This window comes from Akebia trifoliata, chromosome 14, assembly GCF_017979445.1.
Source record: "Akebia trifoliata isolate Shusen 1 chromosome 14, ASM1797944v1, whole genome shotgun sequence".
Taxonomy (NCBI): domain Eukaryota; kingdom Viridiplantae; phylum Streptophyta; class Magnoliopsida; order Ranunculales; family Lardizabalaceae; genus Akebia; species Akebia trifoliata.
The window spans coordinates 18,138,366-18,210,454 of NC_141388.1; the positions used below are offsets into that span (position 1 = coordinate 18,138,366).

Below are 72,089 nucleotides of genomic sequence, written 5' to 3' on the forward strand. Positions count from 1 at the left end.
CTTCCTTCTTAGTTTTACTCAGTCATATGCCGTTGAGGGTTTTCTCGGAATTATGCTTAGATGTCGTCGAGGGTTATCTCGGATTTTGCTCAGTTACCGACGAAGGTTATCTTGGATTTTGCTCAAATGCTGCCGACGGTTATATTGGATTTTGCTCAGTTTCCGCTGAGAGTTATCTCAAATTTTGCTCAGATGCCGTCGAGGGTTATCTCGAATTTTGCTCAGTTACCGCCAAGAGTGAAAGCGCCTTCAATCCGCCGGGTAGGCAGATTCGCTTTTGACCTTTGAGGTTTGGGAGTCGCCACCTAGTTATTGTGGTCTAGGAATCGAACATCGATTCTAAATAGATAAAAATAACTAATCTACTTAAAAAATAACTGAGTTCGGGGATCACATTACGGGGTTGGAAGGTGTTAGGCACCAACCCCGCCTGACAAATGCCGGTATCTACTAATCTCCAAATAGAACTACATTGCTAAAAAGACCTAATAAAAAAAAATTTATCTTTACCTTTACGAAGACAACGGTCTTGTTCCCTCAGATCTGGTAGAATAACTCTTCGTACAGCACTCATCGCTTCATTCTGTCATCGAATTCGTTTCGGATCTCCAAAATAAAGTATCTCCTTCTGAATGTTTCTAATTTTTTTATGAATTTCTAGGATGTTTTGGAAGGGTTTCTAGGTATTTTTTGAGCTAACGTTGGAGTATGGATGTTAGGTAAGGACTTGGGGCTTCAAAATCAAAGTTATAGGAGTTTAGGGAAGCTTTTTTACCTACTTCTCTTAGGATTTTTTTAAGATACGAAAATAGGTTGTAAGGACCCCTATTTATAGATTTTTTTAAGTGTTTGTTTAGATAGAGTTAGTGTTTAATTATAATTGTTTGAAGTAGAGTTATATTTTAATTATAATTGTTTTAGGTAGAGTTATATTTTAATTAGAATTATTTTAAATAAAATTATTATTTAATTAGGATTATTTTAAATAGAGTTATTATTTAATTAGGATTGTTTTAAATAGAGTTATTATTTAATTAGAATTTTATTAAGGTTTTGACTTTTAGTCTCACTTAATTGACTTTAAGATTTTGTCTTTAGTCTTACTTGATTGACTTTAATCTTACTTGATTGACTTGACTTTAGTCTTACTTGATTGACTATAATTTATTGACTTTAGTCTTACTTGATTGACTTTAAGATCATGACTTTAGTCTTACTCGATTGACTTTAGTCTTACTTGATTGACTTTAATTTCTTGACTTTAGTCTTACTTGATTGACTTTAAGATCTTGACTTTAGTTTTACTCGATTGACTTTAAGATTGACTTTAGTTTTACTTGATTGAGTTTAATATATTGATTTTAGTCTTACTTGATTGACTTTAATTTTAATTAGGATTTCACTTTACATTAATTAATGTTTTAATTATTAATTTCAGAATTTTTAATTATTAAAATTGTAAAATTATCGTTTTGCCCTCGAAGAGGAGTTTTTACTTTTTAAGTCGGTTTTTTATGTTCTAAGATGTTTTGAAATCGTTTTTTCATAAGGAATTAAATGGGAATATTGGTTTGTGTCATTTATGAATTTTTTTTGTGCAAAATGGTCGTGAACCTTATAAGCGGCATTTTCGTAATTTTGTTAAAAATTGGCAAAATGATTTATTTGATTTCGATTTGTTATTTTATGTGTTTGAAAGGATTTTTCTAAGCGTAATGTAGGCTCTAAAGATGTTTTAAGATTAGGGGTATTTTGGTAATTTGATCATTTTTTAGTGATTTTTACACGAAACTTCTTTTTGTCTGTAAGATGATAATTTCTATGTTTTTGGTGTTATATTTTTCTAGCGTAGCGTGGTTTCTAAGGTTTTGTTAGTTTAAGATACCTCATCTGAATTTTTGAAATATATCTAGTAATAAAATAAAGCATTGGAATAATCATCCATCATTGGGAACCGTTGCAATCGGGTTGACGAGTTGATTAATCAGGCGAGTGCAAAAATGGGGTGTCTACTAAGGGTTTCTTCAATTTTACTTAGATGTCGTCGAGGGTTATTTCAAATTTTGCTCAGATGCCGCCGAGGGTTATCTCGGATTTTGCTCAGTTGTCGCCAAGGATTTTCTTAGATTTTGCTTAGATGTCGTCGAGGGTTATCTCGGATTTTGCTCAAATGCCGCCGAAGGTTATCTCGAATTTTGCTCAGATGTCGCCGACGCTTATCTCGGATTTTGCTCAATTGCCGCCAAGGGTTTTCTTGAATTTTGCTCATATGCCGCCGAAGGTTATCTCTGATTTTGCTCAGTTGCCGCCAAGGGTTTTCTTAGATTTTGTTCAGATGCCGTCGAGGGTTATCTCGGATTTTGCTTAGCTGCCGCCAAGGATTTTCTTGGATTTTGCTCAAATGCCACCGAGGGTTATCTCGAATTTTGCTCAGTTACCGCCGAGGGTTATCTCGGATTTTGCTCAGTTACCGTCGAGGATTTTCTTGGATTTTGCTCAGTTGCCGCCGAGGGTTATCTTAGATTTTGCTCAGATACCACCGAGGGTTATCTCAGATTTTGCTCAGTTGCCACCAAGGATTTTCTTGGATTTTGCTCAGATGCTGCCGAGGGTTATCTCGAATTTTACTCAATTTATACTCAAATTATGCTCAGTTTTTACTTAGACTACATGAGATTTATCTCAAATATACATTTGTTTTATTAGTCAAAGAGAATTTTCTAAAATTCAAGGATCTAACACTATTAGTGAGAGCTCGTACTCAAAGACCTGACAACTTTTAGTTCGAGGAGAGTTTTACGCTTAAGGATCCAAACGCCCCAACAAATTGCTAAATCAGACTGTAAAATGAACTGTAACTAGCTTTGGCATTCGAATATCGCACTATCTACCAAAATAGATTTGCTATCTAATTTACTTCAACCCTCTGTCAAAGAGGGGCATCTGTAGACACCCTATTTTTGCAATCACCTGATTAATCAACTCGTCAACCCGATCGCAATGATTCCCAATGATGGATGATTATTCCAATACTTTATTTGTTATTAGATGTGTTTCAGAAATTCAGATGAGGTATCTCAAACTAACAAAACTGTAGAAACCACGTTCCGCTAGGAAAATATAACTTCAAAAACATAGAAATCATCATCTTGCAGATAAAAAGAAGTTTTACGATAAAAATCATTAAAAAATGACAAAATTATGAAAATACCCCTAACATTAAAGCATCTCTAGAGCCCACAGTACACTTAAGAAAATCCTTTCAAACACATAAAACAACAAATTGAAACCAAATAAATCATTTCACCAATTTTTACCAAATTTGATAAAATTACGAAAATGTCCCTCATAAGGGTTGACAATCATTTCATGCCAAACAATTTCATAAGTAACATAAACCAATAATCTCATTTAATTCCTTACAAAAAATCGATTCCAAAACATCGAAAACCGACTTGAAACGCAAAAGTTCTCTTCGGGGGTAAAACGATAATTTTTTAATTTTTAAAATTTTTAATTTTAAAATTAATAAATAAAATATTATTAACATAAAGTAAAATCCTAATAAAATTAATTTAAAAATCTAAACTAAGTCAATCTCATAAGACTTAAGTCAAAATCCTAATTAAACCCTAATCTAAAGAAACCAAGTCAATCTCATAAGACTCAAATCAATACCCTAATCTAAAATGACTAAGTCAATCTCATAAGACTAAAGTCAAAATCCTAATTAAAACCCTAAAGAAAACTTAATTAAACACGAACTCTACCCAAAAAAAGTCTATAAATAGGAGGTCAAAAAGTCTCCCTAGCCTTCCCCAAACCCTAATTTTAAAGCCCTAACTCCTTACCTAACACCAAACCCCAACTTTTGCTCAAAAAACACCCAGAAACCCTTCAAAAACACCTAGAAACCCATCAAAAATTAGAAAGCACTTAGATCTAAGGAGAAGATAATTTATTTTGGAGATCCGAAGCAGATCCAGTAACGAAAATGAAGCAAAGAATCACAAGCAAGGAATCTCTCCGCCAGCTCTGAGGGAACTATCGTTGTAATCATCTAGGTATTTTTCATTCTTATTTTTTTTTTTAGGTCTTTTAGCAATGTAGTTTTATTTGAGAACAGTAGAAACTGGTGTTTGCTAGGCGGGGTTGGTGCCTAACACTTTCCAACCTCGTAACGTAATTTTCGGACCCGTATTTTCTTTCGTAGATTAGTGTTATTTACCTTTTAGAGTCAATGTTCGGTTCCTAGACCGCAATAACTAGGTGGTGACTCCCAAACCTTAAAAATCAAAAGCAGATCCACGTACCCGCAGATCGATGGCGCTTTCAATGCCTGAGATGGACAAGTTCAGTGGAGTGGGTTGTGTGAGAACACACCTCAAGATATATATCACTAACATGCGCATTATGGGTCTCAGCGATGAATAGATCACATTACTATTTCAACGAACTCTATTTGGATCAGCGTTATGATGACTAATGTCTCAAGATCCAGCTATAATAAGTACATGGGAAAAATTTTCAAAGACTTTCTAGCACCAGTACAAATATAGTACCGAGATTGAAACTTCAAGAAGGGATTTGGAGTCAACTAAATAAAACAATGGAGAAACGTTTACTGATTTCATTGGTCGTTGAACCAAGGCTGGGATAGACCTTCAGAGAAAGAACAAGTGGCTATTATCTTAAAAAATCTCTTGCAAAGGTATGCTCGACATCTAGTTTCCCAATACCTTCCTACATTCGTGTCTCTATTGCATGCCGATAGCCAACTGGAAGATGCCTTTGCTTCTGGGGTATTTTCCAATCCTTTTGACGATAAGCTCAAAAAGCCCTTCACCAATTCCAAGCCTAGCATTAATCACACCTATGTAGCCAATACATTTGCTACCCCTGTCCAATCTAACCACCTTGTCTACCAATCAAGTTAACCCTAGTCAACCTCGACCACGTAGGAAATTCACCGATCTTAGGATTTCTTTGAGCCTTGTCTTTCATAAACTATTAAGTAAAGGGCTTATTACACCTCTCAAACCTTGACTCTTACCAAATCTGCTACCCACTTCTCATAATCCCAACATATTTTGTAAGTTTCACCAAAATCCCAATCATCCTTCTGATCATTGCATCGTCCTTCGCCACACAGTTCAAGATCTCATTGATGCCAAAAAAGTTACTGTTCCTGCCTCTGAGTAACCAAATGTTATCACCAACCCTTTACCGACTTACCAACCTCCTCAGACTTTGAACATGGTATCCAATGCTCAACTTTCGTTTGACCCAGTCCTTCTCATCCACTTAGTCAATCATAAGCTTCCCACCCCCCCACCCTCTTACTAGAGTGATGGTACCTAATGAGGTTCTAGCTACCAAATGCAGCCTTGGCCAAGGGAGAAGATGTAAGTCTGAATAAAGCAAAAAATCTAAAAAAGAAGAAGGCTCAGTCCTTTTGCTTGGAAATGATGTCCCAAGTTCTCAGTCTGTAATCAAGCTTGTTGTGGGTAATTGTCTCTAGTTTTTTAAGTATTGAGTCCAGTTTTTTTTTAATCAATTTAGCAATCAAGTCTGTCTTTTTTTTTTAATCTCTTTTGAGTTAAGTTAGTTTGTCGAGTTTGCAATGGCGTTAGTCGCCCTATCTGAATTCAATTGAATAAACGAAAATTTTGAATACCTCGAGTGCATTAACGAATTAACTAATAAACTGACTTCAAGGAAAAATTCCCCTAATAAGGAACCCCCTCCTGAATGAGGAGATAAATGTCTTATTTGACCTCTAATCAAGGAAGCAAAGGTCATTGACCTCGAAAAAAAATAATTCCCAAGAAATTCAGAGTAGAACTAACTTATCCCTAGAGGAACACAAAAAGATGAAGAATTTATTCAGAAAATTCAAAAGATTTGATCACGTGGTCCTATAAGAATATGTTGGTTAAGCTTGAGTGTTGTTCAACATGAAATATATACTCGTCCTATGGAAACACCACATGTACAAACTAGAATGGACTCACATATTCAGAGAGAAGTTACGAAATATATCAACGTTGGACTTCTCAACATAATAAAGCTCCCAAAAAAAGACCAATGGAGCAATTAAAGTGGCCAACAAAGATCTTGAAACTATCATCATAAAAGAGGTGTCAGTCACACTAAGATTGGTATAAGAAATTATCTTTTGCACCCTTAGTATGTCAAGCTTCGACTCAATCTTCTACGGAAGCTGTAGTGCTCGTTGTTATGTGAAATGAAAGGAAAGTCAATTGTTAGAAGCAGATTAGATCCGTCAAGGGTACAAAGAACTAAACTTGGTTGAAGAAAAATAACTTAGTTTTTTGTACCACATGCAAACTTATCAAAGAAGAGTCACTCGCACGTTTGAGTTCACTACTTACAAGTCAAGGATTTAACCATCAGACCTTAAAAAAAATTGAGCACCCCTCCTCGACCATGGAAGGAAGTCTAAACCTGATTGGAAAAATATATTCATCAACAAGAAAACACTGCTTAAGAAAATCGTTAGACTTCAAAGAAAATTGAACACTCCTCCTTGACTATAGGAGGAAGTTTGAACCTAATCGGAGTAATAAGTTAATACTGCTTGGAAAAATCGTCAGATTTCAAGATCATGATGAAATTGAACTGTCAGAACCAATCAACCTTAACCAAATCAAACGGTACCACATTTAAGGAGGTTATCTTTGGCCAAATCAATTTCTTATTACCTAGTTCAATATCTTCTTTCTCAATCCTTTGCAGCCTTTTTTTTTTTTTTTTTTTAAAAAAAGCATTTTTTTCTTTCATAGCCCGATCACCTAACCTAGGGAAGGAAATGCGTCAAACCATGTTTTTGGTCTGATCCCAAAATTATGGGGTACATACGCAACCTGAGAAGTTACTTCAGGCCCGACCACATCAATAAATATATATATATATATATATATATTCATTCCCTTACGAAAAAAAGAAAAAGAAAAATTGTCAGAATGTGGAAGAAAATTCAAAGAAAAATAAAACAATTTAAGAGAAATGCCACACAAGGGGCATTTGGGTTGTTGAGCCTCAAAATTCCTTTCTTTTTATTCCCAGTCCTAAGCTTACCCATGAAAATCCTCCTGAGTATCGTGCGAAAAAGTCAAGAAAGGTAGCAAAGCATGATCAGACAATAACTCTAAAAGTTCGAAAGGGAAGAAAAAGAGAAAAAAACCTACTAGGTTGAAAATCCGAAAGGTCGACTTAGGTAAAAATTAAGACAAGCTCGCAAGGTTGAAAATCCAAAAGGATGGCCCTAGCAACAATTAGAGTAGAGAAAAAAAGTCTGCTAGGTTGAAAATCTGAAAGGACAACTTAGAAAAAAATTAAGGCAAGCTCACAAGGTTGAAAATCCAAAAGGACGGTCTTGGCAACAATTAGAGCAAAGAAAAAAGAAAAATTATAAGCTTGTTAAATCGAAAACCTGAAAAAACGATCTAAGTAAAAGCTAGAGCATACTAGCTAGATTGAAAAACTGAAAGGGCAATCTAGGCAAAAATTATAGCAATAAAAAAAATCTCCATAGAGTTGAAAAGCTAAAAGGCAGTCCGAGCCGAAACATTAAAAGTCTGAATGATCAAGTTTCAATATCCAGTTTGAATCAAATATAGACTCAATGGATACAAGTATCTCGTCTATGATTGATCTAAAGAGCTTCATGTCCCTAAGTGAACCGATGGGGAGAAAGACAAATTCTATGTTGAATTTCAAAAAGAAATATTTTGTTCCAATTTCTTTGAGACGGACTCAAAATCTTCAATATAGAAAGTCAAAATTAAAAGTTAAACCTTTATTGCGCTTACATTAATCAAAGATTTCAAATCTTCAAAACAAGAGGCATTTTCCTTTTCTAAAGTATGTAGTTTTCCTTTTTACATTAGGGACAGTCTTTTTCAAACTGAGTTCAACTACTCCCAATGCAATGTTTTCTGTCAAACTAGGGGCATTTTGTTCTGAAGCTTAATCAATTCCAAAGGATAAGGTTAACCCTAAATTAAAAGGTTATCTCTTGATAGCAATTTGTTGAAAACCCCTGAGGTTCAAAAATAAATACTAAAAAAGGGGTTAAAATGTTGACCTGACCTTCATAAAATTCAACTCTTTGTTAAAAAAAATACGGTGTTAATCCCCTGTTTGTTTCCCCAAAAATTAGTTCATTACTCTCTCACCTCAAGTAGGTAGAATAGGTCTTCCAGAAAATTAGTCCATTACTCGTTTACCTTGAGTATGTAGAATAGGACTCACAGAAAGTTAGTTCATCACTCTTTCACCCCGAGTAGGTAGAGTAGGTCTCCCAGAAAATTAGTTCATTATTTTTTCACCCCGAGTAGGTAGAGTAAGATTTACAGAAAGTTAGTTCATTACTCTTTCACCCCGAGTAGGTAGAGTAGGACTCCCAAAAAGTTAGTTCATTACTCTTTCACCCCGAGTAGGTAGAGTAGGACTCTCAAAAATTTAGTTCATTGCTCTTTCACCCCGAGTAGGTAGAGTATGACTCCCAAAAAAATAGTCATTACTCTTTTACTCTGAGTAGGTATAGTAGGACTCCCAGAAAGTTAGTTCATTATTCTTTCACCCCGAGTAGGTAGAGTAGGACTCCCAAAAAAATAGTTCATTACTCTTTCACCCTGAATAGGTAGAGTAGAACTCCAAGATAAATAGTTCATTACTCATTCACCTTAAGTAGGTAGAGTAGAACTCCTAGAAAAATAATTCATTACTCTTTCACCCCGAGTAGGTAGAGTTCATTACTTTTTCACCCCGAGTAGGTAGAGTTCATTACTCTTTCACCCCGAGTAGGTAGAGTAGGATTCCCTAGAAATATAGTTCATTACTCTTACACCCCGAGTAGGTAGAGTAGAATTCCTAGAAAATTAGTTCATTACTTTTTCACCATTTGTAGGTAGAGTAGGACACCTCAAAAAATTAGTTCATTACTCTTTCACCCCGAGTAGGTAGAATAGAACTCCCAGAAAATAAAGTTCATTTCTCTTTCACCTAGGGTAGGTAGAGTGGGACATTCCACTTTTGCTCAGTTTTTTCTCAGACCTTATTCAAATCTTTCTCGAGTTTTTCTTTGTTTAAACTCAAATTTTTTCTCAGGTTTTGCCCAGATTTTGTGTTTTGCTTATTCATCTTACTCAATTTTTTCATGAATGCACAAAATAGAGACGCACTTTTCATCATTACACTAGTGCACACTCTTGCACATTTATTCCTTTAGTCAGGGAGAATTTTCTAAAATTCAAATATTTGATGTCGTCAGTAAAATTCAAAGACCTGACAACCTTTTAGTTCGAAGAGAGTTTTACCCTCGAGGATCTGAACACCCCGACGAATTGCTAAATCAAGCTACAAAATGAACTGTCACTAGCTTTGACATTTGGATATTGTACTATCTACCAAAATAGATTTGCTATCTAGTTTACTTCAACCCTCTACCATAGAGGGGCATCTGTAGACACCTCATTTTCGCACTTGTCTAATTAATCAACTCGTCAACCCGATTGTGACGGTTCCCAATAATGGATAAATATTCCAATGTTTTTATTTGTTACTAGATATGTTTTAGAAATTCAGGTGAGGTATCTCAAGCAAACAAAACTCTTGAAACCACGCTACACTAGAACAATATGACCCAAAAATATAGAAACCATCATTTTGAGACAAAAAGAAGCTTTACATGAAAAATCATAAAAAATTTATCAAATTACCAAAATACCCCTAATGTCAAAATATCCCTAGAGCCTTTATTACGCTTAAGAAAATCATTTCAAACATATAAAATAACAAATTAAAATCAAATTAACTATTTCGCCAATTTTCACCATATTCAACAAAATTACAAAAATACCCCTCAAAGGGTCTATGATACTTTACGCTAAAAACCCATAAATGACACAAACTGATACTCCCATTGAATTCCTTATAAAAACCAATTTCAAAACATCCCAAAACATTAAAAAAATAACTTCGAAACGCAAAGCCCTCTTTGAGGGCAAAACGATAATTTTCCAATTCTAAAAATTCAAAATTTTGAAATTAATAATTAAAACATTAATTAACGTAAAGTAAAACCTTAATAAATTAAATTTAAAATTTTTAAACAAATAAAATCAATTAATTAAGCCTACGGGCTAAATTTTAAGTGATAGCCCACTTGTTCAAATGGAGTCCACTTGACATTTATTAAAAGACCCTTCCATCTGGGGGTCCAAAGAATTAAAGATATAATTAAGGGGGTTCTCCAAAAAAACTTAAAAAAATATTCTGTCATTGTACGTAAGAATTAAAACCATAATTCAAAATCCTAATGAAACCCTGATTTACCTTATCTAAAAGAAACTTAGTCAAACCTAAAAGCTCCAAAAAAACTCTCTAGATAGGAGCCTCCACAACCCAATCTCACATGTCAAAATAAATCCTAGGAAAGTGAGGTCAGAAACTTTTCCTAGTCTTCCCAAAATCCTAAATTTGAAGTCTCAACTCTCTACCTAACATCCAAACCCTAGTTTTTGCTCAAAAAATACCAGAAACCCTCTAAAAAATATCCAAAAAATCAAAAAATACTTAAATTTAAGAGTAGGATACCTCGTCTTGGAGATCATAAACGGATCCAATGACGAATAAAAAATAGGAAAACTCACATGAGGACACTCTCTACCAAGTCTGAGGGAACCAATTGTCACAATCACTCGAGTAAGTTAGGTTTTTATTTATTTATTTATTTTATGTCATTTTTAACAATATAATAATTTTTGAAAAAGTAGAGACCGGCATTTACCGGCGGGATCAGTGCATAGCACCTTCCGATCCTATAACGTGATCCCCGGACCTTTTTTTCGTAAATTAGTACTTTTTTTCGATATAGAGTCAATATTCGGTTCCTAGACCATAATAACTAGGTTCCAACTCCCAAACACCCAAAAAAGCGGATCCGCAATCCGTGGATCGAAGGAACTTTCAGTTCCTACAAACCCAAGCCCTATAAGCATGGTTCTAATTAGTTTGAGTCTAAGAAACGAGACTTTAACTTTAGAATAAGGATTTTAATAAGTTCCTCCAACATCAACTTAGAAGCATGGTTCCAGTAAGTGCAAGTCAGAGAAATGAGACTCAAACTTTTTGAATTCTTAAAAATAATTTCAAATAAGATTTAATAAAGTTCCTACATCACTTGATGCCAATAATACTAATACTCCAATTACCTCGTTGTTCAACCTTGCCATAATTTCATGATTACTTTCGTTGCATAGGTACGTTTCAATTTGAATCATTATTGTCAATAAGAAAAGATCTCTGGAACCTGATACTTTTTTAATTGATGAGATTTTATTCTCAATGATCTGCTAAAATACTTCGTAGGCATCACACCATTGTACACACGTGTACATTTATTACATTTGCATTAGTCAGGAAATTTTTTTTAAAATTTAAGGATCTAACGTCCTTAGTGAGAGCTCGGGCTTAAGAACCTGATAACATTTAGTTCGGGAAGAGTGTTACTCTCAAAGATCTTAATGTCCCGATAAATTACTGAATCAGGCTGCAAAAAACTATCACTAACTTTAGTATTCGGATATCGCACTATCTACCAACGTAGATTTGTTATCTAATTTGCTTCAACTCTCTACCAAATAGGGGTATTTGTAGACACCCCATTTTGATACTTGCCTGATTAATCAACTCGTCAACCTGATTATAACGATTTCCAATGATGAATAAATATTTCAATATTTTTTTTTTGTTACTAGATGTGTTTCCAAAATTCGGATAAGATATTTCAAACAAGCAAACTTTAGAAATCATGCTACGCTAAGAAAATATGACCTAAAACATAGAAATCATCATTTTTAGATAAAAAGAAGCTTTACGAGAAAAAACACTAAAAAATAACTAAATTATCAAAATACCCATAACATGAAAACATCCTTAGAGCCTACATTATACTTAGAAAAATCATTTGGAACACATAAAATAATAAATTAAAATCAAATAAATCATTTTCGCCAATTTTCAAAAAATTTGATAAAATTATGAAAATACCCCTCATAAGATCTACAATCATTTCACATCAAAAACCCATAAGCGAAAAAAATAATATTCTCATTAAAATCTTTACGAAAAACTGATTTCAAAACATTTCAAAATATCGAAAAACAACCTCTCAATGCAAAAGTCCTCTTTGAGGGCAAAACGATAATTTTTCAACCTTAAAATTTAAAATTTTAAAACTAATAATTAAAACATTAATTAACGTAAAGTGAAATTTTAATAAATTAAATTAAAATTTTTGAATAAATAAAATCAATTAATTAAGCCCATGGGTCAAATTTTAAGTGGTGGCCTATTTATTTAAGTAGGACCCACATAATATTTTATAAAGAATCCTCCACCGGGGGTCCCAAAGAATTAAAAATATAATTTAATAAAGAACCCTTCATTGGGGGATTTCTCTAAAAAACTTAAAAAATTCTCATTCTACGTAAGTTAAAATTTAAAATTCAAAATTCAAAATTCAAATAAAACCTAATTAAACCCTAATTGGAACAACTTAATCTTATCTCTAAGTGACCTAATCTCAAATCCTAATCTCCCAAAAGCTCTTTATAAATAGGTTTCCACAACCTAAATTCGTAGGTCAAGAAAATCTCTAAAAAAGATAGGCAAAAACTTCTCCTAAGACTTTCCAAAATCCTTAATATGAAGTCCCAAGTTCATATCTAACCCCCAAGCCTCAATTTTCAACTTAAAAAATACCCAAAAATTCTTAAAACACCTAGAAAAACTGGGAAATATTCAAATCTAGGAGAACAAAACCTTATATCAGAGATCGAAAGCAGACTTGATGACGGAGACAAAAGCGAGAAGATTCACACAATGGACGATTTCTATCAGTTTCTGAGAGAATCGACCGTTGCAATCACCCAGGTAAATAAGGTAATTTTTTTATTTTAATTTTTAAGCCATTTTTTCTTGTAATGTAAAATTTTTGAAAAAAGTAGAAATCAGTTGCTAGGCGAGATTGGTGCCTAACACCTTCCAATCTCATAACGTGATCCCTGGCCCATTTTTTTTGTAGTTTAGTACCTTTTATCCGTTTAAAGTCATGTTTCAATTCTTAGATCGTAAAACTAGATGGCGACTCCAAAAAAAATAAAAATGGATTCGTACTTACGAATCGAGGGCACTTTCAACGACATTTCAGTCAGAGAAGTTAGTCATTGGTGGTGTTCTAAGAAGAATATAATGGGTGATAGACCATTTGAGTGGGCAAACTTTGAAATGATGTTTCTCGATAGATTCATATATGAGACGGCTCAAGAGATCAAACACAAAGAGTTTTCAGGATTAGTGCAGGCTAACCTATCGATTACTGATTATGAGTTGAAGTTCACCCGATTGTTGTGAATACGCCCGAGTTCATTATGACAGATCTGCAAAAGGCCCGACAACCTTATCTAATGGCAAGGATGTCGGTGATTGAGACCACCAATTATAGGGACACAGTGAGTCAAGCTTAGAGAATTGAATAAGAGGAGATGGAGTTATAGACTTCCAAGGGTAGATCTGTCGAATCCATACTTTTTTTCTTCCCAGATCAGGTATGGCCAAGAGATTGATATATTTGAAGCCGAATGCCTCTAGGTCAGCATATTCGAAGTACGGAGTTCTTCCACTACCGAGTTATAGAGTAGTTGGGATTCTAATAAGACCATCAGGACCAATGGGGTAGAATTAGAGACCGCAAGCTCGAACCTATCGATTGTTCGCTACACTACGACCCATACAGGCAGAACCGTCGGCATGCTTCATGTGCGATCAAGTGGGACATTTCAGGAAAAAGTGCCTTTTCCTACAATCTATATTAGTCGAACGTCCTGACACATAAAAAAGAAACCTATTGCTTATGGTTATGTCAAATGGGCAGCCTAAGCCAGATAAATGGTTAACAAAGTGTGCTAAGTTGTAACGACCAACCACAAAATCAGGAACTAAAAACCAATAAAGGATTGGAACATCATGTCTCTATTGGGCTTGATCTAGTCTTAAAACCCCAATTCTCTAATTTTATTACTCCACCTTTATGTATTATATATCTATTGCTCTAGTTTGAATTATAAACTAAATATATATTTACGATTTCAATGTTATCAATTAAAGTTGTATAAAAAAAATATTATATTATAAGTACTACTACTCGTTGTAATGTGAATTTAACTATTTAGTTGCTCCTTTCTAGTTATATGTACTAGTCAATCATAGTTTATCTTATAAAACTATGCATGTATTGAAATGATTAGGAATGGTTACTCGTTCATGCTAGGAGAGGTATTAGTCAAAAAATTTTGTTCACCTACTAGGTAACCATTATTACTCGATTTGCTTAGAGACCACGAAATTCACAGTCTTTGAACTTTATCAATGCAGTTTTCTTGGCTTTAGGAATATAAAAATAAAATATTTATAGCAGTGGTCGAAAAAGATAGATCTTTTTTCTAGCAGTGGTAGAGGGTGCTCGTAGATCAGATTGAGTTCTTATTCCAAACACTAATACCAAACTTACCCGTTCCCTTGTTTGACTTGACTACCTTCAGATTAAAAGATTTCATGTTGAGAAGCCTCAATCAGGGTTCCGAAACGATCCAATTAATCCTCTGCTCGCCTCCCAGCCAATACTGGATACAATGAGTTATTGCAATGCTGGGCCATCAATAAAGGAATTCGAGGAAGGATCTGCAAGAGAAGTCCCCTATCCAGTTGATGCGATGAACGATCACTCAGGAAACTCCGCAATGGAGCTGGTAGTCAATCTGTAGACACCCCATTTTTGCACTCGCCTGATTAATCAACTCGTCAATCCGATTGCAATGATTCCCAATGATGGATGTGTATTCTGTTGCTTTATTTTGCTACCAGATGTGTTTCAGAAATCCGGATGAGGTATCTCGAATTGACAAAACCTTAGAAACCACGCTACGCTAGGAAAATACGACCCCAGAAACATAGAAATCATCATCTTGCAGACCAAAAAGAAACTTCACGATAAAAATCACTAAAAAATTACCAAATTACCAAATACCCCTAACCTCAAAATAACCCTAGAGCCTACGTTACGCTTAGGAAAACTCTCTCGAACACATAAAATAACAAATCGGAATCAAATAAATCATTTCACCAATTTTAACAGAATTTGACAAAATTACGAAAATGCCCCTCATAAAGTTCACAATCATTTCACATAAAAATTTTCATAAATGACACAAACCAACATTCTCATTGAATTCCTTACGAAAAACCGATTCTAAAACATCCTAGAACATTAAAAACAGACTTGAAACGTGAAAAGTCCTCTCCGGGGGCAAAACGGTAATTTCACAATTTTCATAATTAAAAAATTCGAAATTAATAAATAAAATATTAAATAATTAAATTAAAACATTAATGAAATTAATTTAAAATTTTGAACCTAAAAAATCGATCAATCGGACTTTCGGGTAAAATTGTTGAGGGTTCGTGGGATATTTCTTTAAGGACCCCTCCATTTGGGGGTCCAAAGAATTAAAGATATTTTAGAGGGGGGTTCTCCAAAATTTAAAGTCAATCAAGCAAGACTGTAGTAAAAGTATTAAAGTCAATCAAGTGAGACTAAAGTCAAAATTAAAGTCAACTAAGCAAGACTGAAGTCAAAATATTAAAAGTCAATCAATTAAGACTAAAGTCAAAACATTAAAAGTCAATCAAATAAGACCAAAAGTCATAATAGAATTCTAATTAAATAACAACTCTATCTAATAGAGTTCTAACTTAAAAATAATTCTACCTAAAACAATTCTAATTAAAACACAATTCTACCTAAAACAATTTTAACTAAAACACAACTCTAATTAAAAGATCTCTAATTAAACACTAATTCTATCCAAATCAACCTTAAAAAAATTCTATAAATAGAGGTGCTCACACCCTATTTTCGTATCAAATCATAAACCCTAAGAGAAGTAGGTCTAGAAGCTCCCCTAGCCCCCCACAAACCCTAGTTTTTGAGTCCCAACTCCTTACCTAACATCCCTCCTTCAATTTTAGCCTAGAAAACACCTAAAATCCCTCCAAAAACACCCTCAAATCCGCAACAAACTTGAAGAGTTCAGATCATAAAATAAGGAGATACCTTGATCTAGGAGATCCGAAGTCAAATCCGGAGACAGAACGAAGCAAGGGAGTACAGTACAAGGAGCTCTTTTTGTCAGATCTGAGGGAACAAAATCCTTGCTATCGGAAAGGTATGTAATTTTTTTATTTTTATCTAGGTTTTTAGCAATGTGATATATTTGGGAAGTTAGTAGAGACCGGCTTTGGCCGGGCGGGGTTGGTGCCTAACACCTTCCAACCCCATAACATGATCCCCGAATTCAGATTTTTTGTGGTAGATTAGTTCTTTTTATCCATGTTAGAGTCAGTTTGGTTCCTAGACCACAATAACTAGGTGGCGACTCCCAAACCTCAAGAGTCAAAAGCGGATCCGCGCACCCCACGGATCGAAGGCGCTTTCAGTGGCGATTCCACTGGGGACTATTAAGGATCAAACTTGAAAAACCCCAAGTATGGAAGCATTGCCAAGATGATCTTGTTTTTTTTATTATTTAGTTCGATTTATTTTATTTATTTTTTTCTGTTTATTTATTTGTGTGACTTGATTGTGGATGATTTTGGGTATTGCATTTTTTTCCCAATTAAGGATCACTTTTGATGACCCCTAAATAATGAAAGATTCAAATTGACCTATGAAAATGATGGAATGATGAAGGTTGGACAGAAATATTAAAACGTTTTTACAGAATATTCTAGTAAGAATTAAGTCTAGGAACCTCTTAATAAAATTTAGATCTTCTCGAGTAGATTAATTTAGAACCTGAGTTCACTCAATTTCGTTATCTAAAGCCTTAGATATCATCGATGCAAGTTCAATCTGTAAATCTGAAATTATTTCTGAATGAAAGTTGGGACAGCAATGTTAAAACTTTTTTAGAGAATATTCTAGTGAGAATTAAGTCTGGGAGCCTCTTAATTAAACATAGATCTCGTCGAGTAGATTCATTTAGAATCTGAGGTCACTCAATTTCGTTATCGGAAGCCTTAGATATCATCGATGCAAGTTCAATCTGTAAATCTGGAATTATTTCTGAATGAAAGTTGGGACAGTAACGTTAAAAACGTTTTTACAGAACATTCTGATGAGAACTAAGTCTGGACACCTATTAATAAAATGTAGATCTCATCGAATAGATTAATTTAGAACTTGAGTTCACTCGATATCGTTATCGGGAGCCTTAGATATCATCGATGCAAGTTCAGATTGTATTTTCCTAATTCACAGAAAATCTGAATTTATCTAATGTTGGCACAATTAATGTTCTTGAGAGTGAGCTCATCTCAACCATTGTCATTCTATCATCAATGTAACACCTATTGGAATCTCGATTTATTTTGTATCACCCAAAAGTGATCATTGATTTGACCTTAAAAATTATAAAAATTATGCCTATTGCAATGTTTGTTTGATCATTATCATATGCCATATTTATTGATTAATTTACCATGATCTTGCTTGAAATACATGATTGATGTTGATCGTAATGTTAATGTGCTTATGTGATGGGAATAATGTGATCTTAATTGAATATTCATATGATTTGAATGATTTTGGTTTTGATTAAATGTATGATTGGTTTGATTGGATCCATGGGCCCATTTGTTTGAAAAAGGTCCTGGGCACACCCCACCCTGTTTTGCACACACTACATGCACGTTTACTGTTTTACTCACTTACACGTCCCATTTAGCCAACGTGGCACTAGTGCGTGGCCCGGTCTCTTCGGAGATGCGACGTCATTCATGAAACCCACAACTCCAGTCACGTACCTTAGGGTATATCAAACTGGGGGCATCAATACCATCTGATCAGGTGATTCTGAGAAGTATGTTGATGCACCCAGGCTGGAACGACCTGAGCCTTTGACCTATTGTAAGCCACACAGTCACATGTCTCGATTGCCAACGTAGTACTAGTACGTGGTCGGTCCCCTCGTGGGATGCCAAACCATTTATGAAAGCTACAACTCTTGACTCATACCCATAGGTATAAAAGATAGTCTAAGTATATCACTTGCACTTCTTGGTCAAAACCAGTGCCTAAGCAAGATCTTGCCCCGTTGTACCCTACTGTACGAGGGGGATAGACTACGTCTATTCTAGACGAGAGGTATTTAAGTGGGCCCTTGCTCAGCATTGTGCGCCACCTCTCAACAGGAGATCAAACTGGCTGTTTTTGGCTTCAGAGAAGTGAATTGAGGTTTTATATTATCACCTATACGGTATATCAAACCAAGTCACCACGTATCAAAAGGTATATAGGTGTGCTTGGGCAAGGGTGGCCAGATAAAAATGCATTGCACGTAGTAAGCTTAGAGTCTAGAAACCTTCCCAGTAGGTCACGACTCGAACTTATCGTGGGTGTTCCCGGGTTGTTTATTGAATGAATGCATGTGATTGATGAATGTATGTGAGTGATGTGAATGATGAGATCAAGAATGTATGGTTGTCTTCAAGGATAAAAAATTTTCTTTTTGAAAATTAAAATGGGTGCACCGACCCAATAAAGAATCCATTTTTTGCAATAATTTATAATGACCCAGTTCATCTCGATCCAATAATCATGATGGGTCGGGCCATTTAGATCAAAATGGAAATCAAATTCTTTTCTGAATTCGGGTTTCAACCCATTTTTAAAGAAGAGAAATGGTTTACAAAAGGAAAGTATTTTCTAGAAGAAATGTTCTCTAAAAAATATATATATATTTTTCAGAAAAAGTGTTTTCCATAAGAACAAGATTTTTCAAAAAAAATATTTTCTAAAAAAAAGAGAAGGAAGAAAAATATTTTTCAGAAAAAAATGATTTACAAAAGATCTATTTTTGCATGAAAATTATTGAAATATGTTTGTGGAAGTTGTTATTCAATGAAAACATTATTTGTCAATATTTTTCAAGAGTGCAATAAAATTATTTTTCTGAATAATCATTACGTTAATGAATTGTTTAATGGATTGGTGCACAAAATCTCAGGGTTTATTTAAAATGTTATCAAGGGGGTGACACTGAAATTGGTTAAATTCACCTTCAAAGAGGTTAAGGGTTATCATTGTATTTAAGCTCAATCGTCCATCATCTAGCTAAGGTTGTAAATCCGGTCAGTTAAAGTAAACGTCAATATCAAGTAATAGAAGGAAATGACCTCAGAATTTCTCAACATCGCCCAGTTGTTCCCTAAAGATCATAGTGCTTCAATCCTACCGGTTGTAAGTAATATCTTAGTCCTCAGTCCTAATCAAACTCATGTGGGTACTTGCCTTGAATTTTCATAAGTCATTTGGGTTAGTTCAAGTCCTTTTTTCTAGCAAGGTCATGTTTTCCTTAGATTGAGTCTACCTTTTCTTATTGAGTCAAGTTAGTTTGTTGAGTCTATATAGGTATCTGTCGCCCCTTCTGAATTTGATTGGATAAAGAAAATTTTTGAATACCCCGAGCGCATTAACGAATTAACTAATAATCTAGCTTCAAGGATATGTTTTTCTCCTAAGCAAGAAGATAAGAATCAGGCTCAAGAAAGCAAAGGTCATTGACCTCGGAACAGAAATAAATTCCTAAAGAGATTCAAATAGAAATCATCTTATCTCTAGAGGAACACAAGGGGATAATGAATTTTCTCAGAAATTTCAAAAGACTTGTTCGTGTGATCATATGAGGGTATGCTAGGTACAAGCTTGGGTGTTGTTCAACATGGAATAAATACTCACCTATATCGATGGAATCAAAGAAGATGTTATAAAATGTATCAATGTTATCCTCACTACATCTTGAGTTGCAAATCACATATTATCAGTCGATATGGGGATACCTTTTGAACTGATCTCTGATAATGGGAAGTACTTCAAAGCATAAGTCATTATTCTGTGTACAAAGTTCAAAATCCAGCATCGCAAATCATCACCCTACCGTCCTCAGATTAATGGAACAGTTGAAGCAGCTTGCAAGAGTTTCAAGATAATCATCGTGAAAATGTGTCAATCACATATCACACTGGGATTGGCCAAAAAAGTTACCATTCGCATTATGGACATATTACACTTCAATACAGTCTTCTACTAGAGTCACTCTAGTATGATATGGAAGCAATCTTACCGGTTAAAAAGGGAAAATCCTGTATCTCAAGGTCTTGATAGAAGTTAATTGTTAGAAACAGATTGGGTCTGTCAATGGAGAGGAGTCACTTGCATGTTTGACAAGAAAGTCAAAGTTCATCACTTATAAGTCAAAGATCTAAGCATCAGACTACCCAAAATTTTTTTGAGTATTCTTCTCGATCATAGAAAGTTTGAACTCAATTGGAGAGATTCAATCATTAAGGAAATATTATCTGGAAAAACTGTTAGACTTCAAGATCATGATTGAATCGAATTACCAGAATCAACCAACCTTAACCAAATCAAACGGTACTACAATTAAGGAGGCCATCTTTGGCCGAATCAATTCTCTTATTACCCAGTTCAATATATCCTTTCTCAACCTTTTCGCAGCCTTTTCAAAAAGAAAAAAATTATGCCTTCTTCTTTCTTAGCCCGATCACCTAACCTAAGGGAGGGAAAAATATTCGAACTACGTTTTGGTCTGATCCCAAAATTCTGGGGTACGTAGGCAACCTGAGAAGTTACTTCAGGCCCGACCACATCAAAAAAATAAAAATAGATTCCCAGACAAAGAAAAAATCTATAAAAAGAAAAAAATTCAAAAGAAAAAAATTGTCAAAGTGGGGAAGAAAATTCAAGGAAAGAGAAAATAATTTAAAAGGAAATGTCACACAAGGGGCATTTGGGTTTTTGAGCCTCAAAATCCTTTTCTTTTTATACCTAGTCATAATCTTACCAATGAAAGTCCTCCTAAGTACCGTGCGAGAAGTCAAGGAAGATAGCAAAGCATGATCAGACAGCAACTCCAGAAGTTCAGAAGGGAAGAAGAAGAAAAAAATCTACTAAGTTGAAAACCCAAAAAGGGCGGCTTAGGCAAAAATTAAGGTAAGCTCGCAAGGTTGAAGATCTGAAAGGATGACCTTGGCAACAATCAAAGCAAGGAAAAAAGAAAAAATTGTAAGCTCGCTAAATCGAAAATCTAAAAAGGCGATCTAGGCAAAAACTAGAGTATGCTCGCTAGATTGAAAACCTGAATAGGCAATCTAGGCAAAACTTAGAGCTATCAAAAAAATAAAAGAAAATCTCCGTTGAGTTGAGAAGCTGAAAAGGTAGCCCGAGCCGAAATATCAGAAGTCCGAATGATCAAGTTTCAATACCCAGTTTGAACCAAATATAGACTCAGTGGATACAAGTATCTCGTCTATGATTGATCTGAAGAGTTTCATGTCCCTAAGCGAACCGACGGGGAGAAAGAACAAATTCTATGATGAATTTCAGAAAGAAATATTTTGTTCCAATGTCTTTGAGCCTGACTCAAAATTTTCAATATAAAAAGTCAAAATTAAAAGTTAAACCTTTATTGCGCTTGCGGTAATCAAGGATTTCAAACTTTCATAACAAGGGCACTTCCTTTTTTCTAAAGAGTACCGTTTCCCCCCTTACACTAGGGGCATTTATTTTCAAATTATATTCAATTATCCCTAGTGCAATGTTCCTTGTCAAACTAGGGGCATTTTTGTTCTGATGCCTGGTCAATTTCAACCCCAAAGGATAAGGTTAACTTTGCATTAAAGATTACCCTCTTGATAGCAATTTTGAAAACTCCTCAGATTCAAAGAGAGTTAAAATATTTACCAGACCTTCATAAAATCCAACTTTTTATTAAAAAAAAAAGTCAAATGCGAGGTTAATCCCCCGTTTGTTCCCTCAAAGCTTAGTTCATTATTCTTGCACCCTGGACAGGTAGAATAGAACTTCCTAAAAAAGAAAAAAATTAGTTCATTACTCTTTCACTCCGAGTAGGTAGAGTAGAACTTCCCAGAAAAAATTAGTTCATTACTCTTTCACTTCGAGTAGGTAGAGTAGAACTTCCAAAAAAAAATTTTAGTTCATTACTCTTTCACTCCGAGTAGGTAGAGTAGAACTTCCAAAAAAAAATTAGTTCATTACTCTTTCACCCTGGGCAGGTAGAGTAAGACTCCCAAAATACTTAGTTCATTACTCTTTCACTCCGAGTAGGTAGAGTAGAACTTCCCAAAATAATTAATTCATTACTCTTTTACCCTGGGCACATAGAGTAGGATTCCCAAAACAATTAGTTCATTACTCTTTCACTCCGAGTAGGTAGAGTAGAACTTCCCAAAATAATTAGTTCATTACTCTTTCACCCTGGGCAGGTAGAGTAGGACTCTCAAAAAGCTTGGTTCATTACTCTTTCACTCCGAGTAGGTAGAGTAGAACTTTCCAAAAAAATATTAGTTCATTACTTTTTCACCCTGGGCAGGTAGAGTAGGACTCCTAAAAAATTAGTTCATTACTCTTTCACCTTGGGCAAGTAGAGTAGGACTTCTAAAAAGCTTAGTTCATTACTCTTTCACTCCGGGTAGGAAGAGTAGAACTTCCCAAAAAAAAATTTAGTTTACTCTTTCACTCCGAGTAGGTAGAGTAGAGTAGAACTTTCCAAAAAAAAAATTAGTTCATTACTCTTTCACCCTGGGCAGGTAGAGTAGGACTCCTAAAAAATTAGTTCATTACTCTTTCACCCTGGGCAGGTAGAGTAGGACTTCTAAAAAGCTTAGTTCATTACTCTTTCACTCCGAGTAGGTAGAGTAGAACTTCAAAAAAAAAACAAAACAAAACAAAAATAGTTCATTACTCTTTCACTCCAGGTAGGTAGAGTAGAACTTTCCAAAAAAAAAATTTAGTGCATTACTCTTTCACTCTGAGTAGGTAAAATAAGACTCTCAAAAAAATATAAATTTATTACTCTTTCACCTAGAGTAGGTAGAGTAGGACATTTAACTTTCTCCCAACTTTTGCTCAGATTTGTCTCAAATATCATTCAAATTTTCTCGAGTTTTGTTTTACTCAGATTTTACTCAGATTTTACTCAATTTCACACAGTGCACACACTTGCACTTTTTAGTCAGGGAGAATTCTCTAAAATTCAAGGATCTGACACTGTCAGTGAGAGCTCTCGCTCAAAGACCTGACAATCTTTTAATTCGGGGAGAGTTTACCCTCAAAGATCCGAACACCTTGACGAATTGCTAAATCAGGCTGCAAAATGAACTGTCACTAGCTTTGGCATTCGGATATCGCACTATCTACCAAAATAGATTTGCTATCTAGTTTGCTTCAACCCTCTGCCAAAGAGGGCATCTGTAGACACCCCATTTTTGCACTCGCCTGATTAATCAACTCGTCAATCCGATTGCAATGATTCCCAATGATGGATGTGTATTCCGTTGCTTTATTTCGTTACCAGATGTGTTTCAGAAATCCGGATGAGGTATCTCGAATTGACAAAACCTTAGAAACCACGCTACGCTAGGAAAATACGACCCCAGAAACATAGAAATCATCATCTTGCAGACCAAAAAGAAACTTCACGATAAAAATCACTAAAAAATTATCAAATTACCAAAATACCCCTAACCTCAAAACAACCCTAGAGCCTACGTTACGCTTAGGAAAACTCTCTCGAACACATAAAATAACAAATCGAAACCAAATAAATCATTTCACCAATTTTAACAAAATTTGACAAAATTACGAAAATGCCCCTCATAAAGTTCACAATCATTTCACATAAAAATTTTCATAAATGACACAAACCAACATTCTCATTGAATTCCTTACGAAAAACCGATTCTAAAACATCCTAGAACATTAAAAACCGACTTGAAACGTGAAAAGTCCTCTCCGGGGGCAAAACGGTAATTTCACAATTTTCATAATTAAAAAATTCGAAATTAATAAATAAAATATTAAATAATTAAATTAAAACATTAATGAAATTAATTTAAAATTTGAACCTAAAAAATCGATCAATCGGACTTTCGGGTAAAATTGTTGAGGGTTCGTGGGATATTTCTTTAAGGACCCCTCCATTTGGGGGTCCAAAGAATTAAAGATATTTTAGAGGGGGGTTCTCCAAAATTTAAAGTCAATCAAGCAAGACTGTAGTAAAAGTATTAAAGTCAATCAAGTGAGACTAAAGTCAAAATTAAAGTCAACTAAGCAAGACTGAAGTCAAAATATTAAAAGTCAATCAATTAAGACTAAAGTCAAAACATTAAAAGTCAATCAAATAAGACCAAAAGTCATAATAGAATTCTAATTAAATAATAACTCTATCTAATAGAGTTCTAACTTAAAAATAATTCTACCTAAAATAATTCTAATTAAAACACAATTCTACCTAAAACAATTTTAACTAAAACACAACTCTAATTAAAAGATCTCTAATTAAACACTAATTCTATCCAAATCAACCTTAAAAAAATTCTATAAATAGAGGTGCTTACACCCTATTTTCGTATCAAATCATAAACCCTAAGAGAAGTAGGTCTAGAAGCTCCCCTAGCCCCCCACAAACCTTAGTTTTTGAGCCCCAACTCCTTACCTAACATCCCTCCTTCAATTTTAGTCTAGAAAATACCTAAAATCCCTCCAAAAACACCCTCAAATCCGCAACAAACTTGAAGAGTTCAGATCATAAAATAAGGAGATACCTTGATCTAGGAGATCCGAAGTCAAATCCGGAGACAGAACGAAGCAAGGGAGTACAGTACAAGGAGCTCTTTTTGTCAGATCTGAGGGAACAAAATCCTTGCTATCGGAAAGGTATGTAATTTTTTTATTTTTATCTAGGTTTTTAACAATGTGATATATTTGGGAAGTTAGTAGAAACCGACTTTGGCCGGGCGGGGTTGGTGCCTAACACCTTCCAACCCCGTAACATGATCCCCGAATTCAGATTGTTTGTGGTAGATTAGTTCTTTTTATCCATGTTAGAGTCAGTTTGGTTCCTAGACCACAATAACTAGGTGGCGACTCCCAAACCTCAAGAGTCAAAAGCGGATCCGCGCACCCCGCGGATCGAGGGCGCTTTCAGTCAAGTATGCTAAAATCAAAAGAATGTCGCCAAAGCTTCAAATGTCCCATCGGCGTGAGTAAGGAGATAAGTCGAAACTTCTTTTGGCTTTCATCAAAAAAAGTAGGCTTGATAGGCCTGAGTCGAAGGAGTTGGCATCCACTCCTAGTTGGGCCACGACGAACAGAGCGGGAACTCGCTCGATCAATGGGAGGAGCCTACTCCAGCAGCTACTCGCTAAGGAAGACAGATTCTTTCAAACAAAGCCACTGGACTGAAAGAACTCACACCTGGCTGGGTAGATATAGGTACCTCCCGCCTCCTTGCTTAGCTTGACTCGCTCACATTAGCTAGCTTCTTTTTGGTTAGCGGAGGGACTGGATGGCTATTCAAGGATTTGAAGCTTTATCTGATTCCTACCCATAGATGGATTCCATTGAGTCAATAACTTTGGCAATTGTGTGAAATGGTTTGACAAAAAAGCAACTAGTTGGGTCATCTCATCTTATAAGAATAATAAGTGGATTGGGGGAGAACAGGAGCAGAGGACATGACTGAAAGATTGGAATTGAGCTACCAAACTTACTGAATACAACTCTGGACCTGAAACAATCTATTCAACCACCAGACTTCCTGACGAGCAACAAGATGCGAGGAGGCGGAGCTGTCATAGAAGCAATAATTATCCTCGACCAGAGTGTTAGAAAAGTTTAGCATAAACAACTAGAAGTTGAGTGACTTTTTTTCGTACGACCCCTTTTACCGGTTCGACCCATTTCGTGAAACACTTCGTCCCTATTAGAATCGAGACGTGAGAGCAAGTTAGAGGCTATTGAGCATACAAATCAATCCATCACTAGAGTCATGTGAAGTCAAGGCCTCCGTTTGCAGTTTCCTAGATTGAAGTAGCCTTTCGTCGCCCTACCCTAATAAAGAAGTCACTATCAAACAACTCACCCTATTGAAGTACTCGAAAAATGTGTGGTTAAGCACCTTTTGAAAAAGTGGTGGTCTTTGATGAGTGTGTACCAGTCTGGACTTTCCCCCATTCCTTCTTGTTTTTTTAGTTCAAAGCCAACAGTTATCGAGGTGGGCGTGGAGCTGACGAGTGAGGAGCATCTAGTTGGTTATAAAAACAATCAACCTCCGCTACCTGGTAAGCATTGGGGTAATATCTAGCCGCGTTAGTTCGTGCAGGTTGTATTTAGATTTTGGATTGAGAATTAGGATTTTTTCAATAAGATGATATTTTTGTAATCCTGTATATTTTTACTCCTTCCGTACTCTAATTTATCTTTTCGTTATTCAATATTTACAGCCTTCCGTTACTTGTATATTTTTGGCATATATATAGGATTGGTTGTATATGGTTTATTAGGTTGTTGTGTACTTTGAAATGCTAACATAAATAGAGGAAACCATGTCGAAGTCTTGAGGCGCCACTTAATACCTCGAGATCTAGCATGGGGATTTGTGTTAGTTTCTCGAGGGGCCACAAGTGGCAACTTCGTAAAATCCAATAAAAGAATTTTTTTGATTGAAAATCCTATATTTGATTCGCATTCACCGACCAATTGTGTTTTCACCCACATGACTTTGGGAAATCACTAATAAACCAACCAACTCATTAGAATTAGGAAATACCAACATAACAAGTTTCGTATGTGCGATTGGTGGAGAACCATGTGAGCTTTGGGGAGGCCAGTAAGAAACCTCATTCCCATTACTTTTGAAAAGGTTGTCGTCAGTACCATTCACCAAATCTAAAATCCCTTTGTTAAGATTACTAACATTCCAAATATCTCTTATACTTGAAAAAATAGGGATGTCCACAAAATTCTTCGTGTCAAACAAATTAGCAACGTGGTACAAAGTAGTTGATGAATCTGTAAAAATGGTTAATATACAAGAATGGATATTTTTTTTTACAAGAGATGTGAAATTATTTAACAAAGTGAAAGGTGTGTAAAGTTACTTCTCCTAAGAGACACGTCATTTTCATCTTCCATTTCTTGTCTATCCAAAGTTATTCTTGTATTATTAGGATCAGTCTAAACAATAGTGTTCAATTGAAAATGCAAGGCTTGATTCATAAACAATCTATTCTATGGGATTCACCCCAAAAAGATTATCTTGTTCTATCTAATTAGTTGCTAAAGGCAGTAGTATTCTTTTGAAGCATAATTTTAATTTAGGCTCTATAACTCCCTTTTGCGTCTCTTTAGTATGCATCTTCTCAATTTTTCTCTTTCAAGAAGTTTTTTGCAATGTAAGCAATCCCAAAAGCACAGTGTGAATTAGAAGTTTCAAAACTTCATGTTTCTCAAACAAAATAGACAATTAAATAAAGATCTTTTTTATGTCATATGTTTTTTTCAAATAGTAATGTTATTCTCTCATTGTTACCCTCACCCCTAAAACCAAGAACAATAGTTTTAAAACTCAAAACCTCAACTCAACTTGGAGGTCCATAGAATCGAGTCTAATCGACAACTCTCGAGTTGAAGACATCAAATTGAATAAAAATATATTAAATTTATAAATATTTAGAAATAATTTTTAACATTCTAAAATAAAGTACACTATATTTTTGATATCCACATAAATATTTAAAAAAAATCTAATAATTTGATTGAGTTTCTAACTGTATTCAATCTAATTTTTAGATGACTCGACAGAGTTGAGTCATCAACTTGACGATTCCTAAAGTTGATTCGATGAGTTGGCTCCATCAAGTTGAGTAGGCTAAGCCAACTTTTATATTGACTCGAGGGGTTTTAAAACTATGATACATAAGAAGCAACTCTCTTTTAGATATATATATATATATATATATATATATGAACAGCGTTCCTAAGACTCATATTGGGACTCACATTGCGACACACCGTTTTGTCTTATATGGGCAAAAATATTTGGAATGGGCTGATTTTTTGTGAGGATGATCTCTATGGTGAGGAGATCATCCTTGCCAAAAATCAGCTCATTATGAAACTTCTAGACCGTCCAATTTTTGTTGAAAAATTATAGACCGTCCAATTTTTGTAAATCAATTTTGATGGGGTTAGAAGTTTTGGAATGGGATGATTTTTTGCCAGGATGATCCCCTCATCACAGAGATCATCCTCACAAAAAATCAGCTCATTCCAAACATTTTTGCCCATATAAGACAAAACGGTGTGTCGCAATGTGAGTCTCAATATGAGTCTTAGGAACGTGACCCTATATATATATATATATATATATATATAGGTCAGGATCAAGGGACATATAAAAAAACATGTGTAAAAACAATGTATCAGTAATAAATTTTCAAAATATGGGTTAGAAATTTCGGATTGAGCTGATTTTTTGTGAGGATGATCTTTATGATAAGAAGATCATCTGAAAAAAAAATCAGTCAATATGAAACTTCTAACCCCATTAAAAGTGATTTAGAATGTGGACCGTCTATTTTTTTTCTAATTTTTGCCAATAATTTGTAAATCATTTTTGATGGATTTAGAAGTTTCAGATTGAGCTGATTTTTTGTGAGGATGATCTTCTCATCATACTGACCATCTTCGCAAAAAATCAACTTAATCCAAAATCTTTAACCCATACTTTGAAAAGCCATTGTTTTTACATATGTCCCATGAACCGTCTCTTTTATATATATATATATTATGTAAGGGGGCAGTTCAAAGGGACATATGTAAAAATATATGTAAAAACAATGTTTTTTTAAAACATAGTTAGAGGTTTTGAATTAAGTTGATTTTTTGAGAAGATGGTCACTATGATGAGAAGATCATCCTCACAAAAAATCAGCTCAATCTGAAATTTCTAAATCCATCAAAAGTGATTTACAAATTATTGAAAAAATCGATTCACTTTTAATGGGGTTAGAAGTTTCAGATTGGACTGAGTTTTTTTTTTTCGGATGATCTTCCCATCATAGAGATCATCCTCACAAAAAATCAGTTCAATCCAAAACTTCTAACCTAAATTTTGAAATTTTATTAATGTTACATTGTTTTTACATATGTTTTTTCATATGTCCCTTGATCCTGACCCATTATGTAATAAAACAGTTAAGAATCCATTCACCTATGATTCTTTTTCTCAAGGAATTTGTATTCCTTTGAAAACTACTCCCTTAGTAAGGATTTTAATGCTGAAAAACAATTTCTTTTTTCTTTCAATATTCATAGAATTTTGTCTTCTATAATCAATTATTTTTTTAAATGCATACAATTTTTTCCTGCTCGTATAGTCTGGAATATATGCCACACTATAAGGAGTTGGAATTTACTAGAAAAGAGTCACGAGTGTTAAACTTACAACGAAAGTGTACGTCAATGGCCCGTGAAATCTGATGTCAGCGCAAGCATTTGTGTCACGTGGAAGCATTATATCCACATCATTCCTCACCATCAGCACATAAAAAATATTCCAAAAACACAATCTGAAAAGGTTCTTTCCAAAGTGGGCCAAATGAAATCAATTGGTCTGGGACCCGCCTCGGATGATTTATATATTGCCCTCCAATATTTTAGATAACCCCTGTATTTTAAAAAATTTAACGTAAAATGCCCTTATCCTCAACCTCTAATTAAAACCTTGATTTTTTTTTCATAAATTATGTCATCTTCAAGCTCTTAATATCCATGTTATAACCTAATACTATTGTGGAGAACAAAAATAAATATTTTTATTTGATCCATTTGAGTTGATTGATGAGTTTTTAAATTGATTCAACTTGATTAGAGTTTTAAAACTATTGTATAAGACTCTTGTTTTCAACCCAGTCCCAACTTTTTGTATTAAACTCTTGACTTTTCTATACAAAATTTATGCATCTTCAACTTCCCTCAATTTTTTCTTAAAGTTTGAAAGAAATAGGATCTTAAGACTGAAGATGGGGGAATGAATTTTAACTTAAGAAGTTGAAGATGATTAGTCTTTGAAACTAAGAAAAATCAAGATCTTCGGATGGATGTCAGGTTTTTAAAACCCAGCTCTTCTAGCCCCTCTGCCTCGGCTCTGCCATGTATTGAGTTGATTCATTCGAGTCAACTTTTCAGGATGATTCGAAATAAATAATATTTATATTTAAGGACTATATATGTTACAGTTTGAAAACACAGGGATATATCAAATATTCACCAAAACACAAAGGACCAATTATTTAAATCACCCAAAAAACAGTCACGCTTGCACAACAACAGCATCATCCACCCACATATTTTTTTAAAGATAAACTTGGAACCACACTTGAAACATAAAATAGAAAATAAACTAACTTTTTCTTAGTGCGTGGGACTTAATTCTCAACATTTCTCCCATCCATCTCTTTCATCCAACCAAAACATTTCTAAATTCATGAACCTTGCAACAAGTCCTGGTTCAGAATAATTCTTTCTCCATATGGAGCTGTATCTCTTAAGTTTTCTTCTCATATATTTTTGTTTCTTTAATTATTATGGTCTCTGCAAATCCGATATTCCATTAGGTTACCGAGTCACACTACCGATTCCTACAATATATAACATTGGGTTCATAGGAAGAGCGTTTTTAATGGACACAAGCAAGATTATAGTACCGAATTTTAAGGTTGCATTGAGTGTTGAAGCCTTGAACTCGAGATATTCGTGCTCACTTCAAGTCTTTCTTGGTGACTTCAAAGTTTGGAATTCGGGGCATTTTACGCAGTTTTATCCATCTAAAAGATGTGTACTAGTGCTAACTAAAACTGGAGATTTGCAATTGAAAGGGTCGAGGAGGCGAATCGGTTGGCAAACTGGGACATCTGGACAAGGTGTGGAGGTAAAAAAAAAAAATTTCATTATTTGTAAAACTAGTATCTGAATTGACTCATTTATCACCCCCATGGACCTCAGGTCCTATGTTTTTACCACATCAGTGCATCATTATAATATTAATTCACACCATAAGTTATTTTATTATAAAATCACACCATAAATGCTTAGATGTTTCATTGAAAAAAAAAAATCACATATTTATGGTGTGATTTTATAATAAAATCACTTATAATGTGAACTTAAAATATAATGATGTGGTGATATCTGTCTTCTTCTTCTTCTTCTTTTTCTTTTTCTTTCCATGTCTTAGCGTTTTTAAAATGGTTTTAAATCTTGAGAACTCGGCTCAAAGGATCCAGTCAAGTGAAAAAATACTCATGACTTGACTTGTATAAGTCAAATAAAATAAACTGAAGGTATAAATATTTTTTAATAGTTCAAAATAAATAAAATTAATTATTTTTTTCTCCATAAATTTATATTATATATTATATAAAAGTAAATAACTCGAGTCATTTCTGACTAGACTCGAAAGTTGACTCGTCCAATTGAACATGGACTCCTCGATGGTTTTTCAATTTGACTCGACAAGTTGCTTCCATCGAGTTGTGGGGTCAAATCACCTTGAAATGCAATCGATTCAACCCATTAGAGTTTTGAGTCCACTTGACAAGTTTTTAAAATTATAGGGAACCTCCCCTGTTTAGTAATAGAATTTGTTTATACAATACGGGTACTATTTGATGTGTTTGAGTTTACTTAAATTTATTTCAATGTATTTTTCATGGTATTTTTAAAATTAAATTTAAGTAAATGCAAATATGTATTTTTCATCCATCATGTTTGATGAAAACAATTTATTATCATCCAAGAAATATCGCCCATTTCCAAATATTTGAAGAATAATGATGAATGCACGCGATTTTGGTACGCGGCTGACATGGTAAGGGCATAGAACCGCACAACTTTTTCCTGTGTATCCCGAAGAAAAAGATCTATGGTTCTGTGCCCTTGCCATGTCAACCGCGTAACAAAATCACGTGCATTCATCACAACTCATATTTTGAAGATGCCTATGTCATAATCATTCTGACATACATCTTGCCTACTAGTGCTTTACTCTTTTTGTCTTTCCTTTTTTTTTTTTATCAATTAAAATTTAGATAAGTAAAGGTTATTCTTAAACCACAAAAGTAGAGGTTGGACTTGAGTTGATTTCATCAAGCATTAGAAACCCTAATGTCTTTAACTCATAGTTCATTGGCTTGGATCCAATTGCTAGCTAGGTATCAACAATCGGGTTGATTTTGGCCACCAAAGCGTCAATGAACTCTATAGAGTGTGTCGCATGTGATTTTGAGATGTGAGGCAACAGTGTTTTCATCATCCTTGAAGGTTTAGCTTAGGGTTGGGAAAATGAATCTTATTCTGTAATTCAATTATGGAAGCAATGATGGCCCACAATTCACATTAGGAGGTAGAGGAGTTTTTTACAGAAATCTGCCAGCCTCCAGAAACCCTCCTTTATCTTGGCTTCGGACCAACAATGTAGCGTAAAGAAACACTATAGAGTTTGGAACAACATTGGTCATGTTGAAACATTTACTCCTTAGTTTTTTCACTAATTAGCCCATCAAAATAAAAGAAAAGAGAGAGATTTTCATGAAGAAATTGGACACTGTGTCTGTGCATTTGTATAACTAACATTTATTAGTACATGTTTAACACACTTCTGATAATTAAATCCTTTTCTTCTTTCCCATTGAAGCAGAAATTACAGTTAATAAAGACAGGTAATCTCATTCTAACCGACACAATGAACAATATAAAATGGCAGAGTTTCGACTTCCCAACAAATGTTATGCTCTGGGGCCAAAGACTGAACATCCCCGCTCGTTTGACTTCTTTCACCACCAACTCGACCATGTTCTACTCTTTTGAAATTCAAAACAACAAGTTAGCCTTATACCTGAATTCGGATAACTCAAAATATTCTTATTGGGAATTTAGACCTCCCAAAAGTCGAAACATCACATCTGCTGAATTGGGTTCGACAGGATTAAAGCTCTTTGACAGAAATCATAGAAAACTCGCACAAATTTCATCAAGAAGAGGTGAACCCCTAAGATTTTTAGCATTAGGGGACAGTACAGGAAACTTAGGACTATATCATTATTTACCTTACAAAGGGAAGTTTGAGGTCTCCTTCCAAGCACTTAATACCACATGTGATCTTCCCTTAACATGTGGGCCTTATGGTGTTTGCACCTTCTCCAACAGCTGTACTTGTGTCCAAGTTTCAAGTCATCATGCCTATCACATGGATCCCAACTGCAACGAAGAGTTCTTAGATGGGTTTTGCAGAGGTCACAATGCGGTAGAAATGGTGGAGATAGAGGGTGTTAGTAGTACTTTGAAAGGATCTCCTCAAAGTGTTAATGTTAGCAAAGATGAGTGTGTTAGATTGTGCATGGATGATTGTAAATGTGTCGCGGCATTGTATTCGGTCACTGGTGGTGATGGAATATGGCATGAATGCTTCCATTATGGGATTGTTATGGGTGTGAAACAGGTGAAAAAGGGAATTGATGAGTTTAGTTATTTGGTGAAGGTTCCAAAGGGTATGGGTGGAAATAATGGAAAGAGTTCTAATGTGAGAAAATGGCTTCTGATCATGGGAGGTGTGGTTGATGGGTTGATCATTTTTGTTGTTGTAGGAGGGTTTGGGTATTATTTTTTTGTAATTCGAAAGAGAAGAAATGATTTGATTGGAAATGAATCAAATCACAATAGCTGATGATTTGGTACAAGTTTTTAGTTCAAATAGTGAAATTTGTTACTAAAGGGTGAATTAAGAAACTGATAATTCCATCTCTTGAGAAGGGTATTTCCCGGATAAATGTTTTAGCCAAACCACGAGTCAGATACGATTTCGAAATATTTTCATATCCGGATAAATTTTTACCGTTTGTGTAAAAACTTTTGTAGTGAATTTTTTTAAAAACTACATAATCCATATTTTTAATCCAAAGGGATATGATAAATTCACTATACAATTATGTTAAAAAGAAAATAAAATTTACCTGGGTACGTAAATATTTCACAAAGGTATCTGACCATATAATTAATTGATCAAAAGTTTTATTCGTTTTTTTTATTTCAACCAATTAAAAAAATGAATAGTTTACACTAGTACAGAGTAAAGCTTATACAGTTACAATTTTGAAAATCTAAAACAAGGCCTCCCCATCTGATCGAAAGATATTTTTTCTTATATGATGCGATAGTTCCATAAATGCATAAAATAAGTGATCATGATTTTGAATATATAGCTTCTACAGCCAACACATTTGCAAACTGGTTTTATTCCCAAAATACATGGCAGCTTCCCATTGGATCGGCTCACGTTTGACACAAATCTTACCCATTCAGTATTCAACTCCCCAAGGAAATCGATCACCCTTTAAGTGCTCCAACTAAAATCATAGAGTCGAGAGCAATTATCCGGAATGAGCTTCGATCTACCCCTACCCAAAAGACCAAAATTCAGCCAAAGTGTTGGTAGAGTTGCCAAAGAAAGAAAATAAATTAACATATTGCCACTAATCACTAAAATTTCAACTCCTGCTCCATCAGCATGATAAACCATGCAAGTACCATAAATATTCAGTTTTATCCATCCATTTGATGGCTAAGCCCAATTTACCACGAGAATATATATACATATATTATGTTATATTTTTTATACAAATGATTTGGGATCCAACATTACGTGAAAACTGGAAAATTCGATATGAAAATTTGACGACCCAAGCCGATGAATTTTTGAAACTGAATTTCAACAGCCCAAGGCCGTCAAAATTGTACATGTTCCCTAGATTCAATGGCTTAGAGCCATCGAATTTCTCCCATCCTCCATTAATTTGATGGATTCGGCCTGTCGAAAAAAAATCAACAATGAAGATGCCTTGATCCGTCGTATAGGGCCTTTTTTCACATTGTGGAAATAAATGATAATGCTAGTAACTCACCATAGTCCATCCTCACATTTAGTATAACGATCCCATCAATCTCTCTTAATCAATCTGCAATTTCTCAAAAAATTATCCCCATAAAATAAATCTTCTCTTAAAAATTTGATGATGAGTTCTACTTGGCAAAAAATTTCACATCCCAATCCAAAGCACCACCAAGATATCATCCCATCCTGTGAAAAAAATGAAGTACAAATACCAGATATTCTTCCAACAATTTGACACTATCTTCTTTTCCATTTTGAAATTAAAAAAATAAAGTGTGATCGATTCCATCGAACATCATAAGGACTATCGAGGGGCTATGCGACCACCTCTTTTTTTCATAACTATATCCACAGGGCAATACAGATACATTATTTTTATCTTAATTCGAATTTTGATCCCCCATACATGCTCCCATCTTCTATCAACCTTACGCAATAGGTTACAAAACTAAGCTACCTAAATCATTCTCTCCTCTATGCCTGGCCGAACCAGGAATCTAATCACCTCTTGAACCATTTCAGTTCCCAACTAGCATAGCTTCCACATTTAATATAGAAAAATTTACCAAAACGGAACACTTTTTTAGAATTATTTACCAAAATGGAGCACTATACTCGACTCCAAGCATCCAAGAAATTGTAAAGTCCCCTTAAAAATAACAATAATAAGGAATGTGCAGGGGAGAATGTGATCAAATAAAAAAATGGTTGAGGGGACCTCTGCTCCTAATTCCTAATGACAGATACGTGGTTTTCACCACATGAATGAATAAAAGGATAACAATTCACAACTTTTTTAAGAATGGAGAGAGTAGAAATTCTGGGCTTGTGTGAGGCGAAAGTTAGTCATTAGAATTCTTCCAAAATTCAGAAAAAAATTAAATATAAATTGGGTAATTATAATTCCAATGGTTATGGAAGAATTTGGGTAGCGTGGGGTGGAACCCAAAGAAATTTAGAATTACTAATATCTTTGAATCAAGTCAGTTCTTGCATTATAGAATGAGAAGACTTTGAGATGTCATTTATGCAGAAAATTGGGAGCAAGACAAGAGGGAGTTATGGAGAGATGTCAGTCAAATTTTTTCACATGAACCATGGATTTTAATAAGAAACTTAATACTACTGTTAGATCTCAAGAGGAGAAGGTTGGAGAACAACCGGATTCTATTCGGGCAATGCAATGATGCAAATGGATTAATGAACTTGAAACATTTGATGACTGATTTTCTTGGAGTAATAAGTCTCTCAGTTTGAGAATAATTCACAGTAGACTAGACAGGGATTTAATAAATTATGAGCGGTAGTCGTGCTTTCTTAACAGGAATTTGAATCATTTCTCAACAGGAGTCTTGGATCATTCACCTATAAATTTTGAGTTTTTGGAAGTAAATGTGTGTGTGTGGGCAATTAATTTTTTTTTTAATCTTTAACAATGTGGTTGCAGCAACTGGACATTAAAGAAGTTGTGGAGATAGCGTGGAGTATTACAAAGCCAGAGATGTTTTATTTGAGATTCAAGCTTCTATCCAGAAGGAGCCTTTGAATCCCATCTTGGAAACTAGAGAGAAGGAAACACTTGTTGTTTATAATAAAGATCTTGATGATATAAAGGAACAATTTTTTACACAGAAATCACACATCCAGTGGATAAAGGAAGGTGACCGAAATACTTGCCTTTTTCACAGTTTTGTGGCATCAAATATAGCAAGGAATGGAATTTTGACTCTTGAAAATTGGAATGGGGATGTTCTTTAGATTGAAGATAGCATGTGAGAGCCAACTCTGTATTTCTCAGATGTCTTTGGCTCCACCACCTCTATTATAAGTTCTAATGTCCCATTTAAAAAGAAGTTTACTGAGGAACATTGCCAAATTTTATTGTTTTGTGCAAGTTTTTGTATAAAGTTATTTCAAAAATCCTAGCAAATAGGTTGTATGTTTATCTTTTGTCGATTATTAATTATTTTTAGTCTACGTTTGTCAAGGGAAGAAGAATCCAGGACAGTATTCTATTAGCTCGACGGTCCATAATTTCCACCATTCAAAACACTTCTAATATTTGTATGCCAAAATTAATATCTGAAAAGCTTATGATTGTGTTAGGTGGCTATTTATTAAAATGGGTTGTTCTCTTGAATGAATAAAATTAGTAATGGAATGTGTTTCTTCGCCCAAATTCTCTATCTATATTAATGGATCGTTCCATGGTTACTTGTTTTGAAAGGAATTTGGTTCCCTAGTAAAATTAATTTCCATATGCCAAGCTTTACTTTATGTGTTACAATTTATCAGATTTTGGCGAGAACAAAGCAAATGAATTTTTGATGACGTCTCTAAACCATTATACCATACTTGAATATGTTGGAGAAGATATCAAGAGAATTTTTTATGGAGTGGAAGTGAATGATGATCCTCGGTCACTAAGTACTTTTTTCCAATGTTGGAATTACTCATGTACAAATATTGCTCCTCTGGTGAAGAGTTTGTTTTGAAGATGTCCAGATGCAGAAGTTGTGAAAATTAATACGAATGGCTCATTGAGTTTGTTTCCAACTGATGAACGATAAAACACGCAAACCTAGAATTTATGTTAAAAACTAGGTCCTAGGGTGAAATGCCAAGTAATAAGAGTAATGAAGAATCTAAGCAAATTTACCAAACACACACCACATTTCGATTATTTACCAAAACAGTAAACTGTAGTAATTATTTCTTAAAATTGTAATTTACCGTTTTCGAAAATAAATTTTTTTTACCAAATTGGTCAAAACAATAAATAAAAAATTTATTCCAAATACCCTTTTTTTTATTGAAATTACGAAAAACTCCTACTCTCCTCTTTCATATTTTTATCTTTCGTGTCATTTGTATTTGATTTTCCATTGAACAACTTGTAGAGATTAAAAGAGTCGAATTCAGGCATGCAACATCTCTCTCTCTCTCTATCCGTTGTGGAGATCATGAAAACCTTGCAAGTTTCCCCTCTCTCTCTCTCTCTCTCTCTTTCTCTCTCATCCACTATGGAGATCGTGAGAAATTTGCAAGTTTCTCTCTATCTATGTCTTTGTCTCTCTCTGTTGTGGAGATCATGAGAATAATTTCGATGCAAAACTCTCTCTATCTCTCTCCATTGTGAAGATCGTGAGAAACTTGCATCGAAACTATTCGAACTCTATATTATAAATTCGATTATGTACAATTAGGATTTTCATTTTTGGAATGTTTAGGATCGATGTAAGTTTCATCGTTATAAGTTTTAATGACTAATTTTCTAGATTGATTTGGATTTGTTAGGGTTTCATGTTTGACTAAGTTCAACCATGGAAGGGTTTCTTAGTTCTCTAGGGTTGTATTAGATTTTTAATATTGAAAGAAATACAATGATATTTTTTTTCATTATTTAATTTTATTGAAATTTAGAAGAATTTTAGATGATATTTTTCTCATAAGCTTGAAATTTAATTTTATTGGATGATACCAATTGTCACGGCCGTATTCTTTCTAAGTGAGGTTGTGCAGCGAAAATATGTTAATCCACAAGCAAACCTGTAAAAATGATCGTACATCACAAATATGGCTAGCAAACAAGTAAATGAGGCAATACGAGGCAAAGTCCGGAGGCAACTTTGTTAATATAATATTGAGATTACACGGTATAACACGTAACAAAAGTAATATGTGTGTTACAAGCAATAGATGATCCTATGACACACGGGACTCCACGTAGCTTGGCTTGAGGGCTTCAGTCAACGTGGGTTCCGAATTAAAAACTTGAAGTATTATAATTTTAGTATTGAACTCAAATAAATATATTCTTTTTGTCCATAAGGGTATCCAAAAACATATATGAGTGTTCATGAGGTGTAAATTTATCTCGTGTGTGAGAAAGGATTGACACATAACAAAGTAGGCAACCAAAAACCCGAAAATGCGTATAGAAAGGAGTTTTTTTTTTTGAACGAAAAAAAGGTGCTCATATGAAGTTCTATTTTAAAAGATAGGTGTGAGTACCTTATTAAGCCCCCCAACCCCCACCCACCCAAAGAGTAGGAGAAGAGTTGATTGAAAAAATAGGGCTCACGCTACTTTGAGTATGTGTGGTGGTTGTGTTCCACAATCCTGTTTAGTTGCGGAGTTACCACACAGCTAATTTGATAAATAATTCCATGTCATTCAAGAAAAGGTTTTAAAGAATAAAATTTTGTTCCATTGTCGGACTGTAACTTTTTTACTTGACAATTGAAATTGAGTTTGAATTAGAGAGAAATTATCAAAGTAATATATATATATATATTTTTTACTTCAGATTTGGAATGCATGAAAAAATCCAAGTGCAATGTGAACAATCATCAACCATGGTTAAGTAAGAAATATAGTGCACCAATGGTGGATGGTATGAAATAGCATTGCAATGTATGAGTTCAAATGGTGCACTAGTCATAATATGACTCAATGGAAAATGGTGTTGATGCTTGTTTGGCAAGGGACCAAGAAAAATATTGCAATAAAAAGAAGAGCTAAATATTTCATTATTATTCCAAGACAAAAATTACGAGCAATTTATTGAAAGATGGCCTGAACTCCAATGCCAAACACCAAAAGACGTTGAATTTTTTTTAGGGGATTTAAATTGAGTAGGAGAGGCATGGAAACAGTAGTGTCCACCATGAAATCTAGTTGTTCTAGTTGTCGCCTTTGTGTGTAGGTCCAGAAAAATACAAGAATGGTGAGAAACATGGACACAATAATTGTTAGAAGATGTAAGTTTGCTAATTGAAATAAAACTAAACCAAAAGATGGAGTGCACAAAACATTGTATAAGTAGATTATGGGCCTGGGACTTTGACTGATGAGACATATGAATTATGAATGAAATAGTCATACAAAGAGGAATTGAAGATCATGTGATCACACTACAACAAAAATGTAAATTAGGAACGGTTTATTACCGTTCCTAATGCAGTCCAAAACGGTTTATGGACCGTCTCTAATCGAGGCGTCGTTAATGGGGTTAAACGGCTAGAAGCCGTTCTAGATCTCAGGAATTGGAACGGTTAAAAACCGTTCCAGAACTCAGAATTTGGAACGGATAAAAACCGTTCCAAATATGCATTTTAACATCAATACACACTGCCACGAAAATACCTTTTAAACATCAATTTAAAATCCGATGTCTATAAGACTGATGTCCTAAGTCAGACTTTAGACATCGATACAAACCGATATCTAAAGTAGTCATAAACTGATATCTAAACTTCAAAAAAAAAAATTAATTCTTAATTTTTTTTTCTACGCAGCTATTACCCACAATCAAAATAGACCTAAATAAAGAATATCGAGATTCTTTATGACATTAATTTATACACAAAAAGAGTTACAATGAGTCATAATTTACAAATCCAAAATTACAATGCCTCGATAAAGCCTTCGCAATCATTACACAAACACAACTGCTTACAAGGAAGCAAAAGGATTGAAACCTCCTTACGCTTGCATGCTCTGCAAGCCATCTTCCCTCTTGCCGGGATTCCTAGATCAACTTGGGATGATGCTCAGATGGTTGTTCGGGTCAATATAAGAGGCCGCGTCGTTAACTTCGCTGTCCGCACAGTCTTTCTTCGCTTGGTCAGCACCCTGTGCAATGGTCTGCTTGAGGTTGTTTTTCATAACTTTTTGCCCATTCCTTTTTCTATGACACTAAGAAAAGAAGACGTGTGCCTCTGCTTCATCTCCCTCACTCCCTTCGCTATGTATTCTTCCTATTCACCAAGTGTTTCTCCTAAGCACGCTAAAACAATAATTCGAAAGCTAATGCACCAAGGGATTATAGTAAAAAAGTGGTTTGATACTTGAACTCGGATGTAATAGTCAAATTAAAAATATTTGAGGGTGAGGTGAGATAGGTACATGTAAATTAAGAATCTTTACATAAAACCCCTACTTCAAAATATTTGAACTTACTAATTTAGGCTTCTTCTTTATGTTTTTTTGGTTATTGTTGTTGTTGTGTCTGTGTGTCATTCATTTATTTATTTATTTATTGGGGGGCACCCAGGGGGGAGGGGGAGCGGGCAGTTTATGAAGAATCTTTAAGTAAAATTCATACTTCAAAATATTGAACTTACTGATTTAGGCTTCTTTCCCTTGGTGGGAGCTCCTCGTTTAGCACCCAATGATGATGGCTGCATAGAAGCAGCTACTGTTTGTGGGTGCAAAGCAGGGAATGGTGCACTTAAGGACATAGAGGCCAGTGCTTGTGCTGTCTTTTGTTTCTTGCGAGATGCTGAGACAGTAGGACTGGGTACTGGGTTATGAACAGGTTGAGCAGTACTATGCAAGCCAGATTGGAGCCCGCCTGACTGTTGCCACTCCCTGAAGTAATCATGAAATAACACTTCCAGTTAAAAAGGTAGAACTGATCAAAACTTGTTGCAAATCTGATTGATATATCACGGAAAAAAGAACATAGTTCACTTCATGACATTATCAGACCTTATCCTCCGAATGATGTCATCTGCATTAACTCTGCCTAGAAGCTCTCTGTGTTCCTCATCTAATAGTCTAAGCTCTTTTCTAAGTTCTATTATTAAACTTTCCTTCTCCTGAAGAATTTCCATTTCATGAGGTAGTTATCTAAGCATGGTCAAGAAAATATAAATGCATTAGTGGTGAAATGATGTAACGATAAATACCCAAGTTATGGCATCAGATTGGGCTTTAAAGGCCCGTAGGACTGAATTGTGTGCTTCTTGCTCAATATGGTGGAACTGGGCCTCCATATCATTATGCGTCGATCAAAGGTATGGGACAGAACCAACAACAGCAGATCTTCCATTCCCAGCTAGACGGCCACCCATTTGAACTCTATTTTGATGTGAAGGAGGAAGATCACATCTGTGCCTGCATATGTTTAAGAAAGAACTGAGAAGTAAATAAAATAATGGGATACCAGTAGCAGCTTAATCTAAATGTTGAGATAAAAGAAAAAGTCTTTATTTTCATGCTTGAAGATTAAAAATCAAAATAGTGGATCCATCCAAGTGAAGTAGGACAAGGTTCGCCTTTATTAAAAAAATTGGGTGCAGAATTCAAGCAAATTGCTGATATTGCAGAAAGAAGAAACCCAACAAAGTTGCCTGGGTAGCCTATGAGTTGCACACAATTCCCCCACAGTTGAGGCACAACACAACTCTTATCTTCAGCTTAGTGGATGTTTAATCTTTCATTGTTCCAACATTTCAAGTCTGATAGAGATGCTTGCTGAAGCATTTGGCAAGCAAAACCAGTGACACTAAAGATTGTTGTAATGTAATGAAAGAGCAACTATATCAAAAGCTTAGAATCAATCAAACAATATGTGAAGAACTGTATCACCCCAATCAACAATTCTCCCATCTGTCCCCGTGACTTAAAAACATGGATGTCAAAAAAAATTAAAAAAAATTATGAGGCGGTCATAGAATGCACACCTCAAGCACTGAACGAGCTAGGTCATGATCTCCATTTGAATAACCAATGGGGTTTCCAGGATTTTCAGAAAGCTGCCATTCCAAACCCCCTTCTTCTGGAAAAGGCCAACAAATATATAAATTACTCAAATTTCCCCATTCATGACAAGCTGCAAAAAGATTAATATTCAAGAGAGATAAGAATTAGTAGGATTAACCTGTGAAATTACCATTAACTACCAACTGATCAGCACTAAAAATCCAATTGTGTTCCTCTTCTTGTTCTGGAAAAATCATAGCCAGAAGGAAAATAAATAGTGAGAATGACAAGAAGAGCGCATAGCATACCATAACAGGAAAATAGATCTTACCTTCATGAGGGTCGGGATTTAGCTCAGCACATTAACAGAATATGTTAAAGAGATCATCCACTATACAGTAAGAAAGTGAAGGGTTCCCAAAGGGAAAAATTAGTACCCATAATGGATAGCATCATAACAACAGGAATGCAGGACAACAACAAACAATGCATATAAAGTTTAAAATAGTTGTTCGAACATAAAACAACAAAGATTAAGGCCCTGTTTGTTTCCCTTGCTATAATATCTAAATCACCATTAAAGATAACCTATCCTAATACAGAATTCTGTATAAAACATGAAACATTAAACCAACCTTCTCTTGTCTTGATCTTCTTTACACTAATAGCTAAATAAATCGGATAAATTTATCGTTTGGAAAATACCACCAGGATCAACATAGACATGGAAACCATGAACTTGAAGCCATCACCACCAACACCTCCCAATCTCTGTTTCTTTGTGGCCAACTGATCTCTTAATTCTTTTAAAGCTTTGTCTCTTCTTTCTCCCATCTGCCATTGAAAAAATAAATAAAAACAACAATCTTAAGGAACTAAGACATGCATATGGGATATTTAAGGATGGGTTGGCATAAGGGCAATCAATGGCACATCTCATGGGAACAAGAGGTCGGACTCAACGTTCCATAAGTCCAATCTACCCATTTATGGGGAAAAACAAAACCGAAAATGACCTTGACATTCCATCTGTCAAATTCTTGGTTAAAATTTGACAACCCTGATAATGAGTTTAATCATCTATCTAATCTATCATATTGTCTAGGATATAAAAAAAGATATAAGTCGGATTACAAATGGACATGCATCCAAGTTTATCATTCAACTGCAACATGAATGATGGGCAGTGAACATCTAGCTCAAATTCAGCTAAAAGGTATAAATTGAGAAAGGATAAATATAATACCCTTTGCAGCTTCCTTGTCTGTGAGCTAGCTTCCTGAAGGCAGAACTCCAACTTTAATACCCGCTTTTTTTGCTCCTGATCAGCTCTCCAATGTTTCTCTCTAACTGTTCCATGAACAGGTATGATAAGCTCATCAAAACAGGCAGCTCCATGGTAATCCAGTAAAATAAAATAAAGTGTAAATTATTTTAATAAAAAAAAGCATAAATTGTACAAAGTACACTGAACATGGACATACCTGTGATTCTAACTCTTTTGTTTTTAATTTCCAATGTGCAGACATAATCCTAATTTCATCCCTAAGTTTAGCTATCACAATATCCTTCACACTCAAATGCTTATTGATCTTCTCAATGTTCTTGGGAGAAACCTCCTCTAAAATGTCTAAAAATTTAAGACTTTAGGAAGACCTAATGGAGGGAATAGCACAACAGTTTGGTGTATTCTTACAAACCTAATCTCAAAAGTCTCATTTTGTTTTACTTTCTGATCTTCATTTACCACAATAGGTAAATAATTAACCATACAGTTGTAACCCAAAAAAAAAAAAATCATAAAAGCAGGAAACGAACACCATAAAAACTAAGTAGAAAAATTACACAGCCCCAACTCTAATCTGATTCTTAGCAAATATTTTTTTAAACTATCAAAATTTTGTCATTTTCTTCAAATAAAATCTATGCATATTATATGAAATCCATAAATCTGCTATTTTGATACTTGGAAGAAAAATCCATACATCCTAATAGGGTTGATATGGAAAATCATCATTGTATGAAATCCATGAATCTCTAAAGCTGAAAGATGTTGAAATTATGATGAAAATATGGGATAAAAAACCTAAATCTTCAATCCAAATTTGAAGATATCGGATAAAAAACCCTAATGCAATCTATCTATATATAAAGAAAAGAGGGATTAGAGAGATTACCTAGTCCGAAGTCACGATAATTGCTGGCTTGTTGCGTGAGGTGATGCAGCAAGTAACTGTGCCCTTGTGACCAACGTGATCGAGAGATGAGAGATCACTTCGAGATATCAGAGACAGGTAGAGTGATCAAATAGAGGGGGGGATGAAATCTATCTAGGGAGGCAGATCGAGAGAGATCGATCGATCGATCGATCAATAGAGAGGGATATAAGATCGGTTGAGGGAGATAAAGAGAGATCAAGGGGTCGATCGAAAGAGTGTGTGAGAGAGAAATGGAGAGGTCAATCGAGAGAGACGGATAGAGAGAGAGAGAGAGAGAGAGAGAGGTAGATCGAGCGAGAGACAGAGAGAGGTAGATCGAGCGAGAGACTGAGAGAGAGAGAGAGAGGTCGATTGGAGAGAGATGAGATCGAGGGAGAGACAGAGAAAGAGAGAAACTTCGGTTCGTTCCAAAAGAATCAGACCGAAATTTGGAATTTTAAAGGACGATTAAAACGGTTTTAGAAGGTAAAACGGTTTAATGCCGTTTTTAAATAGAAACGGCTTAATGCCGTTTTAAAATTTTGTTCCTGTTTCACAATTTTTTTGTAGTGTCAGTTTCCCCAATGTATATAGAATCCAAGAATGGTTTGAGGATGAAGCGGAAGCACAAAGAGAGGTTATACCACTACGTGAAAATCACAAATTTATATAAAAAAATTTGTTGGGCCTGGCCCGTCGAGTTTTAAAGCCCAAAACTCCACGGCCTGTGGACCACGTTTTCGGTTTTCATCACTCGAACTCTCACCGTTACTATTTCTCTTCCTCAACTGCCTCTGTCACTGATATTGTTTCTCTTCCTTTCTCTGTTACTGTTCCTCTCTCTCTGCCTCTGTCACAATCATCGATCGATCGACCTCTCAAAGTCTCTGTCTCGGTCGACCTCGGCCTTTATCTCTCTTTCTCTCTCTCTCTCGATCGATGGACGTCTCCATCGCTTTCTCACAGTCGCTATCTCGATCGATCGACCTCGTCTTTTCACTCTCTCGATCGATCGATCTCGCTTTTTCACTCTATCGATCGATCTCGCTTTTTCACTCCATCGATCGATTTTGACCTCTCCATCTCTCTCTCACAGTCTCTTTCCCGATCGATCTCTCTTTCGATCTCATCTCCCTCGATAGATCTCATCTCCCACTCTATTTGATCGATCGATCTCGATCTAGATCTGATCCTCGTTCTCTTTGTATCTCATCTATAGATGTATCTCATCGCTACCTGTCTCTGATAGCTCGAATTGATCAGATTGGTCACAAAGGGACTCTCACCTGCTGCATCACCTCACGCAACAAGCAAGGAATCATTGCGACTTCGGGCTAGGTACTCTCTCTAAACCATCTTTTCTTTATATAGACTGTATTAAGGTTTTTTATCCGATATATTTAGATTTGGATTGAAGATTTAGGTTTTTTATCCGATGTATTTCGTATTAATCTCGATACCTATAGATTCCTATATTTTGAAGCATGTAATTTGATGCTTCTAGATAATGTCTGAATGTGGAGAAGAATATTACTCATGACTATAGTTATTTGTTACAAGAATATTCGCAAGCTCTCGAGGAATTGAAGAAAAGTCTTCAATGGTATAGAAATCCTTAACTTGTGTAGATAATATGCTGTTTTGTTAGTCTCTTAATGTATGTTAATTCTTAGTTACAGAGCAGGAAAGAAAGAATCCAACACAGATTTCCGAAAAATAATGAGGGGAAAAATAAAAAAACAAAGATTCCAGGATAAATAATTACACACAATGTGGAGAACTAGAAGTGGAGAACTCTGTAATTTCCTCCCTTGTAGCAAAATATCAATATGTACGGAGCAGCACATGTAATTTTCTGCTTCAGTCGAAAAATGCATTTTAATTTATATGAATTGTGTACATAGAACAAGGGGAAATTTTTATGTAAATAGGGACAAATACGATAGAGCAAAATATTGGATAACAAAGAAATTTTATCATTACATATATATATATACTAAATGCTGAGAGGAAGATGTTGAGATAATTTAGTGACAAACTATGATACCAGGAAACTTCAAAACGGATGTCACTCATATTGGTTACTTCTAGTTTAAGTGTAAATGCAGTATACATACAGTACAGTCTCATACCTTTGCTGTATCGGAGTATCAACCAATAGCAGCCAGGGGTTGATCAAATAGTCAACTAGGAAAGGCTATTGATAGCAGTCTCAATAACACTGACATATGTCAAGGGCGATATGGTACTGGATAGAATAGAGAAACAGAACACAATTCATGTAGCCAGCTGCAATTTGTTGGTACAAGGCTTAGATAGTTGATAATTTAAAGCAAATCAGGCAAAACAGTTCATGATGTTGCCTACCTATATCTTTGGATTGACAAGCAAGACACTGAAAAAGATCTCAAAGCAGCCATAAAGTATGTCATTTCTAATAGTTTAAACAGAGATCTCATGTCATGTGAATCATCCTTTACAATATTACTCTTTCCCTCTACCTTTCTGGTCCTTATACATTCATACTCATTTCAAAGTAAACTTTGATCAACTTTTAAATTCTCTCCCAGGTATGCATCAGAGGGTCCATTGAAAGGCATCCTTGGATACACGGAGGATGATGTTGTTTCCAATGATTTTGTTGGTGACTCAAGGTAGAAGTCCTGTTTAAAATACTCTTTTTTTCTATAATGAATAAACTTGGATTTGGATGCATTGAATCACCTGCACCTAAAAGCAAGAACTTTTGTTTGTGTTTACAGGATCAATCAAACACAAAGGAAATGTGACTTACAGGATCAATCAAAACAAAGGAAATGTGACATTTTCTTGACTGAAATTATACTTGCACTGAAAGAGGTATTCTATATTAGCTTTGAAACAAAATAGAAAGTCATAATTATATTTTTTATAATTCTGTTGTGTTTCATGCTTGCCAAGTATAGGGAAGTTGTTCCTATGGATATCAAATCTGCAAATTGGCTCACTATGATTGTCCCTCAACTATTATATCCTTAATTGTCCAAATTATGAAATTGCGTCAGTTTAGGCTTGCTTTATAAAAACCTCATTCAAGCTCAAAGCCCACGAACAAAGAATCAGTGAGTTTTCTTTCTTCATTTTTTTCTTGCACAGAATTAACACTAAAACTTAATACCTGATTGATTCTCTATCACTGTAAGAGAGGCTCCATCATGCATCTTTGACTTTGAGTATATCATTGTAGTTAGATTATGGCCATTACAATAGCAGAATCTGGACACAACTACACACCATTCAAAATACTTTGAGTATATCATCGTAGTTAGATTATGGCCATTACGAAGATGGAGAAGTGGTCCCCCAACTGCTTTCCAAAATACTTATCTCAGTTCTCTTGTAAGATTATGAAACTTACTTTATAATGCTAACTAATGATAATGATCACACATATTAATTAACCTCCTAAAATTATACCACACACATACACACACACACACACACACACACACATATATATATATGAGATCATAACTAGAACAATATCAAGAAGAAACATAGTAAAGCTAGTAATAACATATCTAGAAAATTCAAATCTAGTTTCTGCCTCTCGCTGGGTTCATATAAACTCCATAATACTCTCTCTCTCTCTCTCTCTTCCCATTACCATCTCTAGAAAATGGGTTCATGGTGTTGTGTTTCTATCTTAGCCTACCTCTTGTTTTCAAGATTGGGAACTTCCCTTTCACAAGCACCGGCAGCAGCGAATGAGAAACCAGCTTTGTTTACAACCAACTCAAAATAGATTGCAGAGTATTACTAACACTTAGGTAGCTTTCAGAGACATTTTGACCGAAAAATACTTGAATGTATTGAACTTGGTCCCCCATCACACATGCAGCTTTATGGTTCACCAATTTCTTCTTCAACTCTTATTTCCCATCATCTGTTTTATCCATCTCAAGCCAAGCCGGAGTCAGGCCCTTATGTTGAGTCTTTGAGGATTAGGTCATATAGAATCCTAATTACTTGATCGGTGGAATGCCATTAATACACGTGGGTACACGTGATCGGTGGATCCCAGATTTCTGTGAGCACGGTTTTATGTGCAAATTTTTTGGACAGGTTTTGTTTAGCCTTAACCCGGTCCTGAGGAGGCAAACTTAATTTTAAACCAGCCTTATACTCCTTTATAGCCTTATAAGTTTTAGTTCACAATAGAATTGATGTACTTCAATGTGTGTTTCAAATGTTGATTAGCATTTCAAATTTTCATATTGACTTTAGGATGGATTGTCCACTATCCAGACATTTGCTCATGATTCAAGTAAATAAAAAACAATTCAGCTTGGATATGATGAATAGAAAAAAGACCTATGTCTACTTCTTATATTTTAGCTTGCTCGTTGTTTTGTGAAAGTAGGGGTTTGCTTTTTGGTAAAAGTAGAAGAGTTATGATAGTCATTAAAACCAACTAATAGATTGCAGTAAGGGAATTAAGGGAAAAACAAAGATTGACAAGTCGTGTGCATTTAGAAGAAAGTCCCAACTATGGGGCCGCCTTTAAAGTAATTTGGAATTCCCTATTGCATGGTCTTTAAAGTAATTTTCTCTTAAATTCTTATACATGGCAGATTTACCCGAATTCAATCGTAAAAAACATCAAATTTTGTGGCTATGCTTCCAAACGACATACACACATCATCATCTACCCCTCATCCCAATTATTGGGGTCAGCAACATGAATCCTATATATCATATACTGCTTTAATTTAGATTATTGTTGGATTCTGCTTTTGAATTCTGTAATCCTTGCTTGAATTCCAATTTTGATGATCTTCGTATAGCTTTTTCAATCAGTAAGTTGCATTCAGATTATTTTTGGATTCTGTTTTTGAATTCTGTACACCATTCAGAATATTTAGTTGGTAACATGGGGTGTGTAAGTTGGTTGGCCTTGGCTCGTAGTCTTCATGAGACGTCTATGTCGAAGAGGCATGAACAATGGATGGCTAGTTATGGGCGTGTTTACGAGGATTCCACGGAGAAGGAGAGGCATTTCCAAATATTTGAGGCTAATGTGGAAAAAATTGAATCGCTCAACAACGCTGGGGACCGCCTATATAAGTTGAGCGTGAATGAATTTGTAGATCAAACTAATGAAGAATTCAAAACATCTCGTAATGGGTATAAGAATGTTATATACACAACCCAAGAATGTGAATTTGGTTTCTGTCTCACTGTTTTCTAACTTGTATGGAAATGTAGGATGTTGTTGGGCATTCTCAGCAGTGGCAGCTATGGAAGGGATTAACCAGCTCACAACGGGTAAGCTGATCTCTCTATCTGAACAAGAACTAGTAGACTGCGATACTAGTGGAGTGGACCAAGGATGTGGGGGTGGTCTTATGGACGACGCCTTCAAATTCATCCAACACAACAAGGGCCTCAATACCGAAACTAACTATCCTTACAAGGGAGTTGATGCTACTTGCAACACCAAGAAGACAGCCTCATCGGCAACTAAAATCACTGGGTATGAAGATGTTCCAACCAATAGCGAGAAGGCCCTATTGAAGGCCGTGGCAAATCAGCCCGTGTCTGTGGTTATCGATGCTAGTGGATTTGACTTTCAATTCTACTCGAGCGGTGTTTTCACTGGACAATGTGGCACTGATCTAGACCATGGTGTCACTGCTGTTGGTTACAGGACAAGTGATGATGGGACCAAATATTGGTTGGTGAAGAATTCGTGGGGCTCGGGATGGGGAGAGGAAGGATACATAAGAATGCAAAGAGATGTTGATGCCAAGGAAAGGTTGTGTGGTATTGCCATGAAATCTTCTTACCCTACGGCATGAAAGTAATCGATAAGTACGATGGAAAGAAGATGATTTGGATTCTCAGCTTGTTAATCCCTCCCTCCTAAGTTTCTCCTATATATGTATGACTAATGTGTGTGTTAAGAGGTTTAAATGTATATTAATTTTGGGTTATTTAGTTTAATTTGGAGTTTGTTTTATTATTTTTCTTTTTCTGATTTTTTTAATTATTATTTTGTTCATTGTGATTGGTGAATTAGAGGACCGTGCTATTGTTTGTTAAACCTCCAAATTCGACGGTCATACTCTATAGATTTTTTTTGTTTTTTTTTTAAACCCATTCTCTAATAATTTGATAGTCCAAGGCCGTCAAAAAAAAAATTCTACAAGAGAATATTTGACGGGCATATTTGACAGGAGGGTCCGTCAAATTTCTCAAAATTTGACGGGTTAAGACCGTCAAATATGGGCCTTTTTCACATAGTGTACCTACTAAATTCACATGAGGAGGTTGTGCACTACCTTCTTGGAGCATTTGAGAAGTTGTTGATGTTGTTCTAGAGTGAAATCTTGAGCACTAGATTGCATGTCAGCTGATTTTGATTTACTGGTGACAGATTTAGGTTCAAATTGATGCAAGCAATGGCTAGGTGGATAGCCGTGAAGAAAAATGACATTTATCCTTTGTATGTCCAACACATCTGCAATGTTCACAAGCTGGGTGGAGATGACTATTTCGTTGCGGTTTGGCAGGATTTGTAGAATCATGAGATGGTAGGTGTCCATTTCGAGTAATAAATGATGTTTGCAAGAGTAGTAGATTTTTCAAGCGTCGTTGAATTAGCAACAACAAATCGTTATTTTTCTTCTCGGAGGATCAAAGCATAAGCTTTGTTGATAGTAGGAAGATAGTCCATGAGATAGATCTTTCCTCAAATGGCACTGTGAAACTCATGAAACCTATTAAAAAAATCAGTAAGACAATTTTGTCATTGACACTGTTGTATGGCCTTCTATGCACCGCAAGAACAAGGAGGAATGACAATTCATCCTAAAGACCACTGAGATTAATGAAATAATCAACAATTGAATGGTTGTCTTGTATGCTCAATATCGGGTTTGAGTTGATAAATACAAGGAGCATTTCTTTGTGTAAATCGTTCCTTGAATTCAATTCAAATAGGTCGAGCAGTGGAGGCATAAATCACACTTACGGAGATCTCATGAGACAATGAGTTGAGTGGCCAAGATTTGACCATGTCATCACACCTTCTCTACAGAGGGACGAGGAGGGCCATGGCCCCAACAAAAAATTCAAAAGTCTGTTATTTTATATACTTGAGCCCACATTGCAAACAAAGGCTGAAACCTCTAAACTTGGTGTATAGATGCTGCGTTTCCCCCATAAAATATTTTTATTATAAAATTTTGGGATAAAAAATAACTCTAGATGCGGACGTGTGTGGTTTCCCACAAAATATTTTTGATTAATTCCGGAGTGACCTCAGCGTTTATGCATCATGGACATGTGCACGCCCACCAAGTCAAGGTGTCCCCCGCTAAGGTCACTTCAACGACTCAATATTGTTAGACAGAGTTACCTAGCAGACCTATCTGTTGCAATTTTATTACAAGTTTGTTACCCAAAAAAAAAAAAAAACCTTTATGAATCAAACTAGCATGACAAGAATAGTAAAATTTCAAATATTAGTAAGGGTCGTTGGACCCACATGGATTATCAAATTGGCAATCCAACACCACACCCTTCTAGATTTAATGGAAAAACACATATTCAAAAGAAAAAAAAAATTAAAAAAAATATTCACTTTTGAACTTGATCAATGGTGTTGAAAATGGATGGCTACTGAACTCCCAAATTTAAAATTAAAACTCAACTGTGAAAACTAATCTTTTTTTCGATTCTCCAAATTTTGTTAAGTAACAAATTAACTCCCATCAACTTGAATTGTATGGCATGGATCCCCAATTGAAGGTTTGCTGGGAAGCAAACTTAATATAGTAAAGTTTGGTGGGCAACTAACTTCATAAACAAATGTTCCCTTGGAGTTGTCAGAACTCCAAAGGACTTTTTGTAATAAAAGTACAACAATTAGGTTTATCGGGTAAATCTCTCACATTTTTTATATAGAGAAACACTTTCCTTAATAAGATTTCAAATCACACTAAGGCTCGTTGAGCATACATGGACTACCAAATTGCCAATCCAACACCATAACTCTCTAGATTTCATCGAAAAACTCTTTCACAGTTTCACTAACCTGTTATACGTTTCAACAAATCATAATTTTAAAACTCACTGAGTCTAGTTAACTTGGTACTTTTGGGTTTTTTTTTTTTTTCAAAATAAAGACTATTTTGGTCAAAATAACATGAGACTATTTGTTAGGAGTTGTATTCGTTCTTCAATATGAGAATTTGACTTGCAAGAAGCCAATAAACTATCTTTTCTCATTTTTTTAAAAATATTTTTCTTCCAAATACTCTTATTTTTATAGAAAAAACAAATTTCTAAAATCCTTTCATTATTTATAATTTTCTAATTTCATTTTTATATTATTAGTTCACCCCCAAGTGATATTTTCTAGGTCCGCCCCTAATATACACATAGCTATTTTTCCTAAAAGACTAATCTATTTATATATAATGTAGAATATGAATAGGTGAATATGCGACGTCTGAAGAGATCTTGAGATCAAGTGAGATCTTAACAAATCTGGAGGGATATTGATATCACATATGATGCTATGATATCCACCATTGGATTGTTATTACTAAGAACGAGAGTGATGATTCTCGTAATGTGTGCCACATTATTGGCAACTGAGACTACATTGTTTAGGTTGTTCATGGACATCCGTTGCCTATGAATTGTTCTCAACATCTATTGATGGGCCTAAGTACGATCTTAATTGGTTGGGTCAAACTTTAGGATATTCTTATAGACTTTTTTTTGGGCTTTAGTGGGTTGGGCTTGGACGAATAGATCCGAGGCTCAGACCGAAGGGATGACCAAATCAAGTTTGCGTTAAAAGAAGAGATTCGAAACCAAGGGCTTTTTTGACATTCCAACTTGTTTGTTATTAGAAAATGTTTGGGTGTCAATATAACTTTTCCCATGAATTTTGTTCCCATAGTGCGTAGGTAGAAATATTCGAGCTATCGTAACCTCCACATTTATTCGCCCCACTCCCAAGTCATTTGAAAGGTTCAATGATGCGAAAGTTGGTTGACTTTGAGGTTAGCTAGAGAGACCGATAGTTTCAAATCTGTGTTTCAACCGCAATATCTGGAATGAGTCATCTCTTTCAATCTACGATATATATTTACATGAAAATAAGTATAATTTTTTAAAATAAATTACAAGATGTTTAGTCAGTCATAAAATCATATTGTAATTAAAAATACAAAATCTTGATTGACTTTGTGGAGTTTTTGGGAAAGTAGTCAAGATTTTCATCCAAATCATCTTGGTTGTCAAATGAAACAACGTGCAACACAAAGTATATCCGTACAGTTCATGTGCAAAAAAATCCATCTGTCTGAGATGAGATTTGAAACCAAAAAGGCTGTTTATGGATCAGGTTGCGTTTGAAATTCAATCAAATCCGATTCAATAATTTAAGTTAAACTATTGCTCTATTGGATATGGACTCCTTTAATTATACACAATATAGTATATATTTTTTTGTTTAAATTCAAAATGTCTATCCATTTTTATGTATTGGCTGGGTTGATAACCCATGGAAAATGACACATAAAAATACATAATCCTGATCGTATAAATATAAAATAAAAACTGTCAAGATTTATCTTTAGGATAAATATTTCCACGATACATATATCTTGATCATGTTTACACTATTAGATTTATGTGATTTTACATGAGTCATTCACTACATGAAAACTGAAAAAATCGATGGGCCAAGGCCCATGAATTTTAGAAATTGAATTTCAACGGCCCAAGGTCATTAAATTTTTTTTTTTTTTTATATTCTATAGATTTGATGATTTATGAGCTTTTTTCACATTGTCGTTCACGGAACCCAACTCTTCATATATTTGTTATCTAACCAAATTATTTAGGTTCTGATTTGTGTTTTTATTTATTTATTTATTATTATCAATCAACCAGGGCTATAAAAGGACCTACCCATTCATTTTGAAATAGGGCAACAAAAAATCAAAATCCTTTATTATTAAAGTGAAAAAAAAAAAAAAAACGCAGGAGGAATACTAAGGGAATTTACTAAGATCAAAAGAGTTGCTATACAACTAGAACCAACAATCCAGCACCATATTTAGTTAGGAAATTGGCAGCCTGGTTGGTCTCCCTCCAATAAAACCCAAAGGAATGCATAATAAAAGCTTTACAAATTGGTTGTTAATGGATTGAATGTGGTTCAAGGTATTGAGATCCGATAAGGACCGATTCATTAGAATGTGGTTCAGTCTGATTTAACGCAATATGTTCAAAATTCACTAACCAGACAATGTTACATGCAATTACGAAAGTATGACAAGTTAGGTGGTGTTTGTTAAACTGAAAAAAAAAATTAAATAAATAAGTGCTGAACAACATTAAGTGCTAAAACTTATAAGTGCTGAATTTTAAGTTTTGAAAAAATTGTTTGTTTAGATGTTGAATCATGGTTGTTACACATTGCTGAAACTGGTAAATTATCTTTTTTACCCTTACAATCATATTGTATATTATTTCCATGTTTAAAATGCTTATTCCTTATCAAACACAATAAAATATATTATTTCTTATAAAATTAAAATATAATTCATTTATAAATAATAAGTAATACTCAAATTTTCAATTTATAAATAATAATTTTTATTTCTAAAAGTCTGCAAATTTCAAATTAAAAACAATAATGTCATACAGGTCATCCAAATTTGAAATCAACATTGAAAGAACTTAATTTGGGATGAATAATTTTAAATGGAAATGAAGGATATGTAATTATAAAAGCACCTCACAAATTAATAAGGACAACTCACACCATAGCTAATTTTTGGTGAGGATGATCTATATGGTCTAGATATCATCCTCACCAAAAATCAGACAATTCCGAAACTTCTAACCACGTTAAAACTAGTTTCAAAAAAAAAAAAAAAAGATGATTTACGATTTTTGAACTTGTTTTGATGGGGTTAGAAGTTTTGGGATGGGCTGATTTTTGGTGATGATGATCTCCTCATTTTAGAGATTATCCTCACCAAAAATCAACTCATTCCAAAAAATTTTGTGGCACCCCGCCAAACGCTAACACAAATCCCAAGGCCAAATCCCAAGGTACTAGGTGGCACCTCGAAATTTCGGCATGGTCTCCTCTGTTTATGTTAGCGTTTCACAGAACTCAAACCTGATAAACCAATTTATAACAAAACCTGTATATAAAAATGTAGATACAGGAAAAAAAAAATAACGGAAGACTAATTACATCTAACATGTAAGTAGATCAAAGTACGGAAGATTTATCAATATACAGGCTTACCAAAACACTCTCACTCTAACATAGGCCTAAACTCTCAATCCAAAAATTACATACATCCTGAATGAAACTGACTACACAAAAGGGATGTGGCCCTAGTGCTCACCAGGTAATAAACTCTGATCGTCGATCTGATCGACCAGATACTCCTCAATCACTGACTCTACGCCTGCCTCGGTAGTTACAAGTGCTGAAACTAAAAAAAATAGGAAGGAAAGGGTGAGTAACAATGGTTACCCAGTAAGTCCACAACCAATTCCTACTAATAACCCTTCATAAGCATGATCGAATAAAACATATTGAATATTTTAATACATGCAAGGTTTTACAAGATAAAATACGATCAACTGGTACATATAGTCAGGGATGAGCAACTAAACAGTTTAAAAATTACACATAACGTCAATCATCCATACTCATTATACATTTTCCATTTTATGCAAATAATATTGACAACATTGAAATAATAGACATGCTTCTCAGTTTGTAATTCGAAATATAACAACATATACATAATACAAATGGTAGAGTATTGGAATTAAAGAGTTGGGATTCACGACTGGATCGCTCCCAGTCAGGACATGATATTCCCCAATAACATCGTAGTTCCTGATTTTGTGGCTGGTCATGTCTACCACGCTTGCAGGACCATTTATCGGGTTCAGGCTGGCCGTTTGACGTGACCGTAAGCAATAGGTCTCTTTTCGATGTGTTAGAACGTTCGACTACTACTAGATTGTTAGTGATCACTGACTAATCATCTTCGTCTATGCCTATCAGGCGTGCATGTGATTCCCAAATGACACTCCACTCGTATACGACCACCTTTACAATACACGTTCACTGGTAAAGATAAGAAAGGAATGGAGTCGGATTCCAGTTGTGACTCCACTCTCATACGCGTCCCATACCACGTATGAGTTTGGTGGTCCCTACCGTACATCCCAAGATAGTGCACCCTTCCGGATGATGTGACGCACTATCCCTTCAGGCATTCACAAACCCTTTAACAGCTCATAAAATAGCTACGTATATATATATATATAGGGTCCCGTTCGCCACCCTTAGTTTTACCACACACTTTAACAAACGCGTTTTGTCTTACATGGGTTAGAAGTTTCGGAATGAGCTGATTTTTGGTGAGGATGATCTCTATGGTGAGGAGATCATCCTCACCAAAAATCAGCTCATTCCGAAACTTCTAACCGGTGAGGAGATCATCCTCACCAAAAATCAGCTCATTCCAAAACTTCTAACCCCATCAAAATTGATTTACAAAAAATGGACGGTCCACGATTTTTCAACGTGTAAACATGGGGCTAAACATTTCGGAATGGGCTGATTTTTGGGGAGGATGATCTTCTAATCATAGAGATCATCCTCACCAAAAATCAGCTCATTCCAAAACTTCTAACCCATGTAGGACAAAAAACGTTTGTTAAAGTGTGTGGTAAAACTTAGGGTGCTGAACATTTCCCATATATATATATATATATGATTTTTCATTTAAAACAAAAGAGAAATTAACAGAACAGGGTTGAGAATGGATATCAAATTCCTACCATGCAACCGTGGCCACCCGGCCTAAAATAAACAACAGTACTCAGCGCACGCGCTAACATAATCGGAAATAAACATGCAACCCTTTCATTAATAACCTGGATATCCTTTCACCAACCTACACACAACATACAATGTAAAATGCAGACATCACCCCTCGGGTGTGATTCTGACATTTTACCGTTCATTCCCTTTTTTCATTCTCTCGACATTCTCACTTTTCATCCTTTCAAATCAACCATCCATTTCTAATCTTTTAAAGTCATTCTTTTGGTCTTTCCATTGAAAACCATCAAAATTTATTCTAAAGTAAGGTCCCGACGATGCACGAGACCAAAGTTGTTAAAAACAAGGAAAGCTGGTGAAAATTTGGCTAGGTGTCGGAAACTCAAATTTTCAAAGTTCTTGAAATGGAAAACGGATTTTTCGAAATGAAAGTCTCGATCATGAGATTTGACACCATATAGTTTTTGTAATCTAATTCAAAGTTATATGAAAGTTATTACATTTTGAAAACTTATCGAAAACGTCGAAAAATACGTTTTGTTCTTGAAACCAAAATTTGGATTTTGATCCTTTGAGATTCGGATCTCGAAACCATTCCCATTGTTCCAAAATGGGGGGAAAAATTTAATTTCATTAAAGAACTTAAAGTAAATGGAAAGTAAAAATTAAAGAGTGAGAAATAGTGTATAAGGTGTGAGGAGGTCCAGCCAAGAGTCAGAACACTGTTCTGAAGAAAACTGTGTCTATCGGTGGCAGAACCAGGATTCTATCGGTGGGACCGACGGTCCTGCCGACATAACAAAATTTTCTCGCGTTATTTGATTTCGTCAGTGGCAGAAACCTCATTCTGTCGGTGGGACCGACAGAATGCCTTCGGTAGGTGCCGGTGGCACCGACCTTTCCCACCTACAGCCTGAACCTTACTCGAACCTTCGAGTTTTCGATCCATGTTTCGAATTCTTCTTCCGTTCTTCTAATCATTCAACCCACCCACAATTTTGTTATCAAAATTCGATAAAACATAAACAAAACACCTACTTCTACCATGAATTTGAAATCAAACACCAATTTCTACGATTTAAATGCAAACAATAAGTTTTGTTTCAAAATCCTAAATGCACATTGGAGAAATCTAAAGTTACCAATAGGAATTGAAAGTCCCCTACTTATTTGTGGACGCCGAAAGTGATGACCTCGTACAAGAATCAAAGTCGGTGGTAAAAAGTTGATGTTGAGTTGAGTTTGATGCAAAGAAGATGAGGGTTTGAAACTCCTTTGACAACGGCACTCTCCTCCACTTTTACCCTAGAAGACAAGCCTCCACTAACAAGGTGAAGCTCCGAGTATGACGGTACCCTAAGCTACTCGCTGATTTCTGATGGAAGGTGAGGAAACGGACGTGAATGGGCTAGCAAAGAGGGTGAGGTTGTGACTCTCGTCGCAGCCAACAACTTTGTCTTCTTCGTCGGAGTTCAACAATCATTCGTTCTTAACGGATCTTGAGGAGAAGAGAGGAGAACCCTAGGTTTTGGGAAAAATCTGAGCTTTGGATCTTTTAGAGAAAAGGGAACAAATGAGAATAAAAGAAAATTTACTTTCTTTTGTAAGAAGGCTGATGACATACTTGTAATTTCCTTATTATTTCTAGTTTCGACTGTAACTTGACTATCCGGACTCGAAAAATGGCAAACGAATATACCATTTCAAATAATTTTTCGTTGCGGTCCTAATGGTGTGGTCGAATCTTCCTGATTCTCGCTCTAACGAAATTTCACTATTTTTGGGTCCCACTTAATGCGAAATTCGAGGATTTGATAACTTTTTCCTCCGAACTCGAATTCGAACTTGCTTACAGGCTAATGTATATATTCCGATCCTTTTAAATCTAATGGCGAAGTCGATTTTTCTTAAAATTAATCATAGCAATATTCGAGTATTTTACTCTAAATCTCTCCTTCGACATTTTACTCCAAATCTCACCATTTAATTTCCTCGAGATATGAGTTGAAAATTCGGGGTGTTACATTTTTAACTCATATAAGACAAAACAATTCGGTCATGGTATGGGTTTATTAATTTGTGGAATGCTTATATACTTATCTATGGGATATAAGAAGTAATATTCTTTTAAGTATAAGGGCATATTTGTCCATGTCGAAAAAGTGAAGTGCTTACGGCTTCAACACAAAAATTAAGCATAAAAATAGTGTTGAATTTTTTTTTACTTATTTTCAACTATAAACACTGAAAATATTGAGTAAATAAATGCGCTAATTTGAGAAAAAGTACTGAATTTTTTTTTTTCAACAATAAACACTGAAAAATAACGCAAATAAGCATCGCCTTACACACCTATGGTCATGACTCCCACCAATGGAAAGCTGAGTAGGCCTTTCTAATTGGAATCAAAGATTGAAATTCAACTACTGGTATTCACACTTTTCATCAGAAACATGAGATTTATAAATATTTTCAAGAGGATGAGAAAATTGGACAATGGGGATTTTATCAGATCCATGTGATATTTAACATATTAGAGGTGGGATCAGTTGATTAATGCCATGTACCGGTGAATGTCTCTTTCGTCCCATGACATGAGACCAGTGTCATAGATTAGGACTTTTAGGATCTTCAGATTATGAGTGCATTGACGATTTACCTTCTTAACCGGCCCATGCCAAAACGTGGTTTCCGTAATGCTCAAGTCATACGTGCATCACAACCATAGTTTAGTAACTACTAACTAGAGCTGTCAATTGCTCGGATCCGACCCGAAATCTGATCCCTTAAATTAGTTTGGCCCACCCTAATATACACATAGCTATTTTTCCTAAGAAGACTAATCTATTTATATATATAATGTAGAATATAAATAGGTGAATATGCGACATCTGAAGAGATCTTGAGATCAAATGAGATCTTAACAAATCTGGAGGAATATTTTTTTTTTTTTTTTTTTTTGAAAGGTTAGCAGGGTTAAGGCAGACCCAGACCAGTATAAGAAGGGGTTCAAGGGGTTTGAACCTAAGACCTTGGGAACAACCTCCACAAAGTCTTACCACTGAGCTAAGTGGTCCTTCTTTGGAGGAATATTGATATCACATAGGATGTTATGTTGGATTGTTACTACTAAGAATGAGAATGATGCTTCTCGTGATGTGTTCCATATTATTGACAACTGAGACTACATTGTCTAGGTTGTTCATGGACATCCCTGGCCTATAAAATTGTTTTGATCATCTATTGATAGGCCTTAGTACGACCTTAATTGGTTGGGCCAAACTTTAGGATATTCTGATAGACTTTTTTTTTTGGGCTTTTAGTGGGTTGGGCTTGAACTAATAGAACAAAAGGATGGTCTAATCTGGTTTGCTTTAAAAAGAACAGATACGAAACCAAGGGCTTTTTTGACATTCCAACAGTCCAACTTGTTTGTTATTAGAAAAATGTTTGGGTGTCAATATAACTTTCCTCTTTTAGCCGCCCCCATGAATTTTGTTCTCATAGTGGGTAGTTGGAAATATTCCAACTATCTTAGCCTTCACTTATACATTTCCTCCACATTTCGGTTGTGAGTCCAAACGCTATTCATTTTCAATTTATGTCGCCCCACTCCCAAGTCATTTGGAAGGTTCAATAATGCGAAAGTTGGATGATTTGTTGACTTTTAGGTAGCTAAAGAGGCTCATGGTTTCAAATATGGGTTTCAACCGCAATATCTGGAATGAGTCATCTCTTTCAATCCACAATTATTTATTCATATATATTTACATGAAAATAATTATAATTTTTTATAAAATAAATTACAAGATATTTACAATAAATTCATATACATTTGCTGAGCTAGTTAAGATTTTCAAAATATCATCCAAGTCATCTTGGTTGTCCAATGAGACAACGTGCAACACAAAGTATATCCGTACAGTTCATGTGCAACACCAAAATGTGTCAGGGGAGCGATATCTGTCTCAGATGAGATTTGAAACCAAAAAGTTTACCGTTGGGGCTGTTAATGGATCAGGTTGCGTTTGATTTCAATCAGATCCGATTCAATAATTTAAGTTAAACTATTGCTCCATTGGATATGGACCCCTTTAATTATACACAATATAGTATATATATTTTGTTTAAATTCAAAATGTCTATCTATTTTTATGTATTGGAAATGACACGGAAAAATACATAATCCTGATCGTATAAATATGAAATAAAAACTGTCAAGTTTTATCTTTAGGATAAATATTTCCATGATACATATATTCTGATCATGTTTACACTATTCGATTTATGTGATTTTACATGAGTCATTCACTGCATGAAAACTGAAAAATTATATGGGCCAAGGCCCACGAATTTTAGAAATTGAATTTCAACAGCCCAAGGCCATTACTTTTTTTTTTTTTTTATTTATGTTCTATAGATTTGACGGTTTTGAGCCATCGAATTTCTCCCATCCTCCAATAATTTGATGGTTTCGGTCCGTCAATATGATCTTTTTTCACATTGTCATTCACAGATCTGATTTGTGTTTTTATTTATTTATTTATTATTATTAATCAGCCAGGGCTATAAAAGGACCTGCCCATTCATTTTGAAAGAGGGCAACAAAAAATCAAAATCCACTATTATTAAAGTGAAAAAAAATCAGGAGGAATATTGAGGGAATTTAGTAAGATAGAAAGAGTGGCTATAGAACTAGAACCAACAGTCTAGCACCATATTTAGCTAGGAAATTGGCAGCTTGGTTGATCACCCTCCAATAAAACCCAAAGGAATGCATAGTTAAAGCTTTACGAATTGGTTGTTAAAGGATTGAATGAGGTTCAAGGTGTTGAGATCTGATAAGGACCGATTCATTAGAAATTGAGTCAGTCTGGTTGAACCCAATATGTTCAAAATCCATTAACCAGACAATGTTACATGAACTACAAAAGTATGACGAGTTAGGTACTATTTGTTAAACAAAAAAAAAAAACTAAGTGTTGAATAACATTAAGTACTGAAACTTATAATGACTGAATTTAAGTGTTGAAAATATTGTTTATTTAGATACTGAATCATGTTTGTTACACATTACTAAAAGTAGTAACTTGTCTTTTTTACCCTTACAATCATATTATACATTGTTTGTATGTTTAAAATGCTTATTTCTTATAAAATTAAAATACAATTCATTTTTATATAATAAGTAATACTCAAATTTTCAATTTATAAATAATAATTTTTATTTTTAAAAACCCGCAAATTTCAAATTAAAAATAATAATGTCATACAAGTCACCAAAATTTGAAATCAACATTGAAATAACTTAATTTGGGATGATTTTTCGATGGAAATGAAGGATGTGTAATTATAAAAGCACCCCACGAATTAATAAGGACAAACCGAACCATAGCCAATTTGTTTTTGTCTTATATGAGTTAAAGTTTTTGGAATTAGCCAATTTTTGGTGAGGATGATCTTCTCATTGTAGAGATCATCCTCACCAAAAATCAACTCATTTAAATTTTTTTAACCCATATAAGATAAAATAATTTGGCCATGGTGTGGGTTTATTAATTTGTGGGATGCTTATATACTTATCTATGGGATATAAGAAGTAATATTTTTTTACGTATAAGGGCATACTTGTCCGTGCCGAAAAAAGTGAAGGGCATATTTGTTTATGCTCAAAAAAACGAAATGCTTACCGTTTCTGCGCAAAAATTAAGCATTAAAATAGTGTTAAATTTTTTTCACTTATTTTCAGTTATAAGCGCTGAAAATATGAAGTAAACAAATGCGTTAATTTGACAAAAAGTACTGAATTTTTTTTTCGGCAATAAACACTGAAAAAATAACCCCAACAAACACCGCTTTACACACCTATGATTATGCCCCACCAATGAAAAAGTGAGTTAAGTCTTTTTAATTGAAATCAAAGGTTGAAATTCAAATATTTGGTATTCACACTTTTCATCAGAAACACGAGATTTACATATATTTGCAAGAGGATGAGAAAATTGGACAATTGGGATTTTATCCGATCCATGTGATATTTTAACATAATAGAGGTGGGGCCAGTTGATTAATGCCATGTGTTTGGCTTCGTTGGCGGTCAATGTCTCTTTCCGACCCATGACATGAAACTAGTGTCAAAGATTAGGACTTTAGGATCTTCAGATTATGAGTGCATTGATGACTTACCTTCTTAACCGGCCCATGCCAAAACGTGGTTTCCGTAATGCTCAAGTCATACGTGCATCAGAACCATAGTTTAGTAACTAGTAGGGGTGCATACGTGCATCAGAACCATAGTTTAGTAACTAGTAGGGGTGCAACTTAATTCGGTTCAAACCGAGAACCGAACCAAACCGTGAGATTTGGATTGGTTTGGTTCGGTTTAAATTAGTTTCGGTTCGGTTTCGGATTTAAAAAATAAAGAACCGATGAATTCGGTTCGGTTCTCGGTTCAGGTAATATAAAAAATCGAACCAACCCGAAAACCGAATTAATAATATTTAAAATAAAATATTAAATTTAAATTTAATTTTTAATTATTTTATAAAACTTAATTTCTCTCTCTCTCTCTCTCGTCTCGCTCTGCCACTCGCTGCCACTGCCACCATCTGCCACCGTCTGCCACCGCCACCGTCTGTTAGTACCACCGTGTCTCTCACTCACTCTCTCTTTCTCTACTCTCTCGCTCTTGCTCGCTCGTCTCTCTCTCGCTCACCCGCTCGTCTCTCTCTCGCTCACCCGCTCGTCTCTCTCGCTCGCTCGTCTCGTCTCTGCGATCCGCTACCAGTGCCACCGGCTGCCAGTGCCACCATCTCTCTCTCTCTCTCTCTCTACGATTTGCTGCCAGTGACTGCCAGCGACTCGACTCTGCGACCTGCTGCCAGATCCTGCCGCCGGCTCGTTTCTGCCACCTGCTGCTAGATCTTGCCACCGGCTGGTCTCTACGACCTCTCTCTGCGGCTGAGACTTTGCGGCAGCGTCCTGAGGCTGCGACCGACGACAGGTTTTCCTCCATCTCTATCTCTCTCTCGGCTGCGATTGACGACCAACCCATAAAACCGAACCGAACCAAACCGAATTAAGATCGGTTTGGGTTGGTTCGGTTCTGAAAGAATTTGGTTCGGTTTTGGTTCTTATATAATGGAACCGATCTTGATCAGTTCGGTTCTAATTTTGTTCTAACCCGAACCAACCCGAACCGAGTTGCACCCCTAGTAACTAGGGCTGTCAATTGCTCGGATCTGACCCGAAATCTGATCCGATAACTTCACGTCTCCATTGAGGAATTGGATTTAAATAAGTACACCCCATCAGAATACTTATTGGATTGGTTATGGATCAACAAGATCTTGCTGTGATAGGGACCTAATTGGATGAAATGTGAGAATGACTATAAATCTATGTAATAAAACATAAAGTTTGAGGTACAATTCTATGAGGTATAAAAATTGAAATAGAAGAGTGGAGTCCATACAATTTCACTTTATTATCTTCTTTTTTTCTATTTAAAAAAAAAAAAGAATAATATTGACGTGACATTGAGATTTACTACGATTCTCACATTTCTGACGTGTAGGTGCGTACATAACTATAGATACTTTTAATTGTATCTTGAGAAAACACATCTATAGCTATCACATCAATGCGATGAACAAAGTCTCCCCCAGGATTTTATCCTTTAATTTTTTTTGTTTTTCCTCCCCCTCCCCCTCCCCTTTTTTCACTAATACCCCTTCTAGTTTTACTATCTTTCCTCTTTTATCCTTTTAACCACAAAGTGTATGCAGGTAAATTCTAGTTATATTATATATTTTATTCAAACAATGAGGTTTGTTTACATTTATAAATCAAATCGAGTTCAGCTGATCTGGAAATGATCTGATTATTACTAAAGCAAGTCTGGATCTTCATATTGAGATTCAAGAAAAATCCTATTCAATACGTAAGTGTACTATTCAATGCTTATTGGATTAGTTCTGGATTCGATCTAATATGATCCTGATCAGATCTGGCCCAAATTGACCCAGATCCATTGACAACCCCAATAGCAACCACATTAGGATTTGGCAATTATTCGTTGGGTTAACTTGGATAAGTATGGGAAAGTGAAGTTAAACATTTGAAAAAATTTCAAAGGTTAAACAATTGATTTTTTTTTTTTTTTTCAGTTTCAACCTTCTTAAAAGTCTTATGTTGTTCTTGAGATTTGAAGGTTGAAGAAGATAAAAAATTTAGGTTAGAAGGTAAAATGTTATCCTCACAGGTAATTAATTGATAACCCATCAATTCGGCAGTTTTATTAGTAGATCTCATTCGAAGAATTTACAATGTTTTTAAAAAGTTAAGAGAATTTTGTCACTTTCGTCAGCACAACAAGACTATAGCACACCTCTTTGGAAAACGTTTTTGTGTTGGTTGCTGCAAAAAAAATCTTGGCTATTACATTCACATGTTTAATAGCTGAAAGTCCATGTTTTCATGAGTTTCTATTTATAGATACACACGGAGCGATCGATCGACAATCTTAGGATGACAATGTAAATCGGTAGATACCCGAGAATGAACAAATAAAAGTTTGACCGAGGCTTGTATTGAACACAATGTCCTTAAGAAAATTTTATTCTCGCAACTTGGTGCACACGGATCAATGAACAATTGTCTCCCAGGATACAACGATCACACGTGTAGAGGTAGCAGTAGAATCTACACGTCTAGTGAACCGAACGCTACTGTTTGTACTCTCAAAGAATGCAAATGGAAAACAGAATGCTATCACGTTTAAATAGCAAAGAAGAAGAAGAGAAAAAAATTTTAGTGAATAAAACTGAGGTCGAGATGACTTATTTATAGAAAATTAAAAGACAAGGTGTCTCTTAGGAAAATGAATGTGCATGCATGTCTCTTAAAAAAGACATGTGCATGTGTGTCTCTTAAGAGACAACCCAAAGACATCAAAGAAGGTGTCCTAAATAGATCGATGTGACGTCCCGCCGAACGCTAACACAAATCCCCATGCCAGATCTCGAGATACTAGGTGGCATTTCGAAATTTCGACATGGTCTCCTCTGTTTATGTTAGCATTCCAAGGCGTTCAACCTGCACTTGATAAACGACATACAATCCTGCATATACATACATAATATAATACTAGCGGAAGCCTATATACGTCTAATAACGTACGATAAATCAGAGTGCGGAAGAATAACCAGAATACAAGATTATACAATTATTTCTCACTCTAACAAAAGTCCTAACGCTCAGGACAAAATCAATAAGACTACCTGGATGAGCTGACACCACTAGGGAAGTATAGCCCCAATACTTACCAAATGACGAACTCTGACTATCTATCTGACCTACTAGATGATTCTCACTCGTTTTCTACACCTGCCTCGCCAAGCTTCGGATCTGAAACTAAAAAACTGGAGAAGGAAAGGGTGAGTAACAATGGTTACCTAGTAAGAAATAACACAATTTCTGCCAATAACCTCTTCTAACATAAACGAATAAGCATACTAAATCATTTTAAAATATACAAAATTTTACAGAAAAAACTAAGATTAACTGGTACATATAGCCAGGGATGAACAACTAAACATTTTAAAACTCACATTACATCGATCAGCAGTACTCACTATAACATTCTCTTTTTATACAAATCTAATTAATCAAATGGAAACAATAAACATGGATTTCATTTTATATATCAAAATAAGCAACAGATACATAATACACAATGGTGGAGTATTGGAATTAGAGAGTTGGGATTCACGACTGGATCGCTCCCAGTCGGGACATGATGTTACAATTCTTCTCTAGCTTTTTAGTTCCTGATTTTGTGGTCGGTTGCTGTACTTACCACACTTGGTTGACCATTTATCCGGCTCAGGCTGGCCGTTTGACGTGACCGTAAACAATGGGTCTCTTTTCGATGTGTCAGAATGTTCGACTACTATAGATTGTTAGTGATCACTGATTAATCATCTTCGTCTATGCCTATCAGGCATACATGTGATTCCCAAATATACAAACCATTCGTATACGACCACCTTTACATTACAAGTTCACTGGTAAAGATAAAAATGAATAAACCCGGATTCCAGTTGTGACTCCACTCTCATACGCATCCTATACCACGTATGAGCTTGGTGGTCCCTACCGTACATCCCAGATAGTACACCACTCCGGATGATATGACGCACTATCCCTTCAAGCATTCACAGACTCTTTAACAGCTCACAAAATAGCTACATATATATTACTTTCATTTGAAAACAAAAGAGAAATTAACAATACAAGGTTGAGAATGGATATCCAGTTTCCTATCATGCAAGTGTGGCCACCCGGCCTAAAATAAATAACATAACGGAAATGTAAACAGTGCCTCGCGCTAACAGAAAAGAAATAAACATGCAACCAGTAATATTATCCCTGGATATCTGTTCACCAACCTACACACAACACAACAACGTAAAATGCTGACATCACCTCTCGGGTGTGACTCTGACATGTTACCGTTTCATACCCTTTTCCCTTTTTCTTATTTTTACAATTTTCAATCTCTTCAATAAGATATCCATTTTCTGATATTCATCAACTCAATATGAGTTCATTGAATATTAAATCACATTTTCCAACAGAAGAATTTATTTTTATCAATAATACTAAAAAAAATATAAATTATTTTTCAAAACGGTGTCCGAGCAGTGCATAAGACCCAATTGATGAAAATAACCCGTTAAAATACCCTACCCACGTATAATTTGTTAAAAATACAATTAAACATATCAAACATGCAATTTCTGGCGTAAATTTTTAAATAACAAAAGAATTCTATATTTTGAAAATACATCCAAATTTTTTTCGATAAAATCCAAAATACAATTTTCACAATCTACGATTACTAATAGAAATTGAGAGTTCCTTACAATCTCTAGGTGAAATGATCGAAGCGTGTGCGTGGAAATCGAGGCGATCGGCACGGGAATCGAGACGAACTGAACTTCGAAACGGCTGATTTTTGAATTTGGCCTGGTGGTTTTAAAGATTTCGATGCCGTCGTCTTTTCTCCCTTCTGCGATGGAGGACGGTTTGACCCCGAAACCGATGAAATTCGAGGTCGAAGTTTTCGAAATCCACGTATATACGTACGGCTGATTTTTGACGATACGGGTTGAAAAAGACGAGAAAACGGAAGGAATTTGGTTGGATTATGTAGAGAATGAGGCTGCGGACATTTCTTCCTTCTGCGTCGGAAGACGATTTGACCCCGAAACGGACGAAATCCGAGGTCAAAGTTTTGAAATTCCCATATATAAATACGGCTGATTTTTGACGATATTGGATGAAAAAGAAAGTGAAATGGAAAGAGGTTGGATATGTTTTGTAGAGAACGCAGCTGCGGATCTTTTTCTCTTCTGCGGCGATCGTCGAACGTGGACCGTTTGCGAAGGATCTAAGGTGGAAGATCGGAAGAAAAAACGAATTTTTCGTTTATTATCGCGGCGGTATGGACGAGTTGGGGAAGATGAGATAAAAAAAAATTAAAATATTATATATATAAAATTTGGGACGAATTCGGCATTTTGTCAATTGTTTTGATCGACGATAACTTGACCGTCCGGACTCCAAAACTGACAAATGAACAGTCTATTTCGCCTAATTTTTCGTTCCGGATCTAATGATGCAGTCAATTTCTAAAAATTATGTCTCTAACAAAAATTTACATTTTTGGCTTGAGGTGACCCCTAAACTTGATGTCGTTTTCATTTTTGACGATAACTCGACTTCCTAATCTCCAAAAATGACAAATAAATAGTCCATGTTCAATAATTTTTTATTACGAATCCAATGGTATAATCGAATCTTAATAATTCTTTCTCTAGTAAAAAGTCACTATTTTAGCCTGATCCGACTCAATAATCGAGGATTTTGCAACGTTTATATTCGAACTCGCATTTAAGCGTGCTTACAAGGTAAAGTATGTTTTTAGATCATTTTGAATCCAATGGTGAAGTCAGATTCCATTAAAAATGATCAAAAACATCCTAAAATTTACCCCTAAGTCCCACTTTCAAGATTTTCTTAAAATTCTACTATTTATTTTTCCTCGAGATACGAATTAAAAATTTGGGGTTTTACACCGAACATGATTTAAGCCCAGTCCAAGCACACGCATTAAGGATATTTTGGACCAATGGATCAAATCCTTCTTGAGCCCATGGGCCCCTTGTGCGCGTGCATGGGCTTATCCAAGTCTCTTTCTCATATACACTTAAGTGATATAAGAGGTTCTATATAAGAACTAGACAATTTTCTTATTCCTATCCGATATGGGACTAAAGAGTTTCTCTTATAAACTCAATAATCTTATAAACCACATACAACAAACCATGGCTAATAGGGGTTCTTAGGAGTCGATTTGTCATTCACCCATAATGGATTTTTGACAACTTAATACATGAAACTATTCTCTTCAATGAGACGATTAAGTTTTCAAGTGGTCCAGCCTCAAAAAACTAATGGGATCCACTTGAATCATAGCTCAAATATCCCTACTTGGTCACAAAAATCTGGATAAAAATACAGATTTTTTCCAACAGACAATGCTGGTTGACAAAATTTGTCCTATATGACTTAAAGGTTTTGGATTGAGCTGATTTTTGGTGAGGATGATCTCTACAGTGAAGAGATTATCCTCACCAAAACTCAAACCAATATGAAATTTCTAACCCCATCAAAATTATTTTAGAATTATGAACCGTCGATTTTTATAAAAAAAAATTTGTAAATCACTTTTGATGGACTTAGAAGTTTTAGATTGGATTGATTTTTGGTGAGGATAATCTCTTCACCATAGAGATCATCCTCACCAAAAATCAGCTCAATCCAAAACCTTTAAGTCATATAGGACAAATTTTGTCAGCCAACATTGTCATATTAAGATTGTCAACCGAACACTCCGTATGTGTGTGTGTATATATATATATGAGGAGATCATCCTCACAAAAAATCAGCTTATTCCAAAACTTCTAACCCATACATTAAAAAAATGATTGGCACAATGTTTGGCTCTCTTTAGGGCCTCTGGACTCCACTCATATATATTGTTCTTATATGATTTTTTTTAAGAATCCAGACTACTTAGAGCTTCGAGTCATTATTATTCATTGGATAAAGAGTGAACGACTATCAAAAATAAGAACAATTTAAGAAAAATAAGTATAAAGTAAGGAGGTTTGATTAAAGAATGTGACTATGGTAAGTATGATAATGCCACACGTCCAAGTGATTTTGTCAGCTAATATTCCTTTTTCTACTAATTGTAGATTGCATTACAATGTTAAAGAGAGAGAGAGAGAGATTGGGTTGCATCGATTGAAGGACCACTTATTTACATGGATCACATGTCCACATTAGTACCTTAAAATATGAATAGGCACTATAAGGATGAAGAGCAAGAATACTTAAAAAACTAAGGGTGGGTTTGAATACACATGGAAAATAGGGTGAAAAATGATTTTCTATGGAAAATAATATTTTTATGTGTTTTATTATATTTTTTCATGAAAAATTATTAACATTCAAATTACAACAAAAGCTGGATTTCATTTTCCTACTCATATGGGTGGGAATGTGAAATCCACTTGTATTTTTTATCAACAAATTAAAATCCTAATTCATCTATTCTTCTTCCCCACCACCATTACCACCATAGCCACCATCACACTTAACTTCAACCTTACAATCATCGCCATCATCGGCCACCTTCTCTCTCTCTCTTTCTCTCTCTTCTTCTTCTTCTTCTACTTCGCTGACTTTCGCCACCCCCCTTCCCTCTTCCTCATATTTCTCTTTCTCTTCCTCTTCTTCTTATTTTGTTTTTTCCCTCTTATTTTTTCAAAGTAACTTCAAATAATGGATTCAAGTTTTTCATCTTGACCATTTTTTCACTATCATTTTTACATGGATTTTGATTTTTCATGCCATCAAACACACCTTAAGAAAAAATAAAAACATGGTGATTTTTATTTTAACATTTGGAATTTATTGGTTATCCATTTTCAAAGACTTTGATAATCTAGACCATGAACTTTAGATAACTAGAGTGTTCTTAGGGTAAACATTGCCAAAATGAGGACCTTGATCAAGGTTCTAAATAATTCTTCGTGTCATGCAACATTTCTATATGTATATATATATGGGAGCGTAGGGAATGTAAATGTCCAAGATATCTCATGGGGATACTAGCAATCTACTCAATCTTGAATTTTTCAAAAATATCCATAATAAGGTTTATTATTTAGCTTCCAGTGCAAAAAAGTGAGTGTATTTAGTATTGTCCAATTTATCCTATAAACACTTAGTAAAACTTTGATCAAAGACGATACATTAAATAAAACATATTTATCAAGTTCAAAGAGATCGTCTACCATAGCTATCTGATAATTTTTTTAAATCAGTACATTATCTTTCATGTCAACTAACTTATTTTCCTTACCTTTGATCACTAACAATATAAAAAATAAAAAT

General features: G+C 35.0%; 2 protein-coding genes and 1 pseudogene across 6 annotated transcripts; 2 read left to right on the forward strand and 1 right to left on the reverse strand.

Moving 5' to 3' along the window:
- The first annotated feature begins 30,437 nt into the window (after positions 1 to 30,437).
- Positions 30,438 to 33,824, forward strand: LOC147386492 (D-mannose binding lectin protein with Apple-like carbohydrate-binding domain-containing protein). The gene is made up of 2 exons (XM_086424511.1): positions 30,438 to 30,962; positions 32,730 to 33,824. Exons 1-2 carry the CDS (start codon positions 30,564 to 30,566, stop codon positions 33,753 to 33,755), a joined length of 1,425 nt encoding a protein of 474 aa, XP_086280637.1. The 5' UTR covers positions 30,438 to 30,563; the 3' UTR covers positions 33,756 to 33,824.
- A 6,451-nt stretch (positions 33,825 to 40,275) lies between these two features.
- On the reverse strand, positions 40,276 to 45,033 carry LOC147386493 (protein EMSY-LIKE 3-like). Of its 4 annotated transcripts, none has more exons than XM_086424349.1 (10): positions 44,648 to 45,033; positions 43,717 to 43,820; positions 43,106 to 43,304; positions 42,802 to 42,861; positions 42,661 to 42,714; positions 42,452 to 42,546; positions 41,675 to 41,882; positions 41,475 to 41,584; positions 41,108 to 41,354; positions 40,276 to 40,741 (listed from the first exon to the last, which is right to left on the reverse strand). In XM_086424349.1, the coding sequence occupies exons 7-10, from the start codon at positions 41,759 to 41,761 to the stop codon at positions 40,646 to 40,648; spliced, it is 540 nt and encodes a 179-aa protein (XP_086280475.1). In that variant the 5' UTR covers positions 41,762 to 41,882; positions 42,452 to 42,546; positions 42,661 to 42,714; positions 42,802 to 42,861; positions 43,106 to 43,304; positions 43,717 to 43,820; positions 44,648 to 45,033; the 3' UTR covers positions 40,276 to 40,645. The 4 variants fall into 4 exon arrangements, 3 of the variants coding, with proteins under 3 accessions (XP_086280475.1, XP_086280474.1, XP_086280473.1); XM_086424348.1 differs by having other exon boundaries at positions 42,649 to 42,714; XM_086424347.1 differs by having other exon boundaries at positions 42,649 to 42,714; positions 42,802 to 43,304; positions 43,717 to 43,814.
- A 308-nt stretch (positions 45,034 to 45,341) lies between these two features.
- Positions 45,342 to 50,672, forward strand: LOC147386494 (senescence-specific cysteine protease SAG12 pseudogene; annotated as a pseudogene). The gene is made up of 4 exons (XR_015171976.1): positions 45,342 to 46,006; positions 47,239 to 47,322; positions 47,431 to 47,527; positions 49,564 to 50,672. The product of XR_015171976.1 is annotated as a senescence-specific cysteine protease SAG12 pseudogene (transcript).
- Positions 50,673 to 72,089: the final 21,417 nt, after the last annotated feature.

Bases quoted from the DNA above. Each gene is read 5' to 3' on its own strand.
- LOC147386492 (XM_086424511.1), top strand. From the start codon at position 30,564: ATGGAGCTGTATCTCTTAAGTTTTCTTCTCATATATTTTTGTTTCTTT. The intron at 30,963-32,729 runs GTAAAAAAAAAA...CCATTGAAGCAG, and splicing joins CATCTGGACAAGGTGTGGAG to AAATTACAGTTAATAAAGAC.
- LOC147386493 (XM_086424347.1), bottom strand. From the start codon at position 41,761: ATGGAGGCCCAGTTCCACCATATTGAGCAAGAAGCACACAATTCAGTC. The intron at 41,355-41,474 runs GTCTGATAATGT...TGATTACTTCAG, and splicing joins GACATCATTCGGAGGATAAG to GGAGTGGCAACAGTCAGGCG. The intron at 40,742-41,107 runs GTAAGTTCAATA...CTTGGTGAATAG, and splicing joins AGGGAAAGAAGCCTAAATCA to GAAGAATACATAGCGAAGGG.